Source organism: Nicotiana tabacum, chromosome 18, assembly GCF_000715075.1.
Source record: "Nicotiana tabacum cultivar K326 chromosome 18, ASM71507v2, whole genome shotgun sequence".
Taxonomy (NCBI): domain Eukaryota; kingdom Viridiplantae; phylum Streptophyta; class Magnoliopsida; order Solanales; family Solanaceae; genus Nicotiana; species Nicotiana tabacum.
The window spans coordinates 123,580,651-123,652,739 of record NC_134097.1 but is presented as its reverse complement, the minus strand read 5'-3'; the positions used below and the strand labels follow the sequence as shown (position 1 = coordinate 123,652,739).

At 39.4% G+C, this 72,089-nt stretch overlaps 2 protein-coding genes across 3 annotated transcripts; one reads left to right on the top strand and one right to left on the bottom strand.

Annotated features, from left to right (window-relative positions):
- The first annotated feature begins 49,301 nt into the window (after positions 1 to 49,301).
- Positions 49,302 to 54,307, top strand: LOC107780918 (uncharacterized). Its single transcript, XM_016601538.2, has 11 exons — positions 49,302 to 49,682; positions 50,210 to 50,290; positions 50,405 to 50,500; positions 50,593 to 50,676; positions 50,823 to 50,892; positions 51,026 to 51,108; positions 52,238 to 52,317; positions 52,518 to 52,616; positions 52,729 to 52,828; positions 53,602 to 53,691; positions 53,828 to 54,307. Exons 1-11 carry the CDS (start codon positions 49,443 to 49,445, stop codon positions 53,864 to 53,866), a joined length of 1,062 nt encoding a protein of 353 aa, XP_016457024.1. The 5' UTR covers positions 49,302 to 49,442; the 3' UTR covers positions 53,867 to 54,307.
- A 135-nt stretch (positions 54,308 to 54,442) lies between these two features.
- LOC107780917 (putative inactive purple acid phosphatase 29) lies at positions 54,443 to 58,579 on the bottom strand. 2 transcript variants are annotated; one of them, XM_016601536.2, is made up of 4 exons: positions 58,114 to 58,579; positions 56,842 to 57,239; positions 56,248 to 56,714; positions 54,443 to 54,827 (listed from the first exon to the last, which is right to left on the bottom strand). In XM_016601536.2, exons 1-4 carry the CDS (start codon positions 58,397 to 58,399, stop codon positions 54,818 to 54,820), a joined length of 1,161 nt encoding a protein of 386 aa, XP_016457022.2. In that variant the 5' UTR covers positions 58,400 to 58,579; the 3' UTR covers positions 54,443 to 54,817. The 2 variants fall into 2 exon arrangements, with proteins under 2 accessions (XP_016457022.2, XP_016457021.2); XM_016601535.2 differs by having other exon boundaries at positions 56,264 to 56,714.
- Between the last annotated feature and the right edge of the window lie 13,510 nt (positions 58,580 to 72,089).

Below are 72,089 nucleotides of genomic sequence, written 5' to 3'. Positions count from 1 at the left end.
CACCTACTAGTCTAATAAACTGAACAAATATGAGTATAGGAACAACAGTGTATGAATTCTACATAAAGACTACGCAATATAGTTAACGATACAGAAATTTGCAATAAGAAGGAAACAACAAGTCATAGTGGAACACCATAACAATAACACAGAAAGGTGAACGGAAACACAACTCAAATCCGAAAACACAGATACAGTAAGGACAAGTAATAACTCAACAACTATGACAGTTCTCACATCAGGTTTTAGCCAACAAACTCCAATCAATTAGTCAAATCCTTCAAGTATAAATCTTTCACCCATAAGTTTTCGAATAGAATAGAATATAATCCATCCCAATAAAATAATTTTGAGATATACTTTCCTTCAAATAAATATCTTTCAAACATAGTTCCTTCAAAATAAATACCTTTCGAATATAATCTTTTTCTAATAAATAACCTTCAAACATAAGTCACCCTGTGACACCTCATCTCATAATTATACAATACGGGTCTCAATACCTGGACCCAAACACTTGGCATCCTATGCCCTCATCATACCTCATAACTGCACTGACGACTCACGTGCCAAATAGAGCCATTCTCACGTGGAAGGCAAGTAAACAAGGGTATGCGTCTATACTCAGCAATATCAATAAAACCTCTTATCCAATAAGGGTGCTTACCTACGTGTATGCCTGTGCAAGTGTCCAAATATAGTTCGTACCAGCTAGAAGTATAAGGAAAAGAACGAACATCATGTAGAATGTTTAAAAGAATGTAAGCATAGGAGATAAACAGCTCAGAACATAGCTACAACAACAGGGAATCTCCCAGGATACCGTCATGTAGTCCCAAACGTAAATGTGCAAGGGGATCTCCCGGAATACCGTTCCATACTTCCAAAGTAAATATGCAGAACAGGGGGATCTCTCGGAATACCATTCCATAGTCCCAAAGTAAATATGCAGAACAGGGGGATCTCCCGGAATATCGTTCTATAGCCCCAAAGTAAATATGTAGTTCAGCCAACAAAGATAACAGTTACAGCATGGCAGAAACTTCGTGCATCACCACAAAAAGTACATTAGCAACAATGACAATAATACAAAGTACCGCAAATAAATCGACTCAAGAAATTTAAATCACAAAGAAACGATATAACTCATTCACAAGGAATAACCACAGTAAGGAATGTTAGGCGTAAAGAGAACAACTTAACAAGGGAAAATTAAAATGTAGCAACGACTCCACAATATGCGATTCAACATTAAGGAAGCTAACACGAGTCACATAATTCCAAATAATGATATGTTAATTGTAATATAGGATAACTAACTTCTTTTAAGCTTGAGCAATTACGAAGGTTATCCAATAATTCAATTAAATATAAGTGGCAGAAAGATAATCGCAACCTCTATTAAGACTAAACAATTATAAGATGAGACAATAATAGTTTTAGATAAAGATAGGCAGTTATGCAAATATAGGATGTCAATAGGAAAGGTACAAATGTTCAGTTAAGCCAAATAAGAGTCAAATAGGCAATAAGAGTGAATCATAAAGAAATTAATTCCAATTAAGCACGTAGAGGTGAAACTAGCAATTAGGAAACTCAATCATATCAAGGACAACTTCCTACTTGGTGAATATAAGGACCTACGAACCCTAAAGTTCAAAATTTCCACATATAAGTCTGATCACGCACTCGTCACCTCGCGTACACGAACTACAATCAACATAGCAGACTCAAATCCTAAGGGAAAATATCCCACACAAGGTTAGGCAAGATACTTACCTAAAAAAAAAACTAATACTCTAAAATGAACTTCTCTGGTGGAAAGACCTCCAGATGGCTCAAATCTAACCAAAATAACTTCAAAGCACAAAGAAAACTCATAAAAAACTTTTCCGGATCATAAAGTCTCAATCTTTAAAAAAATCCAAAAATCAATCCAAAAGTCGACCCCCGGTCCCGCACCTCGAAGCCCGACAAATTTTACAAAAACCGAATACCCATTCCGATACGAGTTCAACCATATAAAATCTATCAAATTCTGACACCATTTCACCCTTCAAATCATGTTTTTTTTCATTTTGAAAACTTTCTTCAAACACCATCATTTTCCTCAACTCAAAACACAAATTAAATAGTAAAAATAAAGACAAATCATGGAATATAATAAATTCTAGATGAAGAACACTTACCTAATCAATTTGCTTGAAAAACTCACAAAGAATCGCTCAAAATCGAGCTCCAAAAGTCAAAATATGATAAAAAATGGTCTAACCCTCGATTTGGGAATATATTCTGCCTGCCTAGTTATTTGTACATCGCGATCGCGAAAGAAGTAATGTGATCGCGAAGAAGAAAATGATTGTCGCCCCAAAACGTACAATGCAATCGCGTAAGGATGCATGCAATCACATAGTGAAAGAGTTTCCTATTACCCTGTCACGACCCAGAAATCCACTAGTCGTGATGGCACCTAACCCAACCCGCTAGGTAAGCCAACTATACTATCTAATTCCAACAATATTCCATAAGACAGTTTAAATAAGAGAATTATCTAAATCTTTTACATTTTCCAAGGATTGGTAGTACAAATCATGATCTTCTAAGAATAGAATTTACAAAGCCGATATGAATTAAATACATCTTCTATTTGAAAAGTACATAAACAAAGTTTTAAAATCCAAGGCTACCATGAACAAGAGGGAGCTACAACAGGTATGCAAGCACATCTTCCAATCCAACTCTCATCGAACACAGCAACGTCGACATTTGAGATCTACACGCAATGTATAGGAAGTGTAGTATGAGTACAACTGACCCTTTGTACTCAAAAAGTAACAAACCTAACTTCAGGTTGAAAGTAGTGATGAGCTGGAACATAGGTCGGGTCCAACACCAATAACAAAATAGCAGTTCATAACATTATAAAGAAAATAAATAAAGAAATATCTCAGAGATAAAGTGCTCAGCCTTTTCATAGCTTTCCGAAAATAGTTCCGCTTTTCAAGTATACTAATGAAAGCCCAAATCCTTTACCGAAATCGTCAAGAATATGAGTAAGTTTGAAAACTGTAACTTTTCTCAAAAATCCTTTCAACGGTAAATATGATGTTTCATTTTCTTTCTAGATATGCTAATTACCTCTCTATGACCACATATCAATGTGTGTAAAAAGTCATGAATGACGTGATACCGTACAACATGAAGAAAATGCATCTCTATGCCTGTATATCATGTGCATGTCAAATGTGATGTGATTCAGTAATAAAACCATATGTATACTCTCAGAATATCAATTCACTCATTCCCTACAGTCACTCAATCCTTACAGTCACTCAGCCCTCACAGTCACTCAGTCCTCACAATCACTCGTCACTCGACACTTGCACTCAGTAGGTACCTGTGCTCACTGGGAGTGTGCAGACTCCGGAGGGGCTCCTTCATCCCAAGCACTATAACAAGCTAATCATGGCAAAAATCAATAACACATGTTGCGGCGTGCAGCCCGATCCCATAAATATCCTCACAATCAAGCCTTCGGCCTCACTCGGGCATAAATCAATAAAACATGATGCGAGCGTGCAGCCCGATCCCATCAATACCCTTATAATACGACCCTCGACCTCACTCAGTCATCAATCTCTCCAGTCTTTCGGTCTCTCAATGTCATGAAACTAGCCCGACAACAATGATATGATGTATCAATAAATAACAACTGAGACTGAGATATGATATGAATGCATGAATATGACTGAGTACGATATATCAATAAAATCAGTAAGGTGACAGCAAGAAACGACCACTATGGGACCTAACAATATCAGCATAAAGCCTAAACATGATATCTAGCATGATTGATGGCTCAATTAATTAATCACATCGTAAAAACACAGATACCAAACAACTCGGGCCACTAAATAGTGTCAGGGAAACAACGGAGTCACAATTCACAGGGTGCACGCCCACATGCCTGTCACCTAGCATGTGGGTCACCTCAATACCAATCACATAACACATAATTTGGGGTTTCAAACACTCAACACTAAGATTAGAAGAGTTATTTATCTTGAACAAGCCGATTCCAACACCGAGCAAGCCAAGCGTTGCTCCAAAAATGCCATCTCGCGCGTTCTGACCTCCGAACGACTCGAAACTAACCAGAAAACAACTAAAATACATCAAACAATGCTAAAGGAACCAATCCTAGTTGAAAAATGTCAAATCTTTAATCAAAAGCCCAAAATCGGCCAAAAAAAACCCAACCCGAGCCCGCATCTCGGAACCCGACAAAACTCACAAAATCCGATAACCCATTCAATTATGAGTTCAACCATACTAATTTCATCCAATTCCAACTCCGAATCGATGTTCAAAACTTAAAAATTCACTTTATGAAACTTTAGGCAAAAAAACCCCAAATTTTACTTTGAAATCATCAATCAAATGCCAAAAATGAAGATGGATTTATGAAATATATCCAAAACCGAGTAGAGAACACTTACCCCCATCCGTATGGTGAAAATTGCCTCCAAAATTGTACAAATCCGAGCTCCCCAACTCAAAATATGACCAAATGAACAAACCCTTATTTTATATATTTGTCTGTCAGCTATCCTGCCTCGCTTCTCATGCCAAATGATCCTGAAACTCGCTTTTGATGCCTCCAATGGATTTCTTGTGAAGTTTTAGTCAAGTTAGGCTCTTGATCCATTTGACCTTATATTGAAGGAGATATGTTGGTTTCAACATTTGAAAATAGTGAAGATTTTTAAATACGAACTCAGTGGTAATTTCAAAATTAATCTGAAAAATCTAGCAACCCAATTCTTAGTTAAATTACTATAAAATCCTCATACGATGTCCAAATTCGACGATTTTTTTTGCTATGGCTCCGTAATTACGATACGGATCTAATAATTCAATATAAATCGGAGCTCATTTGGGCCTATCAATGAAACCTAAATAAACTCTGGTCACCCACAATAGATAAAGAACCCTCCGAAAGTTCACAATACCTGAATCACAACACATACTATATTCTGACTAACCTTGGCTACGTTTCCCTGTCCTTAACCACGAAAAAATCTACTTATGAGAACTCCAAATCTCCAAATCCATAGAACACACGAATCACCATATTTGATCTCAACTCCATCGCATGAATGACTAACACTTCTCCAATACGTGATCGTCCCACAAGGGATACTTCTATAATTTATTTGTGCGACAAAGCAAAATTTGAACATCAGCAGTCGATCAACTAGGAGAGCACCACAATACCAATGAAGTATCCATAAATCCAAACACATCGCCCCTTCTGAAATATATACTCTTATCAAGCCATAACAATAGTAATGTCATTTATCTAGTTATCTGAAACCGCACATGCTGCCTAAGGACTCATGACCTTCCTTTCAAAACTGAATCATGACCTTGCACATGGCAATCTCGATCCCACACCACACATTGCATATACCATGCTATCCTATGATTAATACGAGAACTTCATAATTCACTCTGAGTCACAAGCAACTGCATATTTAATTAGCCAAGAACTTTCCATTTGATCCCATCCAGGAGAAAATCACTATACATCACATGCTCCTCATGCCAGTAGGAAATATACATCTCTAACCGTGGTAGAAACCATCAAGTACTTTCCGAATACTATTTGCACAAAATCGAACCGTTAAGACTGAATCCCTCTAACTCAACCAAGCTATGCAGGTCGTCGAAACCTAAGAGTATCACCACAAAACACCTGTAGAAACTCACTACATCATAAGGACCAAAAGAGCCAATCGCATCCGTTACCATGCTGATCCAACCTGTTACCAAACTATCCTAACTCTCCGAGTTCCTCCTAAATTGGCTTCAAATTGATACTTCTCCTCGCCATAATACCATAATCCTCAACCAAGACTCACCACACGAGACCCAAGCATAAAACCACACCGCCTCAAGGCTCATAAGCGGCTGAATGCTCTCTTAAGCACCACACAAGTACCACAACCGAGATACCCACTCTAAAGAGACCTTCTGTGAGTTTAAAGTTGTTCATTTTACCTTCATGATACTGAAATGTAGAATCTACAATGATATGGAAATATTGCGAGTCTCGACACCATCCAATATAACCCTCCGATTCTAGCCATGTACAAATCCGCAAAATTCTCAATTGCCACATTTAGATCTTGCATCCATTAGAACCATTCTTGAGAGTCTTCCACTCTACTCAGATTTCAATAAAAGTGATCAAACGAACCGAACGACCTATACCCCATTAGCACAATAACACTCAAGGAGGTAATCTACTCTTCTAAGCAACCGAGTGAATCCCTACTCCATGCACGCTACATCCTTTACAAATAACAACTCAAACATCCAATGTTTCTCATATACCCATAAAGCATAATACAACCCTTATCCAAAATTTCCTTTACTCAAGTCACCCCCGATCTCGACCTCTGCAAGCCATAACTAATTCACCATTATACCTCAAACTAAAACCAATACAGCACATAACCGTGCAATCAACCCGTCGATGGCAGACTCCCCTATTTGGCTCAAAGACAAGGAATAAAGCATCTCATAACTTACTAGCCACCCCCATACTGGCATAACAACGCAATAGGATTCAACTAAATCCTTCCTAAGCTCATGTAACACAAACCATATAATACCTCAAATTATTTGCAAATCTCGTATTCATCCTCTAACAGTCAAGCCAACTTTCACAAGCGATCCAAACTCAAATTGCACATATAATTCAGTGGTAAAAGAGAACTTTCAACAAAACAACATAGGGATCACACAACCTCAAGATATCCCGCAAGAGATAACCCACATGCTTAGCCTTAAACTGACATCTTTCTATACCCTTCCACAGTCATAACTATTATGCAACCACTTAATCTTCTTGAGTTTGAACTCATATTACGACATGAAAATCTACTCCAATCCTCAACTAAACAATATGAAAAGGATCTTTCAACACCCATAACTCGAGATTATATAACAAATCAAGATGGAAATCAAGTACCAAATAGTTCTTTCTACACTTCAAGCAAACCCTTCTCGTCACATTCAAATTATATGAACACAACTCACAGTCACGTCATACTCATCACATAGCCATCCAGCCATAAATTCCACTAATTGGGACACTTTCGGATATATAAATCCAAAATCACATGCTCACACAATCAACACCTTAGTGCTCAAGCTGCAATCAAAACCCGGACTCAAGGGAATCACATATTGCACCTCATCCAAGGAATCACAAGTCGTCGATGCACAACTGATACCGAGCGCTCAAGTGTGCATACAAATGCATGGAAGGAATTCAAAGGATTATTCTTCAAGCTGAATCAATGACGCACGATAAGGAAAGAAAGTCAGGAAGTACATCCTAAATGCCCTGTAGCGTCTCGAAGATAGGTATGCACGTCATCATACCGATCCGCAAGACTCTACCAGACACTTGCTTATGACTTGTAGAACCTATGAACCTAAACTCTTATACCAATCTGTCACGATCCAGAAATCCACTAGTCGTGATGGCACCTAACCCAACCCGCTAGGTAAGCCAACTATATTATCCAATTCAAACAATATTCCATAAGACAGTTTAATTAAGAGAAATATCTAAATCATATAGATTTTCAAGGACTGGTAGTAGAAATCATGAGCTTCTAAGTATAGAATTTACAAAGCCGATATGAATTAAATACATCTTCTATTTGAAAAGTACATAAACAGAGTTTTAAAATCTAAGGCTACCATGAACAAGAGGCAGCTACAACAGGGACACATGCATATCTTCCAATTCAACTCTCATCGAACACAGCAACGTCAGCATTCGAGATCTGCACGCAATGTGCAGGAAATGTAGTATGAGTACAACCGACCCCATGTACTCAAAAAGTAACAACCCTAACCTCAGGTTAAAAGTAGTGACGAGCTGGAACATAGGTCGGGTCCAACACCAATAACCAAATAGCAGTTCATAACAGTGTAAAGAAAATAAATAAAGAAATAGCTTAGAGATAAAATGCTCAGCCTTTTCATAGATTTTCGAAAATAGTTCTACTTTTTAAGTATACCAATGAAAGCCTAAATCCTTTACCGAAATCATCAAGAATATGAGTAAGTTTGAAAACTGTAACTTTTCCCAAAAATCCTTTCAACAGTAAATATGATGTTTTATTTTATTTCCAGATAGCATGTGGAATTACCTCTCTATGCACACATATCAATATGTGTAAAAAGTTATGAGTGATGTGATTCCGTACAACATGAGGAAAATGCATCTCTATGCCTTTATGTCATGTGCATGTCAAATGCGATGTGACTCAGTAATAAAACCATATGCATACTCTCAGAGTATCAATAAACTCATTCCTCACAAGTCACTTAGTCCTCCCAATCACTCGTTACTCGGCACTCGCACTCAATGAGTACCTACGCTCACTGGGGGTGTGCAGACTTCGGAGGGGCTCTTTCAGCCCAAGCGCTATAACAAGCCAATCATGGCATAAATCAATAACACATGCTGCGACGTGTAGCTCAATACTATAAATATCGTCACAATCAGGCCCTCGGCCTCACTCAAGCATAAATCAATAAAACATGTTGCGGTGTGCAGCTTGATCCCATCAATATCCTCACAATCAAGCCCTCGGCCTCACTCGGTCATCAATCTCTCCAGTCTCTCGGGCTCTCAATGTCATAAAACTAGCCCGACAACAATGATATCATGTATTAATAAATAACAACTGAGACTGAGATATGATATGAATGTATGAATATGACTGAGTATGAAATATCAATCAAATCAGTAAGGTGACAGCAAGAAACGACCACTATGGGTCCTAACAATATTAGCATAAAGCCTAAACATAATGTCTAGCATGATTGGCAGCTCAATTAATTAATCACATGGTGAAAATACAAATACCAAACAACTAGGGCCACTAAATAGTGTCAGGGAAACAACGGAGTCACAATTCACAGGGTGCATGCCCACATGCCCATCACCTAGCATGTGTGTCACCTAATTACCAATCACACAACACATAATTTGGGGTTTCATACCCTCAGAGCTAAGTTTAGAAGAGTTATTTATCTTAAACAAGCTGATTCCAACACCGAGCAAGCCAAGCGATGCTCCAAAAATGCCATCTCGCGCGTTCTGACCTTCAAACGGCTTGAAACTAACCAAAAAATAATCAAATACATCAAACAATGCTAAAGGAACCAATCCCAATCGAAAAATGTTGAATCTTTAATCAAAAGCCCAAAATTGGCCAAAAAGATCAACCCAGGCCCGCATCTCGAAACCCGACAAAACTCATAAAATTCGATAACTCATTCAATTATGAGTCCAACCATACTAATTTCATCCAATTCTGGCTCCGAATATTGATGTTCAAAACTTAAAAATTTACTTTATGAAACTTTAGGCAAAAATTCCCTAAATTTCACTTTGAAATCATTAATCAAAGGCCAAAAATGAAGATAGATTCATGAAATATAACCAAAACCAAGTAGAGAACACTTACCCCAAACCATATGCTGAAAATCACCTAAATGCGTGCTCTCCATCTCAAAATATGACCAAATGAACAAATTCTTATTTTATATTTTTTTCTGCCAGTTATTCTGCCTCGCTTCTCATGCCAAACCTTCCTAAAACTTGCTTTCGATGCCTCCAATAGATTCCTTGTAAACTTTTAGTCAAGGTAGGCTCTTGAATCACTCCATTTGACCTTATATTGAAGGAGATATGTTGGTTTCAATATTTGGAAATACTACAGATTTTTAAATATGAACTTAGTGACAATTTTGTAATTAATATGAAAAATCTGGCAACCCAATTCATAGTAAAATGTCCATAAAATTCTCATACGATGACCAAATTCAACGATTTTTTTGTTTTGGATCTATAATTACGATACAGATCTAATGCTTCAATAAAAATAGGAATCGGAACTCATTGGCTTAATGTAGTACCATTTATGCTTGAAGAAACGACGTCGAAACATCAAAACGAGCGCAACACAACTCAAACCTATCCCAAACTCACCTGAGACCCTCGGGACCCTATTTAAACATACCAACAAGTCTCATATCATAACACGGACTTACTCGAGGCCTCAGAACACACATGACAATATCGAAAGGACGAATCACACCTCAATTCGAAATCATTGAACTTGAAACTTCAAAACTTCCACAACCGATGCCGAAACCTATCAAATCACGTCCGATTGACCTCAAATTTTACATACAAGTCACATTTATATTACGGACTTGCTCCCGATATCAAAAGGTCCACTCCCAGTCAAGCTTTCAAAAATTTCAACATTTGCTATTTCAAGCCAAATTCTACTACGGACCTCCAAATCACAATCTGGATGCGCTCATGAGTCCAAAATCACCCAATGGAGCCAATGGAATCATTAGAAATCCACAAATACTAAAAGTTCACACTTGGTCACACCTTTCAAATTTAAAGCTTCTAGCTGAGAATCATTCTTCTAAATCAATTCCGAATATCCTGAAAACCAAAACTGATGATTCACATAAGTCATAATACTTCATATGGAGCTACTCATGCCTTCAAACAACCGAACGAAGTGTAAATGCTCAAAATGACCGGTCGGGTCGTTACATCCTCCCCATTTAAACATACGTTCATCCTCGAACGTGCCCAGAGTTGTTAAAAAAGCCATCAAATCGCCGTGTAACTTTCCATGCATATACCCGGGGGTGATCCCACATCATCCTATCCTATATAGGTCTTATAACACAACATAACTGAAATTTCTTAATCCAACCTAGTCCATAAGCCTTAGAATCCAACTTCCACACTTGAAATTTTTTATAACATCAGAATCTCGCATCTACACACTATATAAGTCTAAACAAGCTAAATAAAACCATAGTTATAACCCAAGATGAAATCACATGATATATCACATAACTCAAACACTCATAGCGGTAATTTCTAATCACAGAACTGCTCAAAATAACTCAATGCCGGTAATAAACCTCTTATCAGACAAAGCCTCGTTCTAACACCTTCATAAACTGCCAACGATGAAAGAAACACGCATAAACTCATAACTATTTGCCAGATCAACAAGTCATGGAGCTCTCTCTCCTTCAACAAGAACTATAGCAAATTTCCAAGCCAACTTTCGATATTATCCTTCCAACCATGCTGTAATCAAATCCAATAGTATTCATTCCAGGTCCAACGACCTCATCTTATCCAACACGACCACTCTAGTGTCATGGCACCTAAGTAAAAATCTAAAGCCACAACCCGTGCAATACGCGCACCCATAAGCAACATTCCAAACGTACTCAATCCTGAAAATGCCTGAAATGAGAGGACCGTCCCGCCAACTTAAAAAGTACCATCACAATGCCATGCTAAGAGCCTATCACACACCGTAGAACCAAAACACATGAATCCAACACAAAGGATCATATCTCAACATAACTTCGCTGCAATGCATGACCCATCCGAATGCTGGTCTATATTATATACCTCTAGTTGCCTTGCTCAAAATCAATAACCACACGAAATTCGACATCAAGTACCCAAAGTGTATTACCATAACCACGGAGAGCAAATAACACAACACTACAATCCGGAAAGAACATAGCCAACGCGCAGTCAATCATGCAATACCCTAAATACTCATCTCACTCAAATTCCTCTATAAAGCTCAAATAGTACCACACCATATGTGCGTATAACCAATGAATCACAACTCCTCGTAGCATAGAAAGGTAACTCACAGATCATTTCAGAAAACGAATAGGCTCAACAACAACTAAATGGAACATCCCTCAATAATAGCAGTTCGGAGTCAACAAATTTGTCTCGGTGCAGAATACGCATCCATATTGGGCCTACCAATGAAACCCAAATTAACTATGGTCACCCACAATAGATAAAGAACCCTTCCGAAAGTTCACAATAACTGAATCACAACACATACTATCTTCTAACTAACCTTGGCTACGTTTCATAGTCCATAACAACGAAACAATCTACTCATGAGAACTCCAAGTCTCCAAATCCATAAAACACACAAATCACCATATTTGATCTTAATTCCATCGCCTGAATGCCTAACACTTCTCCAATATGGGATCATCCCACAAGGAATACTTCTATAATTCTTTTGTGCCACAAAGCAAAATTTGAACATCAGCAGTCGATCAACTAGGAGAGCACCACAATACCAATGAAGTATCCATAAATCAAAACACATCGCCCCTTCTGAAATGTATACTCTCAACAAGCCATACCAATAGTAATGTCATTAATCTAGTCATCTGAAACTGCCCATGATGCCTAAGGACTCATGACCTTCATTTCAAAACTGAATCATGACCTTGCACATAGCAATCTCGATCCCACACCACACACCGCATATACCATGTCATCCTATGATTCATACGAGAACTTCATAAACCACTCCGAGTCACAAACAACTGCATACTTAATTAGCTAAGAACTTTCCATTTGATACCAACCAGGAGAAAATCTCTACACATCACATGCTCCCCACGCCAGTAGGAAATATACATCTCTAACCGTGGTAGAAACCATCAAGAACTCTCCAAATCCCATTTGCACAAAATCGAACCGTCAGGACTGTATCCCTCAAACTCAACCAAGCTACACAGGTCGTCGAAACCTAAGAGTATCGCCACAAAACACCTGTAAAAACTCACTACATCATAAGGACCAAAAGAGCTAATTGCATCTGTTACCATGCTGATCCAACCTGTTACCAAATTGTCCTAACTCTCCGAGTTCCTCCCAAATTGGCTTCAAATTGATACTTCTCCTCGCCATAATACCATAATCCTCAACCAAGGCTCACCACACGAGACCCAAGCATAAAACCACACTGCCTTAAGGCTCATAAGCGGCTGAATGCTCTCTTAAGCACCACACAAGTACCACAACCGAGATACCCACTCTGAAGAGACCTTCTGTGAATTTAAAATTGTTCATTCTACCTTCCTGATACTGAAATGTAGAATCCACAATGATATAGAAATACTGCGAGTCTCGACACCATCCAATATAACCCTCCAATTCTAGCCATGTACAAATTTGCAAAATTTTCAATTGCCACATTTAGATCTTGCATCCATTAAAACCATTCTTGAGAGTCTTCCACTCTACTCAGATTTCAATAAAAGTGATCAAACGAACCGAACGACCTATGCCCCATTAGCACAATAACACTCAAGGAGGTAATCTACTCTTCTAAGCAACCGAGTGAATCCCTACTCCATGCACGCTACATCCTTTACAAATAACAACTCAAACATCCAATGTTTCTCATATACCCATAAAGCATAATACAACCCTTATCCAAAATTTCCTTTACTTAAGTCACCCCCGATCTCGACCCCTGCAAGCCATAACTGATTCACCAGTATACCTCAAACTGAAACCAATACAACACATAATCGTGCAATCAACTCATCGATAGCAGACTCCCCCATTTGGCTCGAAGCCAAGGAATAAAGCATCTGATAACTTACAATAGCCACCCCCATACTAGCATAACACCGCAATAGGATTCAACTAAATCTTTCCTATGCTCATGTAACACAAACCATATAATACCCAAAATCATTTGCAAATCTCGTATTCATCCTCGTAACAGTCAAGCCAACTTTCCCAAGTGATCCAACTCAAACTGCACTATATATAATTCACTGGTAAAAGAGAACTCTCAACAAAACAACATAGGGATCACACAACCTCAGGACATCCCGTAGGAGATAACCTACCTGCTTAGCCTCAAACTGACATCTTTCTATACCCTTCCACAGACATAACTATTACGCAACCACTTAATCTTCCTGAGTTTGAACTCATATCACGACATAAAAATCTACTCCACTCCTCAACTAAACAACATGAAAAGGATCATTCAACACCCGTAACTCGAGATTATACAACAAATCAAGATGGAAATCAAGTACCAAATAGTTCTTTCTACACTTCAAGCAAATCCTTCTCGTCACATTCAAATCATATGAACACAACTCGCAGCCACGTCATACTCATCACATAGCCATCCAGCCATAAAATCCACTAATAGGGACACTTCCGGACATATAAATCCAAAAGCACATGCACACACAATCAAAACCTTAATGCTCAAGCTACAATTAAAACCTGGCCTCAAGGGAATCACATATCGTACCTCATCCAGGGAATCACAAGCCATCGATGCACAGCTGATACCGAGCGCTCAAGTGTGCATATGAATGTGTGGAAGGAATTCAAAGGATTACTCTTCAAGCTGAATCAATGTCACACGATAAGGAAAGAAAGGCGGGAAGTATATCCTAAATGCCCTGTAGCGTCTCGAAGATAGGTATGGATGTCATCATACCTATCTGCAAGACTCTACTAGACACTTGCTCATGACTTGTAGAACTTATGGACCTAAAGCTCTGATACTAATCTGTCACGACCCAGAAATCCACTAGTCGTGATGGCACCTAACCTAAACCTCTAGGTAAGCCAACTATACTATCCAATTCCAACAATATTCCATAAGACAATTTAAATAAGAGAAATATCTAAATCATATAGATTTTCAAGGACTTGTAGTACAAATTATGAGCTTCTAAGAATAGAATTTACAAAGCCGATATAAATTAAATACATCTTCTATTTGAAAAGTACATAAACAGAGTTTTAAAATCTAAGGCTACCATGAACAAGAAGCAGCTACAACAGGGACGCATGAAAATCTTCCAATCCAACTCTCATCGAACACAACAATGTCGGCATCCAAGATTTGCATGCAATGTGCAGGAAATGTAGTATGAGTACAACCGACCCCATGTACTCAAAAAGTAACTATCCTAACCTCAGGTTGAAAGTAGTGACGAGTTGGAACATAGGTCGGGTACAACATTAATAACCAAATAGCAGTTCAGAACAGTGTAAAGTAAATAAATAAAGAAATAGCTTAGAGATAAAGTGCTCATTCTTTTCATAGATTTCTGAAAATAGTTCCACTTTTTAAATATACCAATGAAAGCCCATATCCTTTACCAAAATCGTCAAGAATATGAGTAAGTTTGAAAACTATAACTTTTCCCAAAAATCCTTTCAACAGTAAATATGATATTTCATTTTATTTCTAGATAGCATGTGGAATTACCTCTCTATGCCCACATATCAATTTATGTAAAAAGTTATAAGTGACGTGATTCCGTACAGCATGAGGAAAATGCATCTCTATGCCTTTATGTCATGTGCATGTCAAATGTGATGCGACTCAGTAATAAAACCATATACATACTCTCAGAGTATCAATTCACTCATTCCTCACAGTACTTAGTCCTCCCAATCACTCGTTACTCGACACTCGCACTCAGTAGGTACCTACGCTCATTGGGGGTGTGTAGACTCCGAAGGGGCTCCTTCAGCCCAATCGCTATAACAAGCCAATTATGGCATAAATCAATAACACATGTTGTGACATGTAACCCTATACTACAAATATCCTCACAATTAGGCCCCCGGCCTCACTCAAGCATAAATCAATAAAACATGCTTCGGCGTGCAGCTTGATCCCATCAATATCCTCGCAATCAAGCCCTCGGCCTCACTCAGTCATCAATCTCTCCAGTCTATCGGGCTCTCAATGTCAGAAAACTAGCCCGACAACAATGATATCATGTATCAATAAATAACAACTGAGACTGAGATATGATATGAATGTATGAATATGACTAAGTATGAAATATCAATAAAATCAGTGAGGTGACAGTAAGAAACGACCACTATGGATCCTAACAATATCAGCATAAAGCCTAAACATAACATCTAGCATGATTGGCAGCTCAATTAATTAATCACATGGTGAAAACACAAATACCAAACAACTAGGGGCATTAAATAGTGTCAGGGAAACAACAGAGTCACAATTCACAAGGTGCACGCCCACACGCCCGTCACCTAGCATGTGTGTCAACTCAATTCCAATCACACAACACATAATTTGGGGTTTCATACCCTCAGAGCTAAGTTTAGAAGAGTTACTTATCTTAAACAAGCCGATTCCAACACCAAGCAAGCCAAGCGATACTCCAAAAATGCCATCTCGCGCGTTCCGACCTTCGAACGGCTTTAAACTAACCAAAAAATAACTCAAATACATCAAACAATGCTAAAGGAACCAATCCCAATCGAAAAATATTGAATTTTTAATCAAAAGCCCAAAATCGGCCAAAAAGATCAACCTGGGCCCGCATCTCGGAACTCGACAAAACTCACAAAATCCGATAACTTATTCAATTATGAGTCCAACCATACTAATTTCATCCAATTTCGGCTCCGAATCGGTGTTCAAAACATAAAATTTTACTTTATGAAACTTTAGGCAAAAATTCCCTAAAATTCACTTTGAAATCATCAATTAAATGCCAAAAATGAAGATAGATTCTTGAAATATAACCAAAACCAAGTAGAGAACACTTATCCCAATCCATATGCTCAAAATCGCCTACAAAATCGCCTAAATCCGAGCTCTCCATCTCAAAATATGACCAAATGAACAAATTCTTATTTTATAAATTTTTCTGCCAGATATTCTGCCTTGCTTCTCATGCCAAACCTTCCCGAGACTCGCTCTCGATGCCTCCAATAGATTTCTTGTAAAATTTTAGTCAAGTTAGGCTCTTGAATCACTCGATTTGACCTTATATTGAAGGAGATATGTTGGTTTCAATATTTGGAAATAATGCAGATTTTTAAATACGAACTTAGTGGCAATTTCGTAATTATTATGAAAAATCTGGCAACCCAATTCATAGTAAAATGTCCATAAAATTCTCATACGATGTCCAAATTCGATGATTTTTTTGCTATGGCTCTGTAATTATGATACAGATCTAATGTTTCAATAAAAATAGAAATCAGAGCTCATTTGCTTAATGTATTACTATTTATGCTTGAAGAAACAACGTCGAAACATCAAAACGAGCGCAACACAACTCAAATCTATCTGAAACTTACCCGAGACCCTCGGGACCCTATTCAAACATACCAAAAGTCTCATATCATAATAGGGACTTACTCGAGGCCTCAAAACACACATGACAATATCGAAACGACGAATCACACCTCAATTCTAAATCATTGAACTTGAAACTTCAAACTTCCACAACCGATGCCGAAACCTATCAAATCACGTCCGATTGACCTCAAATTTTACACACAAGTCACATTTTATATTACAGACCTGCTTCAACTTCCAGAATAGAAATCCGACCCTGATATCAAAAGGTCCACTCCCGATCAAGCTTTTAAAAATTCCAACTTTCGCTATTTCAAGCCAAATTCTATTACGGACCTCCAAATCACAATCTGGATGCGCTCATAAGTACAAAATCACCCAATGGAGCCAACGGAACCATTAGAAATCCAATCCGAGGTCAAATACTAAAAGTCCACACTTGGTCACACCTTTCAAATTTAAAGCTTCTACATGAGAATCATTCTTCTAAATCAATTCTGAATAACCTGAAAACCAAAACCGACGATTCACATAAGTCATAATACTTCATACGGAGCTACTCATGCCCTCAAACAACCAAGTAAAGTGTAAATGCTCAAAATGACCGGTCGGGTCGTTACATCCACCCCCACTAAAACATATGTTCGCCTTCGAACGTGCCCAGAGTTGTTCCAAAAGCCATCAAATCGCCGTGTAACCTTACCATGCACATACCCGGGGGTGATCCCATATCAACCTATCCCATATAGGTCTTATAACACAACATAACTGAAATTTCTTAATCCAACCTAGTCATAAGCCTTAGAATCCAACTTCTACATCCGAAATTTTCTATAAGATCAGAATCTCGCATCTACACATTCTATAAGTCTGAACAAGCTGAATCAAACCATAGTCATAACCCAAGATGAAATCACATGATATACCACATAACTCAAACACTCATAGCGGTAATTTCTAATCACAACAGCTGCTCAAAACAACCCAATGCCGGTAATAAACCTCTTATCAGACAAAGCCTCATTCTAACACCCTCATATACTGCCAACGATGAAAGAAACACGCATAAACTCATAACTATTTGCCAGATCAACAAGTCATGGAGCTCCCTCTCCTTCAACAAGAACTATAGCAAAATTCCAAACCAACTTTCGATATTATCCTTCCAACCATGCTGTAATCGAATCCAAAAGCATTCATTCTAGGTCCAACGACCTCATCTCATCCAACACGACCACTCTAGTGGCATGGCACCTAAGTAAAAATCTAAAGCCACAACCCGTGCAATACGTGCACCAATAAGCAACATTCCAAATGTACTCAATCCTGAAAATGCCTAAAATGAGAGGACCGTCCCTCCAACTTAAAAAGTACCATCACAACGTCATGCTAAGAGCCTAGCACACACCGTAGAACCAAAACACATGAATCCAACACAAAGGATCATATCTCAACATAACTTCGCTGCAATGCATGACCCATCCGAACGCTGGTCCATATTATATACCTCGAGCTGCCTTGCTCAAAATCAATAGCCACGCGAAATTCAACATCAAGTACCCAAGTGTATTACCATAACCACAGAGAGCAAATAACACAATACTATAATCCAGAAAGAATATAGCCAACGCGCAGTCAATAATGCAATACCCTAAATACTCATCTCATTCTAATTCCTCTATAAAGCTCAAATAGTACCACACCATATGTGCGTATAACCAATGAATCACAACTCCTCGTAGCATAGAAGGGTAACTCATAGATCATTTCAGAACACGAATAGGCTCAACAACAACTGAATGGCACATCCCTTAACAATAGCAGTTCAGAGTCAACAAATCCGACCTGGTGCAGAATACGCATCCATATTGGGCCTACCAATGAAACCCAAATTAACTATGGTCACCAACAATTGATAGAGAACCCTCCGAAAGTCCACAATAACTGAATCACAACACATACTATCTTCTGACTAACCTTGGCTACGTTTCACAGTCCATAACCACGAAACAATCTACTCATGAGAACTCCAAGTCTCCAAATCCGTAGAACACAGGAATCACCATATTGGATCTCAACTCCATCGCCTGAATGCCTAACACTTCTCCAATACGGGATCATCCCACAAGGAATATTTCTATAATTCTTCTGTGTCACAAAGCAAAATTTGAACATCAGTAGTCGAACAACTAGGAGAGCACCACAATACCAATGAAGTATCCATAAATCAAAACACATCGCCCCTTCTGAAATGTATACTCACATCAAGCCATACCAATAGTAATGTCATTTATCTAGTCATCTGAAACAGCTCATGCTGCCTAAGGACTCATGACATTCATTTCAAAACTAAATCTTGACCTTGCACATGGCAATCTCGATCCCAAACCATACACCACATATACCATGGCATCCTATGATTAATACGAGAACTTCATAATCCACTCCGAGTCACAAGAAATTGCATACTTAATTAGCCAAGAACTTTCCATTTGATCTCATCCAGGAGAAAATCAGTATACATCACATGCTCCACACGCCAGTAGGAAATATACATCTCTAACCGTGGTAGAATCCATCAAGAACTCTCTGAATCCCATTTGCATAAAATCGAACTGTCGGGACTGAATCCCTCTAACTCAACCAAGCTACGCAGGTCGTCGAAACCTAAGAGTATCGCCACAAAACACCTGTAGAAACTCACTACATCATAAGGCCAAAAGAGCCAATCGCATCTGTTACCATGCTATCCAACCTGTTACCAAACTATCCTAACTCTCCTAGTTCATTCTGAATTGTCTTCAAATTGATACTTCTCCTCGTCGTAATACCATAATCCTTAACCAAGACTCACCACACGAGACCCAAGCATAAAACCACACCGCCCTAAGGCTCATAAGTGGCTAAATACTCTTTTAAGAACCACACAAGTACCACAATTAAGATACTCACTCTAAAGAGACCTTCTGTGAGTTTAAAACTGTTCATTTTACCTTCCTGATACTGAAATGTAGAATCCACAATGATATAGAAATACTGCGAATCTCGACACCATCCAATATAACCCTCCGATTCAAGCCATGTACAAATCCGCAAAATTTTCAATTGCCACATTTAGATCTTGCATCCATTAGAACCATTCTTGAGAGTTTTCCACTCTACTCAGATTTCAATTAAAGTGATCAAACGAATCGAACGACCTATGCCCTATTAGCACAATAACACTCAAGAATGCAATCTACTCTTCTAAGCAACTGAGTGAATCCCTACTCCATGCACGCTACATCCTTTACAAATAACAACTCAAACATCCAATGTTTCTCATATACCCATAAAGCATAATACAACCCTTATCCAAAATTTCCTTTACTCAAGTCACCCCCGATCTCGACCTCTACAAGACACAACTAATTCACCAGTATACCTCAAATTGAAACCAATACAACACATAACCGTGCAATCAACCCGTCGATAGCAGACTCCCCCATTTGGCTCGAAGCCAAGGAATAAAGCGTCTGATAACTTACAATAGCCACCCCCATACTGGCATAACACCGCAATAGGATTCAACTAAATCCTTCCTAAGCTCATGTAACACAAACCATATAATACCTCAAATTATTTGCAAATCTCGTATTCATCCTCGTAACAATCAAGCCAACTTTCACAAGCGATCCAAACTCAAATTACACTACATATAATTCACTAATAAAATAGAACTTTCAACAAAACAATATAAGGATCACATAACCTCAGGACATCTCATAGGAGATAACCCGCCTGCTTAGCCTCAAACTGACATCTTTCTATACCCTACCACAATCATAACTATTATGCAACCACTTAATCTTCTTGAGTCTGAACTTATATCACGACATGAAAATCTACTCCACTCCTCAACTAAACAACATGAAAAGGATCCTTTAACACACTCATAATTCGAGACTATACATCAAATCAAGATGGAAATCAAGTACCAAATAGTTCTTTCTATACCTCAAGCAAACCCTTCTCATCACATTCAAATCATATGAACACATCTCATAGTCACATTATACTCATCACATAGCCATCCAGCCACAAATTCCACTAATAGGGACACTTCCGGACATATAAATCCAAAAGCATATGCTCACACAATCAACACTTCAGTGCTCAAGCTACAGTCAAAACTCAGCCTCAAGTCCTCCAAACTGGCCCATCATTAACACACATAAATCACATCTCGCACCTCATCCAGGGAATCACAAGCCGTTGATGCACAGTTATTACCAAGCGCTCAAGTGCGCATACGAATGCATGAAAGGAATTCAAAGGATTACGCTTCAAGCTGAATTAATGTTGCACGATAAGGAAAGTGTCACGCCCCAAACCTGAGGGGCGAGACCGGTACCTGGTGCCTCACCTAACCTTACGTACCAAGTTGCGACTAAGGGACTCTGAACATATAATGTCATACTTTGGCCATGGGGACACATTGCAAGAAAAATTGCGAAGCAAAATATAAAACTGAACGGAAACTAATGCTGACTAAACATCATTATAAAGTTGGGCCGATAAGACCGTCATAACTACTACAACTGACAAACCAACAAAATATACATATAAGACCTACAAGCCCAACATACTACACTAACTAACATGATATGTCTACAAGCCTCTACTGATGGATGTACTGTGATCGGAATAAGGCCCCGACCTACCCATAACATATATACATAAGATGTACACAAAACTTTAGACCCGACAACTACGGAGGACGTGGAGCTTACCGATCAGGCTAAACTCTGGTCATACCTACTGAGGAGGTCTACTCGTCCGTTTGTTTGAACCTGCATGCATGAAATACAGCACCCCCAGAAAAGGGACGTCAGTATGAAAAAATGTACCGAGTATGTAAGGCAATAAAATAATCGAAAGCTAAAACTGAACTGATAACATAATAACTGAAAGCAACTGGGAGTCAAAGATGATATGAAGATATGCTTACCTGCTTATACTGACTCAACTCTCTCAATATAGTAAGTAAAATAAATGCTCGGCCCTATAAGGCTCGGAATATGTAACTGCTCTGCCGTAGTAGGCTCGCTCATAAACACTCAGCCATACTAGGCTCTGTATCTCAGCTATTTTAGGCTCGCTCATAAGCGCTTAGCCACAGTAGGCTCGGTATATAACTTACCATCTGATTAGAGGTTTCCCAATAGGGGCCTGCCCATCGATTATAGCTCGATGGTGGTGAAAATATTGTAATACTGTATATATATATAGGCCCCCTGCTCTCTTGACTGGAAGAAGATAATACTCAATTGAATATAAAGTCCTGATAAAGGAGAATAGTGTAACTTATGAAACTAGGGTAATGTATATAAATTCTGGAGTATGAACTTCTCTTTATGCCTCGTTATCAAACACATGTAGTTACGAGATCATGCCAAAATAAAGGAAGGGCTTAGCCTTAACATACCTTATTACAATCTTTCCAATCACCAAGTTGAAATCACCTCTTCACACCTTAATCTACAACAACGATAATAATAATATCGTTAAGTTGCGAAAGTTACAACTATCGCACAACGAACGATAAGCTTATTTTGTATAAAAATGGGCAGCATCTCCCCTATAATCCTTACTTCCTCCAAATTCAAGATAACACCAACAACATAAGAACACAACAACAATAACATATATACATTAATTTCCAGCCTTATATACACCATAAAATACTACAAAACAGCCCAACACACCGCAATCTCTTCATACACAAAACGACCATCGTAGTAGTGTCAAACGACCCGGAAATATTACGACGAACTACCAGCCCAACACCCTACATCTATATGGTGTTTCTCCACAAACTTACTCCTCCAAAACTCCAAAAAATAGTAGTAAAATGCGTAGCCCAATAACAACACAAAACAATCCGCTACAAGTGAATAACTCGAACTCACGGTTCCGATCACCGTCCCGTAAGTTCTTACAAGTATAGAATGACTTACTATGAATTTACAACAGAAAAAATGGATGAAAGAGAGCAGTAAATTTACCTTCTTTGTTGGATAACTCAACCCTTATCTTGGTTCTTCAAACTCTAGGTTTTGCCCCCAATTAGAACTTGAAAGGGAGAGAAATTCAATTAGGGTTTGTGGGTAATTTTTGGGAGAGAGAGAAATTCAATTAGGGTTTGTGGGTAATTTTTGGGAGAAAGTTTGCAAGGGTTTAGGTCTGTTTATTTGTGATATATAATGAGGTTTATATTGCAGGAGATAAGCCCTTAAATGGGTCTTTGGCTGATCCGAAATTGCCTCTTTTGGGGCTCTCATTTAACCAAGTCACCTAACACCTATGCAGTCTTGAAAAAATGCATATATCTATCTACTCCAATATCTTATTAATAAACGGTTTAATACGTTAGAAAATAGACTCATAGATCTTCAATTTGATGGGTGGAACACCCCATAACTCTAAGTATATTGGGAGAAAATCGCAGTTACATTTGACCCAATGTTTCAGTAAAACTTATGAATGTAACTTGTGATGACTTTCATCGGCTTTTGTTCCACAACTTGCTTGACTTTAAAACATAACACACGACTATAATACGACTAACCTAATTCATAATATAACCTCCTTATCATGTTAAGCACCCTAGTCTCACCCCAAAAGTATATGTTATAACATTCCCGTCTTGTCGACGTTCGACGAAATATTGTTTTCTTCCATTTCTTTAGCTTCTGAACCTTCCAACTCTCTTTGTACTTGTTGTTCATGATCTTCAATATTTGTAACCTCTGAGGTAACATGATTAACTTACTTTATATACTTTCAAATATTATCTCATTTTTAGTCCTACATTAGTATGCTTACGACACACTTTTACATATGCAAGTATAGGGTGTAACATCATCCCCCCCCCCCCTTTGGGAACATTCATCCTCGAATGTTTACTCTTGGAGACTTTGGAAAATTTTGCTAGAGTCTCCTATGTACACTAGACTAAAACCAACCTGCACGCAGCCAGAAAACATACTATGCAGGCCACACATGGCCAATGTCTTTAAATAACAACACTTTGCCTCACACAGCCGTAAATCATAAATACTGAAAGTCAAAAATAAGAGCTTACCTGATGACCTACTAGCCTGAATAGAGTTGTGATGTAGCATCCTATCTCGAGCCATATCTTCAGTTTGAAATAGGTAGGGGTATTTAGACTTCATTTCTTCCTCCGCTTCCCACGTCATCTCTTCCACATTTTTGCTTATCCGCAAAACCTTCACGGAGGCTACCTCCTTATTTCATAGCTTACGAATTTGTCGGGGACGCTGCATTTCATGCCTGCAGGTCTTCATTGACAGTTGGACAGACCCTCCCAGCAGATAAAGTCAAACAACAGCTTAGTTGCTAAGCTCCACTTCCTCGGAGTTGCTAGGTCTAGACCGTGGAGTCCATTGTATATATACATGTTTGATAGGTAGGTCGAGGCCCTATCCCGGCTATGGTACAGTTCAGTTATCTCTAGAGGCTTGTAGACAATCCTGTATAGTTTGTATATCAATAGATGTTCATGGCGGCCTCAACAGCCTCTACAGTTATATATATATATATATATGAGCTTTTCGGTATGTTTACCCCATAGATGAGAGAAATGTTATTTACAAATGATTCAGAATATGGCCTCATCGGCCTAAGATGAGGGTTACCCCTCCAGAGTCTACAGTTACAGAGTAGTATGCTCGGGCCGAGTACGACACCGGGTGCCGGCCAAGCCTCCCGAGGTTCGGGGCACTACAGAAAGAAAGATGGGAAGTATATCCTAAATTCCATGTAGCCTCTCGAAAATAGGTATGGACGTCATCATACCGATCCGCAAGACTCTACTAGATACTTGCTCATGACTTGTAGAACCTATGAACCTAGAGCTCTGATACCAATATGTCACGACCCAAAATCCACTAGTCGTGATGGCACCTAACCCAACTCGCTAGGTAAGCCAACTATACTATCTGATTCCAACAATATTCCATAAGATAGTTTAAATAAGATAATTATTAAAATCTTATACACTTTCAAAGACTGGTAGTACAAATCATGAGCTTCTAAGAATAGAATTTACAAAGTCGATATGAATTAAATACATCTTCTGTTTGAAAAGTACATAAACAAAGTTTTAAAATCTAAGGCCAGCATGAACAAGAGGCAGCTACAACAGGGACACATGCACATCTTCCAATATAACTCTCATCGAATACAGCAACGTCGACATTCGAGATCTGCACGCAATGTGCAGGAAGTGTAGTATGAGTACAACCGACATTATGTACTCAAAAGTAACAAACCTAACCTCAGGTTGAAAGTAGTGATGAGCTGGAACATAGGTCGGGTCCAACATCAATAACCAAATAGCAGTTCATAATAGTGTAAAGCAAATAAATAAAGAAATAGCTCAGAGATAAAGTGCTCAGCCTTTTCATAGCTTTCTGAAAACAGTTCTGCTTTTCAAGTACACTAATGAAAGCCCAAATCCATTACCGAAATCGTCAAAAATATGAGTAAGTTTGAAAATTTTAACTTTTCCCAAAAATCCTTTCAACAATAAATATGATGTTTCATTTTCTTTCCAGATAGCATGTGTGAATTACCTCTCTATGCCCACATATCAATGTGTGTAAAAAGTCATGAATGACGTGATACCGTACAGCATGAGGAAAATGCATCTCTATGCTTGTATGTCATGTGCATGTCAAATGCGATGCGACTTAGTAATAAAACCATATGCATACTCTCAGATTATCAATTCGCTCATTCCTCATAGTCACTAAGCCCTCACATTCACTCAGTCCTCCCAATCACTCGGCACTCGCACTCAGTAGGTACCTGCGCTCACTGGGGGTGTGCAGACTCCGGAGGGGCTCCTTCAGCCAAAGCGCTTTAACAAGCCAATCATGGAATTAACCAATGACACATGTTGCGGCGTGCAGCCCGATCCTATAAATATCCTCACAATCAGGCCCTTGGCCTTACTCAAGCATAAATTAATAAAACATGTTGCGGCATGCATCTCGATCCCATCAATATCCTCACAATCAGGCTCTCGGCCTCACTTAGTCATCAATCTCTCCAGTCTCTCGGGCTCTCAATGTCATGAAACTAGCCCGACAACAATGATATGATGTATCAATAAATAACAACTAAGACTGAGATATGATATGAATGCATGAATATGACTGAGTACGAAATATCAATAAAATCAATGAGGTGACAGCAAGAAATGACCACTATAGGTCATAAAAATATCAACATAAAGCCTAAACATGATATCTAGCATGATTTACAGCTCAATTAATTAATCACATGATGGAAACATAGATACCAAACAACTAGGGCCACTAAACAGTGTCAGGGAAACAACGGAGTCACAATTCACAGGGTGCACGCCCACACGCCCATCACCTAGCATGTGTGTCACCTCAATACCAATCACAAAACACATAATTTGGGGTTTCATACCCTCAACACTAAGTTTAGAAGAGTTACTTATCTTGAACAAGCCGATTCCAACACCGAGCAAGCCAAGTGATGCTTCAAAAATGCCATCTTGCGCGTTCTGATCTCCGAACAGCTCGAAACTAACCAAAAATAACTCAAATACATCAAACAATCCTAAAGGAACCAATCCCAATCGAAAATGTCGAATCTTTAATCAAAAGCCCAAAATGGCCAAAAAGCCCAACTCAGGCCCACATCTCAGAACCCGACAAAATTCACAAAATCCGATAACCCATTCAATTATGAGTCCAACCATACTAATTTCATCCAATTCCGACTCTGAATTAATGTTCAAAACTTATAAATTTACTTTATAAAATTTTAGGCAAAACCCCCCAAATTTCACTTCGAAATCATCAATCAAACCTCAAAAACGAAGACTGATTCATGAAATATAACTAAAACCGAGTAGAGAACACTTAACCCAATCCATATGGTAAAAATCGCCTCCAAAATTGCCCAAATCTGAGCTCCCCAACCCAAAATATGACCAAATGAACAAACCCTTGTTTTATATGTTTTTCTACCAGCTATTTTGTCTCGCTTCTCATGACAAACGATCCCAAAACTTGCTTTTGATGCCTCCAATGGATTCCTTGTGAGATTTTAGTCAAGTTAGGCTCCTGAATAACTCCATTTGACTTTATATTGAAGGATATATGTTGGTTTCAATATTTGGAAATAGTGCAGATTTTTAAATACGAACTCAGTTGCAATTTCGTAATTAATCTGAAAAATCTGGTAACCCATTTCTTAGTAAAATGAACATAAAGTCATCGTATGATGTCCAAATTCGACGACTCTTTTAGCTATGGCTCCATAACTACGATACAAATCTAATGCTTCAATAAAAATAGGAATCGAAACTCATTGGCTTAATGTAGTACCATTTATGCTTGAAGAAACGACGTCGAAACATCAAAAGAAGCGCAACACAATCCAAACCTATCTGAAACTCACCCGATCCCCTCTGAACCTTGTTCAAACATACCAATAAGTCCCATATCATAACACAGACCTACTCGAGGCCTCAGAACACAAATAACAACATCGAAACGATGAATCATACCTCAATTCAAAATCAATGAACTTGAAACTTCAAACTTCCACAACCGATGCCGAAACCTACCAAATCACGTCCGATTGACCTCAAATTTTACACAGATGTCACATTTGATATTACGGACCTGCTCTAACTTCCGAAATCAAAATCCAACCACGATATCAAACAGTCCACTCCCGATCAAGCTTTCCAAACTTCCAACTTTTGCCATTTCAAGCCAAATTCTATTACGGACCTCCAAATCACAATTTGGACGCGTTCCTAAGTCCAAAATCACCCAACGGAGCCAACGGAACCATCAGAAATCCAATCCGAGGTCAAATACTAAAAGTCCACACTTGGTCAAACCTTTCAAATATAAAACTTCTAATTGAGAATCATTCTTCCAAATCAATTCCGAATAGCCTAAAAACCAAAACGATGATTCACATAAGTGATAATACTTCATACGGAGCTACTCATGCCCTCAAACAACCGAGCAAAGTGTAAATGCTCAAAACGACCGGTCGGGTCGTTACATCCTCCCCCACTAAAACATATGTTCGCCTTAAAACGTGTCCAGAGTTGTTCCAAAAGCCATCAAATCGCACAGTGTAACCTTACCATGCACATACCCGGGGGTGATCCCATATCAACCTATCCCATATAGGTCTTATAACACAACATAACTGAAATTTCTTAATCCAACCTAGTCATAAGCCTTAGAATCCAACTTCTACATCCGAAATTTTCTATAAGATCAGAATCTCGCATCTACACATTCTATAAGTCTGAACAAGCTGAATCAAACCATAGTCATAACCCAAGATGAAATCACATGATATACCACATAACTCAAACACTCATAGCGGTAATTTCTAATCACAACAGCTGCTCAAAACAACCCAATGCCGGTAATAAACCTTTTATCAGACAAAGGCTCATTCTAACACCTTCATATACTGCTAACGATGAAAGAAACACGTAGAAACTCATAATTATTAGCCAGATCAATGAGTCATGGAGCTCCTTCTCCTTCAACAGGAATTATAGCAAATTTCCAAGCCGGCTTTCAATATTATCCTTTCAACCATGTTGTAATCAAATCCAATAGTATCCATTCCAAGTCTAATGACCTCATCTCATCCTACACGACAACTTTAGTGGCATGGCACCTCAGTAAAAATCTAAAGCCAAAACTCGTGCAATCCGTGCACTCATAAGCAACATTCCAAATGTACTCAATCCTGAAAATGCCTCAAACGAGAGGACTGTCCCGCCAGCTCAACAAGTACTATCACAACGTCATGCTAAGAGCCTAGCACACATCGTAGAACCAAAACACGTGAATCCAACACAAAAGATCATATCTCAACATAACTTCGCTGCAATGCATGACCCCATCTGAACGCTGGTCCATATTATATACCTCGAGCCACCTTGCTCAAAACCAATAACAGGAAAAATTCGACATCAAGTACCCAAAGTTTATTACCATAACCACGAAGAGCAAATAACACAATACCACAATCCAGAAAGAACATATCCAACGAGCAAACAATCATGCAATACCCCAAATACTCATCTCGCACAAATTTCGCTATAAAACTCAAATAGTACCACACCATATGTGCGTATAACCAATGAATAACAACTCCTCGTAGCATAGAAGGGTAACTCACAGATCATTTTAGAAGACGGATAGGCTCAACAACAACTGAATGGCACATCCTTCAACAATAGCAGTTAGGAATCAACAAATCCGACTCAGTGCAGAATACACATCCATATTGGGCCTACCAAGGAAACCCAAATCAACTTTAGTCACCCACAATAGATAAAGAACCCTCTGAAAGTCTACAATAGCTGAATCACAACACATACTATCTTCTGACTAACCTTGGCTACGTTTCACAGTCCATAACCACAAAACAATCTACTCATGAGAACTCCCAGTCTCCAAATTCATAGAACACATGAATCACCATATTTGATCTCAACTCCTTCGCTTGTATGCCTAACACTTCTCGAATACGCGATCATCCCACAAGGAATACTTCTATAATTCTTCAGTGCCACAAAGAATAATTTGAACATCAGCAGTCGATCAACTAGGAGAGCATCGCAATACCAATGAAGTATCCATAAATCAAAACACATCGCCCCTTCTGAAATGTATACTCTCATAAGGCCATACCAATAGTAATGTCATTTATCTAGTCATCTGAAACAGCCCATGCTGCGTAAGGACTCATGACCTTCCTTTCAAAACTGAATCGTGACCTTGCACATGCCAATCTCGATCCTACACCACACACCGCATATACTATGCCATCCTATGATAAATACGAGAACTTTATAATCCACTCCGAGTCACAAGCAACTGCATACTTAATTAGCCAAGAACTTTCCATTTGATCCCATCCAGGAGAAAATCACTATAAATCGCATGCTCCCTACGCCAGTAGGAAATATACATCTCTAACTATGGTAGAACCATCAAGAACTCTCTGAATCCCATTTGCATAAAGCCAAACCGTCAAGACTGAATCCCTCTAACTCAACCAAGCAACGCAGGTTGTCGAAACCCAAGAGTATCGCCATAAAACACTTGTAGAAACTCACTACATCATAAGGACCAAAAGAGCTAATCGCATCTGTTACCATGCTGATACAACCCGTTACCAAACTGTCCTAACTTTCTGAGTTCCTTCCGAATTGCCTTCAAATTGATACGTCTCCTCGCTATAATACCACAATCCTCAACCAAGATTCACCACACAAAACCCAAGCATAAAACCACACTGCCCTAAGGCTCATAAGCGGTTGAATGCTCTCTTAAGCACCCCACAAGTACCACAACCAAGATACTCACTCTGAAGAGTCCTTCTGTGTGTTTAAAGTTGTTCATTTTACCTTCCTGATACTGAAATGTGGAATCCACAATGATATAGAAATACTGTGAGTCTCAACACAATCCAAAGTAACCCTCCAATTCTTGCCATGTACACATTCGCAAAATTCTCAATTGCCATATTTAGATCTTGCATCCATTAGAACCATTCTTGAGAGTCTTCCACTCTACTCAGATTTCAATTAAAGTGATCAAACGAACCGAACGACTTGTTCCTTGTTAGCACAATAACACCCAAGGAGGTAATCCACTCTTCTAAGCAACCGAGTAAATCTCTACTCTATGCATGCTGCTTTACAAATAATAACTCAAACATCTATATCTAATATTTCTCATATACACATAAAGCATAATAGAACCCTTATCTAAAATTTCATTTACTCGAATCACTCCCAATCTCGACCTCTACAAGCCATAACTAATTCACCAGTATACCTCAAACTGAAACCAATACAACACATAACCGTGCAATTAACCCATCGATAGTAGACTCCCTCATTTGGCTCAAAGCCAAGGAATAAAGCATGCAATAACTTACAATAGCCACCCCCATACTGGCATAACACTACAATAGGATTCAATTAAATCCTTCCTAAGATCATGTAACACAAACCATATAATACCTCAAATCATTTGCAAATCTCGTATTCATCCTCGTAACAATCAAGCCAACTTTCACAAGAGATCCAAACTCAAATTGCACTACATATAATTCACTGGTAAAAAGAGAACTTTCAACAAAACAATATAGGGATCACACAACCTCAAGACATCCCGCAGGAGATAACTCACCTGCTTAGCCTCAAACTGACATCTTTCTATACCCTTCCACAGTCATAACTATTACGCAACCACTTAATCTTCCTGAGTCTGAACTTATATCACGATATGAAAATCTACTCTACTCCTCAACTAAACAATATGAAAAGAATCCTTCAACACACACATAACTCGAGACTATAAATCAAATCAATATGGAAATCTAGTACCAAATAGTTCTTTCTACACTTCAAGAAAACTCTTCTCGTCACATTCAAATCATATGAACACATCTCACAGTCACATCATACTCATCACGTAGCCATCCAACCACAAATTCCACTAATAGGGACACTTTCGGACATATAAATCCAAAAGCACATGCTCATACAATCAACACCTCAATGCTCAAGCTACAGCCAAAACCCGGCCTCAGGTCCTCTAGACTGACCCATCATCAACACACAGAAATCACATCTCGCACCTCATCCAAGGAATCACAAGTCGTTGACGCACAACTGATACTGAGCGCTCAAGTGTGCATACAAATACATGGAAGGAATTCAAAGGATTACGCTTCAAGTTGAATCAATGTCACATGATAAGGAAAGAAAGATGGAAAGTATATCCTAATGCCATATAGCCTCTCAAAGATAGGTATGGACGTTATCATATCGATCCGCAAGACTCTACTAGACACTTGCTCATGACTTGTAGAACCTATGAACCTAGAGCTCTGATACTAATCTATCACGACCCAGAAATCCACTAGTCGTGATGGCACCTAACTCAACCCACTAGGTAAGCCAACTATACTATCCAATTCCAACAATATTCCATAAGACAGTTTAAATAAGAGAATTATCTAAATCTTATGTATTTCCCAAGGACTGGTAGTACAAATCATGAGCTTCTAAGAATATAATTTATAAAGCCGATATGAATTAAATACATCTTCTGTTTGAAAAGTACATAAACTGAGTTTTGAAATCAAAGGCTACCATGAACAAGAGACAGCTACAATAGGGACGCAGACACATCTTCTGATCCAACTCTCATCGAACAGAGCAACGTCGGCATCCGAGATCGGCACACAATGTGCAAAAAGTGTAGTATGAGTAAACCGACTCCATATACTCAAAAAGTAACTAACCTAAACTTAGGTTGAAAGTAGTGATGAGATGAAACACAGGTCGGGTCCATCATCAATAACCAAATAGCAGTTCATAATAGTGTAAAGAAAATAAATGAAGATAGCTCAAAGATAAAGTGCTCAGCCTTTTCATAGCTTTCCGAAAACAGTTTTGCTTTTCAAGTATACCAATGAAAGCCCAAATCTTTTACCGAAATCATCAAGAAAATGAGTAACTTTGAAAATTGTAACTTATCCCAAAAATCCTTTCAACAGTAAATATGATGTTTCATTTTATTTTCAGATAGCATGTGTGAATTACCTCTTTATGCCCGCATATCAATGTGTGTAGAAAGTCATGAATGACGTGATAACGTACAGCATAACAAAATTGCATCTCTATGCTTGTATGTCATGCGCATGTCAAATGAGATGTGACTTAGTAATAAAACCATATGCATACTCTCAGAGTATCAATACACTCATTCCTCATAGTCACTAAGTCCTCACAGTCACTCAGACCTCACAGTCACTCAGTCTTCCCAATCACTTGTCACTCAACACTCGCACTCAGTAGGTACCTGCGCTCACTGGGAGTGTGCAGACTCCGGAGACCTAGAAGTCCCTCTCCATTCTCCCCTTTAGCTTTAGACTTCCTAAACGTACTTGCTTTTGATTAGACATTCTTGAGTTAGAACACTATGTAGTTTTCTATAGCTTGTGATTTCATGAGATCCGGGTTTTGGGAGTTTGATTCAGTATTAAGAGTATGTATTGTATATACAGAGCGACACTTTTAAACTCTTTTATTATGTTTTTACTCGTAACTTGCCAGTTTTGTATTTAATTCCCTTTTTTTGCAATTTGTTAAGCTTACCTAGTCGTAGAGACTAGGTGCCGTCACGACAGTTCACGGAGGGAGAACTTGGGTCGTGACACCTTTGAGTCTAGCTAGAATTTTGTTTTTTCTGAAGATTTCTCCAAACTGCCTATTTTTCCAATCCCTAATATTAGTAAGGAATTTATTAGATCCTTGAGTGTAATTAGAATCCTTCCAGCTATCCTTTACGAGATTGATGAAATCAGGATGCCTACACCAATATGTTTCTAGTCTAAAAGACTTTTGCAAAGAGCAATTTTTCTTGAGTATAATTTCTATTAAAAGAGGATTATTGTCTGAGTGGGTTTTGGGGAGGTGAGTTACAGTGGCCTTAGGAAAAAGGGTGATCCATTCCTCATTTGCAAAATCTAGGTCTATTAGATTGCAACAATCCCGTATTATTTTTGAACGTTTATTATTAATAGCTTTGCCTCTTAATTTTTTATTTGCACTTAGAACATTATTAAAGTCACCTCCCACAAGCCATGGACCTTTTTATGAATCATGCAAATCTATGAGATTGCTCCATATTTTATTTCTAAGATTTAACCGTAATAACGTAGATAGAAGTAAATAGCCAAGATTTGTGTGTAGAAATTACCTCAATTGTAGCACTTATTTCTTGACTCCTATGAACAAAGCTATGAACATTAACCATTGTATGATCCCACAGGATCACCATTCCTCCTGATTGGCCTTCCGCTGGGATTTCAATCATATCTAAGAAGCCAAAGGGGTTAAGTAGTGGAAGATGGCTATCCATCTTGGTCTTAAGAAGAGTGACCATGCTGGGATGGTGAGTGTCAACCAAGTCTTTGAAGTTTAACCTAAAGTTTTCATTATTTCCTCCATAGATGTTTCATATTATGAAAGTGGTTGATTTATTCATGTTAAATGTTTAGTTGTGTAGGTCCCCATTCTCCCTCACCCTTAGTTCATGTATCAGGTTCCTCCTCTGAAAAGGTACCAGAATCATTGCATGTTGTCCAACCGTTGGGTCCACTGGAGGCCTTATGTCCATTGTGCACTTGTAAAGTGCCATTGGACAGTAGAGAATCTGTCTCTGCTCTTGCATCTCCATGAATAGAAAGACTTTTACTTCGTCGAGATTTGAATCCTCGACTGGGTTTTGTGGTATTAAGTTGACATGATCCACCTCTTCCTCCATTATGTATTCCATTTGATCTTGATTTTGGTGCATTGGAGGTTGTGGTGGCCTTGGAAGTGCATGTTCTGTGTGTTGTGAGCATTTGAAGTTTGTGGATGGTCTGCCTGAGCATTCCAAGGGGGTGAAGATTGGGTTGATGTTCGTTACAATCTCCAGAGTGAAGAAGAGGTCATTCCATCATTGGAGTTGTGTTCTGGATAGGGACAAAGTGTGGTGGAAGATTCCATTCCCCCCTCATAGTTTGAGTGAAGTTGGCAGCCATGTTTGGAGCAATTGGGTGTAGAACATTGTTTAGCCAAACTTGGTTCATATAATTGTCCATTGCTAATCAAACCCCTTCCGAAATAAGTTGTGCTAGGTAGTGTGTGTTTTGTAGAATAATTATTGTTTCCCTCCCCTCTAACATGATATTGAACGAGATAGCATGACCCATCGGCCCCAACTCCACCCATGATAGAGGTTGAGATTTTGTGGTAATGGAGCGATTAGAATCCTTGGATGATTCAAAATCTCATTTGGTGGGAGTGGAGGGTTTGCCATGTTTTATGTATGGTTGAGTCTTTGTGTCACGACCCCAAACCCGGACCTGGTCGTGATGGTGCCTCTCGTGAAGACAAGGTTAGCCGACACATTTCTAATCTAGTTTTAAGTAATTTAACAATAGGCATTTAGTCTTAAAAATGCTATAAATCCAAAAGTAAGCAGTGACAATACAAACAATTCGCGGAATACAACCCAACATATCCCGATACCGGGGTGTCACTAGTCATGAGCATCTAAAAATCCGGAATAAGACAAGAAAGTCTACAGAGTTCAATACAAATCTAAAACAAAGAGAAATAAGATAAGGGAAGAAGCTCTGGGTTGCGAACGCCGACAGCTACCTAGAAAATCTTCGAATCCGCCCGAGATGGAAAGATCAACACTCGCTAGCGGGATCAGCAACGCCTGAATCTGCACATGGGATGCATGGAGTAAAGTGAGTACTCCAACTCAGTGAGTAATAATCATAAATAAACGACTGAGAGATATGAAAACATGTAAGACACATTACAGGCTATAATGAAGCAGTAAAACTAGTAGAAACAGTAAAGCAGTGATAATGTGTAAAGTCATTTTTAATTCAGTTCAAACTTCATGAAATGTCTTTTTAACAATTAAGTAGGTAAATGACAGACAAATAAGACAGATAAGCACATAAAGAATTGTCCTTCGGGCACAATGTCAACAATACTAGCCCCTCGGGCTATCTATCACATCACAATGGGTACCCGTGCTCACTGGGAGTGTGCAGACTCCTGGAGGGGCCCCTTACAGCCCAAACACAACATCAAGCCATCTCGTGGCATCATCACTAGGCCCTTGGACTCATATCAACAAGCCATCTCGTGACATATAAATCTCAGGCCCTCGGCCTCATAATCATAATCAGGTGTTTCCTCACAATATAGGCCTTCGGCCTTGCTCAGTTAGAATCTCACAGCCACTCGGGCAGCATTAAAACATAGTGCTCAGCCCAAAATATCATTTAAAATATCATTTAAGTGTTAAAGCAGAATAAACATGGCTGAGTTATGAAAATAGTAGAATATAGCAAGACTGAGTTCAAGTATAAAGTCAAACAGTGAGGAAATATCAATAAGAATCCCCTAAGGGTTCAAATAGTTGGCACGAGGTCCAAATATGGCATTCAGCCCAAAGCATGATGATAGCAAATAAGTTTCAGTCAAATACGCGGTAAAATAGTCATTCGGGACGGACTAAGTCATAATCCCCAACAGTGCACGACCCTACACTCGTCATCAAGCGTGTGCGTCACCTCAACATAGCACAACGATGTGCAAAGCCGGGGTTTCATACCCTAGAACATCATTTACAATCATTACTCACCTCAATCTGGTTAAATTTCTAGCCCGTGATGCCTTTGTCCCTCTTATCGGCCTCCACTCGCGTCGAATCTATCCAAAAATCAAAATCATAGCATCAAAATATGCTAAGGGAACGAAGCCCAAGCGAAAATAATCAATATACAACACAAATCCTGAAATTACCAAAACCCGACCCCCGGGCCCATGTCTCGGAATTCGATAAAATTCACATCACTAGATTCCTCATCTCCCCACGAGTTCATACATATCAAAAGTACCAAAATCCGACCACAAATGGTCCCTCAAATCCTTAAGTCCAAGTATCTAATGCCAAGCCCTAGTTTCCCCAATTTTAACCCTTAAATTCCATTAATTATAGCTCTAATCCGTGAAATAATACCATAGGAACGAGTTTTAGGTCCAAAATCCTTACCTTAATGAAGTTGCCTTGAAACCCTTCTTCAAAATCATCCAAAAAGCTCCAAAGCCAACTTAAAAATGGTGGAATAGCTCAAAAACCGTGAAGGACACAATTTATATGTTCTGGCCCAGGCATTTTCGCATCTGCGGTCAAGACCACCGCATCTGCGGTCCTCACTTAACTCCTATTTTTTGCATCTGCAATACACAAGCCACACATGCGCCATCGCAGGTGTGGTTCACCAACCGCTTCTGCGGTCACAGCCTCTCAGCCACTTTCCGCTTCTGCGACCTCCCTTCTCGCATCTGCGGCATCGCACCTGGGGTCCCCAATCCGCAGATGCAGAAATACCAGAAGCAGAAAATCTGCAACTCACCAAAATTCCAAACTTATCCGTCAACCACCCGAAATCACCCCAAGGCCCCCGGGACCTCAACCAAAAGTACAAACATATCCCATAACCTTATTCAAACTTATACCAATCTTCAAAATACCTCAAACAACATCGAGTCAACCAAAACTTATCGGATTCAAGCCTAAGTTTCCAAATTCTTCTGGATTACGCTTTTGATCAAACACCCAACCAAACCACGTCTGAATGACCTGAAATTTTGCACACACATCCCAAATGACACAACGGAACTACTGCAACTCCCAGAATTCCATTTCGACCCCTATATCTAAATCTCACCTATCAACCGGAAAACGCCAAAAATCCATTTTCGCCAATTCAAGACTAAATCTACTCCAGACCTCCAAAACTCATTCTGATCATGCTCCTAAGTCCCAAATCACCTCAGAAGCTATCCAAACCCTCGGAACTCACATTCGATCTCTCTAACATATAAGTCAACATCTGGTTGACTTTTTCCAACTTAAGCTTCCTTAAAAGAGACTAAGTGTCTCAAACCTTACCAAATCCTTTTCGAACCTGAGCCAACCAACCCGATCACATCAAGAACCGATAGACAAAGCAATAAGAAGCAAAAATGGGGGAAATGGAGAGGTGACTCATGAGACAACTGGCCGAGTCGTCACATCCTCCCCAACTTAAACAAACGTTTGTCCTCGAACGAGTCAAGAAACATACCTGAAGCCTCAAACAGGTGAGGATATCTGCTCTGCATCTCCCGCTCGATCTCCCAGGTAGCCTCCTCCATGGACCAACCTCTCCACTGCACTTTTACCGAAGCTATATCCTTTGACCTCAACTTTCGAACCTAACGCTCCAAAATAGTTGCTGGCTCCACATCATAAGTCAAATCACCATCCAACTGAACCGTGCTGAAATCCAGAACATGAGACGAATCGCCAATATACTTCCGAAGCATAGAAACATGAAATGCTGGATGCACACTCGACAAGCTGGGTGGCAAAGCAAGCTCATAAGACACCTCCCCAATCTTTCGAAGCACCTCAAAAGGCCCAATGAACCGAGAGCTCAATTTACCTTTCATCCCAAATCTCATGACACCCTTCATGGGCGAAACCTTCAACAGAACCTTCTCACCAACCATGTAGGACACATCTCGAACCTTCCTGTCAGCATAACTCTTCTGTCTCGCCTGCGCGGTACGAAGCCTCTCCTGAATCACCTTCACCTTTTCTAAAGCATTCTGCACCAAGTCTGTCCCCAATAGTCTAGCCTCACCCGGCTTGAACTAACCAACTGGATATCTACACCATCTCCCATACAAAGCCTCATATGGGGCCATCTGAATACTCTACTGGTAGTTGTTGTTATAAGAAAACTTTACAAGCGGTAGAAACTGATCCCACGACCCTCTGAAATCAATGACACAAGCACGCAACATGTCCTTCAATATCTGAATAGTGCGCTCGGACTACCCGTCCGTCTGAGGGTGAAAAGTTATGCTCAACTCAATCTGAGTACCCAACTCTCGCTGCACAGACCTCTAAAATTGCGAAGTAAACTGAGTGCCCCTATCTAAAATGATGGAAACGGGGACACCATACAAACGAACAATCTCCCGGATATAGATTTCTGCCAACCACTATGAAGAATAGGTAGTACACACATGAATGAAGTGCGCGAACATGGTCAGTCGATCCACAATCACCCAAATAGCATCGAACTTCTTCAAAGTCCGTGGAAGTCCAACTACAAAGTCCATAGTGATCCGCTCCCACTTCCACTGAAGCAAACCACCCGGTCTCTGATGCTCATATTTCACCTGCTGACAATTGAGAAACCGAGCTAAAAATCCCACAATGTTTTTCTTCCTTCTTATCCACCAATAATGCTACCTCAAATCCTAATACATCTTCGCGGCACCCGGATGAATGGAATACCGCGAGCTATGGGCCTCCTCCCGAATCAACTCCCCAAGCCCATCCACATTGGGCACATATATCCGGCCCTACATCCTCAACACCCAATCATCACCAATGGTCACATCTTTGGCATCATCATGCTGAACTCTATACTTAAGGACAAGTAAATGCGGATCATCATATTGGCGCTCTCTGATGTAATCATATAAGGAAGACCGAGAAACCACACAAGTCAATACCCGACTAGGATCCGAAATATCTAACCTCACGAACCGATTGGCCAAGGCCTAAACATCAACTACAAGAGGTCTCTCCCCAACTTGAATATATGCCAAACTCTCCATACTCACCGCCTTTCGGCTCAAAGCATCGACCACCACATTGGCCTTTCCTGAATGGTACAATATAGTAATATTATAATCCTTTAGCAATTCCAACCATCTCCGCTGCCTCAAATTAAGATCCTTCTACTTGAACAAGTGCTGGAGACTATGATGATCAGTAAACACCTCACAAGACACACCATACAAGTAATGTCTCCAAATCTTCAACGCGTGAACTATGGCAGCCAACTCCAAATCATGAACGGGGTAGTTCTTCTCATGGGGCTTCAACTGACAAGAAACATAAGCAATAACTCTACCCTCCTACATCAATAAATAACCAATACCAATCTTGAAGCATCACAATACACGGTATATAAACCTGAAGCTGATGGCATAGCTAACACTAGAGTTGTGGTCAAAGCTGTCTTGAGCTTATGAAAGCTCTCCTCACACTCGTCCGACCATACAAATGAAGCACCCTTTTGAGTCAACTTGGTCAAGGGTGATGCGATGGATGAAAATCCCTGAACAAACCGGCAATAATAACCTGCCAAACCAAGAAAGCAGCGAATCTCTGTGGCTGAGGACGATCTGGGCCAACTTTGAATCGCCTCTATCTTCTTCGGATCAACCTGAATACCCTCGCTGGACAACAAGTGCCCCAAGAAAGCCACTAAACTGAGTCAAAACTCACACTTGGAGAAGTTTGCATAAACCTTCTCCTCCCTCAATCTCTGCAACACAACTCTCAAATGTTCCGCGTGCTCCTCCTAACTACGTGAATACATCAGAATATCATCATTGAAGACTATGACAAACGAGTCGAGATAAGGCTGGAACATGTTGTTCATCAAATGCATGAACACTGCTGGGGCATTGGTCAACCCAAAAGACATCACCAAGAACTCATAATGACCATATCGGGTCCTGAAAGCTGCCCTAAGAATATCTGAGTCCCTGATCTTCAACTGGTGATAACCAGAACGAAGATCAATCTTGGAGAACACTCTCGCTCTCTGAAGTTGGTCGAATAAATCATCAATGCGAGGCAAAGGATACTTGTTCTTAATTGTTACCTTGTTCAATTGCTTATAATCAATGCACATCCTCATAGTGCCATCCTTCTTCTTCACAAATAGAACCGGCGCAACCCAATATGATACACTAGGCCGAATGAACCCCTTATCAAGGAGTTCCTAAAGCTGCTCCTTTAACTCCTTCAACTCCGCTGGTGCCATACGATACGGCAGAATAAAGATGGGCTGAGTGTCCGGCACCAGGTCAATACCAAAATCAATATCCCTGTCTGGTGGCACGTCCGGCAGGTCTGCAGGAAACACATCGGGAAAATCCCTCACAATTGGAATAGAATCAATACTAGGAGTCTCTACACCGACATCCCTCACAAAGTCTAGATACGAGAGACACCCCTTCCCAACCATATGCTGGGCTTTCAAGAATGAGATTACCCTACTGGGAACATAATCAGACAAACCTCGCCACTCAATCCGTGGCATACCCGGTATAGCCAATGTGACTGTCTTGGCATGACAATACAGAATAGCACGGCACGGAGATAGCCAACCATGCCCAAGATAAAATCAAAATCCACCATACACAATAATAAAAGATCCACTCGGTCTCCAGACCCCCAATAGTCACCACACATGACTGGTACACACAGTCTACAATAATAGTATCGCCCACCAGGGTAGATACATGAACAGGTGAAGCAAAAGACTTATGGGGCGTACCTAAATAACGAGCAAAGTATGATGACACATAGGAAAAGGTGGAACCGGGATCAAATAATACAGAGGCATCTCTGTGGCAGACTGAAACAATACCTGTAATGACAGCATCGGAAGCAATAACATCAGGTCTAGCTGGAAGTGCATAGAAATGGGCCTGACTGCCACTTAATCGACCTTCCCCTCTGGGACGGCCTCTAGCTGACTGACCTCCACCCCTAGCTCAGTGGGTGGGTGATGATAAAGTAACTGGCGGTGAAGCCGATGACTAACCCATCTGCTGAGATGGACCCGTAAGATGACGAGGACACTGCCTCCACATATGGCACATCTCTCCACACTCATAACAACTCCCAGGTGCTGGAGAAGGGGACTGAAGGTAACCCCTCGCATCAGAGTGACTAGCAAATGCACCTGGCATGGAAGAGCCCTAAACTGATGGAGCACGGGATGAACTCTAAGCTGGAAGGGTGCTAAGTGATGACTGGCCCTGATGAGAACTATGAGAACCATGACCCGATGACGCCCCATGATAACCTGGGCGAGCTGGCTGAGCATGCCTGAATGGACAACCTCTGCTGTGCTGAAACTGACCTCTCAAAGGAGCACCACTATAACTACCAGATCCTCAAGGCTTCTTGGCCTCCCTCTCCTCTCGGTCCTGGAGACGAATAGAATCAATCTCCCGAGCAATGTCTACAACCTCTTTAAAGGTAACACCAATCACCCTCTCCCTGGTCATGAGAATACGAAGCTGATAAGTGAGGCCATTAACAAACCTCTTAATCCTCTCTCTATCTGTCGGAACCAACCAAATAGCATGACGAGCTAACTCGGAGAACCTCATCTCATACTGCATCACAATCACCTCTCCCTGACGCAACCACTCAAACTACCTGTGCAGCTCCTCTCTGCGAGACTGCGGCACATACTTCTCCAGAAAGAGAATGGAGAACTGCTTCCAGGTAAGGGGTGTTGCACCAACAGGCCTACGCCTCTGAAAAGTCTCCCACCAAGTGAAGGCAGCTCCAGAAAACTGATAAGTAGTGAAAGCAACCCCGCTGGTCTCTAGAATACCCGTTGTATGAAGTATCTTCTGACATTTATCCAAGAAACCCTGGGCATCGTCGCCCTCTTGCACTGCTGAAGGTCGGAGGCTGAAGTCTACCAAACCTCTCCAACCTACGCTGCTCGTCCTCTAGCATGGCAGGAACTACATAGTCCTGAGCAGCTACAACTGGTTGGGCTAGATGTGCCCACGGTGTCTGAAGTCCCTGCACGACCTGCTCAGGTGTGCGAGCGGCGGGAGTCTGATTACCTCCCCCGGCCTGAGAAGTAGTTACGGCTGTAGTGATTGAAACCGCCTAAGCTAGGCCAGTGCAAACTGATAGAATCGGAGCCAAGGCCTCTTGAAGACCCGGAATCACAATGGGCACAGTTGGTGCCTGAGCTGGTGCTGCTGGAGCGTCCATAACTGGGACTTAATCCTGAACTAGGGCGACTGGTGGATCTACAGGTGCTACCCTAGCTGCTGTATGGGCCACACCTCTGCCCCTACCGCGACCACGACCGCGTCCTCGGCCTCTAGTTGCCATAGCTGGTGGTACTGGTGGTTATACATCCTAACCGGTAGCGCATGTCCTCACAATCTGTAAGAGAATAGAATAACAGAAGTTTAGTACTCGGATCAACAAATTCGCACGACAAGAATTTCAAGAATATGGAGTTTTTCCTAAAGGTTCTGCAGCCTCTCGAGGATAAATACAGACGTTTCCATATCGATCCGCGAGACTCTTCTAAACCTGCTTATGACTCGTGAGACCTATGTAACCTAGGCTCTGATACCAACTTGTCACGACCCTAAACCCGGATCCGATCGTGATGGCGCCTCTCGTGAAGACAAGGCCAGCCGACACATTTCCAATCCAGTTTTAAGCAATTTAACAATAGGCATTTAGTCTTAAATATGCTATAAATCCAAAAGTAAGCAGTGACAATACAAATAATTCGCGGAATACAACCCAATAGCCCGATATCGGGGTATCACTAGTCATGAGCATCTAAAAATCCGGAATAAGACAAGAAAGTCTACAGAGTTCAATACAAATCTAAAACAAAGAGAAATAAGATAAGGGAAGAAGCTCTGGGCTGCGAACGCTAACAACTACCTAGAGAATCTTCGGATTCGCTCGAGCTGGAAAGATCAACACTCGCTAGCGGGATCAGCAACACCTGAATCTGCACATGGGGTACAAGAAGTAAAGTGAGTACTCCACTCAGTGAGTAATAATCATAAATAAACGGCTGAGAGATATGAAAATACGTAAGGCACATTATAGGCTATAATGAAGCAGTAAAACTAGTAGAAACAGTGAAGCAATGATAATGTGTAAAGTCATTTTTAATTCAGTTCAAACTTCATGAAATGTCTTTTTAACAATTAAGCAGGTAAATGACAGACAAATAAGACAGATAAGCACATAAAGGATTGCCCCTCAGGCACAATGTCAACAATACCAGCCCCTCAGGCTATCTCTCACATCACAATGGGTACTCGCACTCACTGGGGGTGTGCAGACTCCTGGAGGGGCCCCTTACGGCCCAAGCGCAACATCAAGCCATCTCGTGGCATCATCACTAGGCCCTCGGCCTCATATCAACAAGTCATCTCGTGGCGTATAAATCTCAGGCCCTCGGCCTCATAATCATAGTCAATGTTTCCTCACAACATAGGCCATCGGCCTTACTCAGTCAGAATCTCACAGCCACTCGAACAACAGTAAAACATAGTGCTCAGCCCAAAATATTATTTAAAATATCATTTAAGTGTTAAAGCAGAATAAACATGGCTGAGTTATGAAAACAGTAGAATATAGCATGACTGAGTTCAAGTATAAAGTCAAATAGTAAGGAAATATCAATAAAAATCCCCTAAGGGTTCAAATAGTTGGCACGAGGTCCAAATATGGCATTCAGCCCAAAGCATGATGATAGCAAATAGTTTTCAGTCAAATACGCGGTAAAATAGTCATTCGGGACAGACTAAGTCACAATCCCCAATAGTGCACGACCCCGCGCTCGTCATCAAGTGTGTGCGTCACCTCAACATAGTACAACGATGTGCAAATTCGGGGTTTCATACCCCCAGGACATCATTTACAATTATTACTCACCTCAATTTGGTCAAATCTCTAGCCCGCGACACCTTTGCCCCTCGAATCGGCCTCCACTCGCGTCGAATCTATCCAAAAATCAGAATCACAACGTCAAAATATGCTAAGGGAACAAAGCCCAAGCAAAAATAATCAATATACAACACAAATCCCAAAATTACCAAAATCTGACCCCCAGGCCCACACCTCGGAATTCGATAAAATTCACATCAGTAGATTCCTCATCTCCCCACGAGTTCATACATATCAAAAGTACCAAAATCCGACCACAAATGGTCCCTCAAATCTTTAAGTCCAGGTATCCAATGCCAAGCCCTAGTTTCCCCAATTTTAACGCTTAAATTCCATTAATTATAGCTCTAATCCGTGAAATAATACCATAGGAATGAGTTTTAGGTTCAAAATCCTTACCTTAATGAAGTTCCCTTGAAACCCTTACTTCAAAATCGTCCAAAAAGCTCCAAAGCCGATTTAAAAATGGTGGAATAGCTCAAAAATTGTGAAGGACACAATTTATATGTTCTGACCTAGGCATTTTCGCATCTGCAATACTGCTTCTACGGTCAAGACTACCGCATCTGCGGTCCTCACTTAAGTCCCATTTTCCGCATCTACGATGCACAAGCCGCACCTGCGCCATCGCAGGTGCAGTTCACCAACCGCTTTTATGGTCACAGCCTCTCAGCCACTTTCCGCTTCTGCGACCTCCCTTCTCGCATCTGCGGCATCGCACCTGCAGTCCCCAATTCGCAGGTGTGGAAATACCAGAAGCAGAAAATCTCCAGCTCACCAAAATTCCAAACTTCTCCGTCAACCACCCGAAATCACCCCGACGCCTCCGGGACCTCAACAAAAAGTATAAACATATCTCATAACCTTATTCAAACTTATACCAATCTTCAAAACACCTCAAACAACATCGAGTCAACCAAAACACATCAGATTCAAGCCTAAGTTTCCAAATTTTTTCGAATTACGCTTTTGATCAAACACCCAACCAAACCACGTCCGAATGATCTGAAATTTTGCACACACATCCCAAATGACACAACGGAACTACTACAACTCCTGAAATTCCATTCCGACCCCTATATCAAAATCTCACCTATCAACCGGAAAACGCCAAAAATCCATTTTCGCCAATTCAAGCCTAAATCTACTCTGGACCTCCAAAACTCATTCTGATCACGCTCCTAAATCCCAAATTACCTTTCGAAGCTATATGAAACCTCGGAACTCACACCTGAGCCTTCTAACACATAAGTCAACATCTGGTTGACTTTTTCCAACTTAAGCTTCCTTAAAAGAGACTAAGTGTCTCAAACCTTACCAAATCCTTTTTGAACCCGAGTCAACCAACCCGATCACATCTAGAACCGATAGATAAAGCAATAAGAATCAGAAATGGGGAAAACAGAGCGATAACTCATGAGACGACTGTCCGGGTCGTCACACTTTGTAGTTGAACTAGGCATTAACGCCTTCTCATTGATATTGGTATTCTTGGCATTATTTTTGGTAGTAGAAATCTTTATAGCCAACTGTTGATCTCCCTCGGAAACAAGAAAGTTGTTTTTTAGGTTTTCAATGATTAGGGGTTGTATTTGCATGTCATGTGGATGGGATAACGTATTAATTTTAAAGGCCAGTGAAGGGGATTGGTTTTTGGATACGTGGGGAATTGAATTGACCATTTGTTGATTAGTGTTCTGATAGCTTGCCAATTGTTTTTTATTAGGGGACGCATGCAAATTGGTATTATGCTTAATAATAGGTTTATCTGTGTATTGATGGATGTGTTTTAAATTATTTGGACTTTTATTAGATAGATTATTGGTTATTAGAGAGAGGATATGTGGATAGGGAAGGTGGGCTGGTGCGTTGGGGTAGTAGGGTTAGGGGTGACCATTGGTAGTAGGGTCATGTAGATTTTATTATTAAGATTATATTTATTAATAATAGAATTATTAGGGCTATTGGTGGTACTATCCAAAAATATGTCTTCTTCTTCAAGTGGCAGAAAGTGGTTTTTGTTTTAATATTGAGATTAGTGTGATCTCCTGACTTATACAGAGATATGGATGAGTTGGAAATTTGTTTCTTCCTGTACGCTAGTTTTTGTGAGGTTAGGAACTTATCTGATTTTGCTTCGAATATTTTGACGTTTATACCTATTAGTGGCATGTTATCCGACGTTTGTTGAAGTTTTTGTTGAGTCTTTATTTTTCCCTTTGTTGAAGGAGACTGTCTTCAAAACTTCTTCTTTGTCTTCATATGGTTGAGTTGTATTGTGGGAAGTCTCTAGCCTTGTCTCTTCTGTAGATTCTTTATGCTTAATATGGTTGCACTGTCTTGTGGGATGATCTAGGTGACCACAACTTTTGCACAGTAGGTTCTCACCTTCGTAGTTTTAGAGGCAATTCCACACATAAACGTGTATATCGACCACGCAGAGCTGCTGAGGTACATGCATCTATTTTCAGGAGCCTTCCTATTGTACTTCTAACTTTTTGAAGGATTTCTCCATCATAAAATTCGGTAGGGAATTGAGGTAGGCGAATCCAGATTGCAGTGAAAGATTGCTTCGCTTGTGATGCTACAAAGTTTGGCTCCCAGCATTGAACCGAGAGGAAGTATTCATAGATGAACCATGACCCATTTTGAAGGGAGTTACCCATGTTTTCTTCTTTGTTGAAGCGTACAATATAATAGTCCTCCCCAGGTCGATTATAGGAAAGGACTCAGAGGGTTTCTAAAGCTCCATTAATTTTTTCTTTAAGACTTCATTAAGGATTCTCTTGCCTTGTAATTTAATTATGAGGGAGAATCTCCATATGTAGTATATTCTTTGTTTATCTTCCATAGTAACTGAGACAGAGTAGTTGTTGCTATCAGTTATCTTTAATTGAGTTACCTCGTTATTAGTAGTAGCGTTAGTTTCCATAGGAATTTGGTAGGGAATGGGGATATGATAGAAATATTTTTTCATGTTTGTTTGCCATTAATTTTTCCCTGAAGGAAGAGGATTCAGTTTCCATTAATGCTAGTTGAGGATTTATGTCTGTTGGTTTTGGAGGGTTTTGTCTTGGTTGATATATTGGGACATCTAGGAGGTCAGTATTGAAGAGTTGGGTGGTGTATGAATTTTTTTTAGAAGTGGGAGTTTCACACTCTAAAGTTTCTCTTGGTTTCGGTTTATAGACTCTGATTTGCCCGTGTGAGTTTAACTGTTATTTCTAAATAGTAGTAAAGTAATAAAGTAATACCAAATCAAAGAGTTCAATTTTTGTATTGCCAATAAATATGGTTTCGTTCCACATTTAATGTCGTCGAAATAATACATAAATTTTTAAATAAGTTATGCGTATTTTAGTTATACATATTTTTACACTATAAACTCAATATTATAATATTAGTTAGCAATGACAAAGTCAGAAAATTCAATAAGGGTGTTCAAATTTTGAACATTCTTTGATAGTGGACTATACAAGGGTGTTCAAAGTCTATTTTTAATCAACAACATGTAATATTTTACCTTATATGTAATATAATTTTTTGGCAAAGGGTGTTCACTTGATCATCCTTGGGCCAACATAGTTTCGCCCCGGTTAGTTAGTTACCAATAATTTTATATCGAGAACCAAACATTAACGTATAGCCATATACTTGAAATTAATTTTCTTACGTGCCAAATTAATTGGTGAAAATAACATGTGCTAGCTATTTTTTGGATTGATAATTGAAAAATAGCCAGCATTTACAAAGTCATTGAAAAATAACCACTATTTTATGCGGAGATAAATTCTAAACAAAAATACCTAGCTGAAATACGGAAAGTACCCGCATAACATGCTGAATGATAGAGCTCCTATGTATAAACTTCTAGCATATTCTGTTGGATTGTGAAATTCCAGCGCATTATGTTGGAATCTCATATATAAAAAAATCATATTTTTTCGGATTGTTAAGGGTGTTTTTGTTTAAATTTTAATTTTACATGTAAAAGTAGCTAAATTTTAATTATTTTTGAAATTCTGACTAATTTTTGATTAGCAGTTACAAATTAGGTTATTTCTGATTTTCCCCCTTTTATTGCAAACAACAATCTAAAACTAAAAACTCTAGAACGGATAAATCTTTATTTTTATAAAAATTATTATAAAGTTTAGGCGAAATACATAGTTTACCCATCCAACTTACACTCAAATCCATGTTACACACTTGTTGACCACAGATATAATTTTACACACCAAACCTTTCAAATGTGTGTCAATTACACACTACCTTTGACCAGCCCCGTTAATATTCAATGTTGTGTATACACGCACTTATTTAAATTAAAAAACAAACGATTCTTTAATTAAAATGGACAAATCGGCCCTTTTTCTTAATTCCGACCCAAAAAAGATCTGACCTTGTTAATTAAAAACAACTCCGCGACAAGATTAACAAACATAATTCCATTTTCAAATCCTTGTTCTTCGGCCCTAACCTTTGAGGTTAGTATTCTTCATTTTCAGGTTAGTATTCTCATTTTAGGTTGTTCAACCGTTTTTATTTAGATGGGTGGATCGAAATAGTTAGGGTTTATTTGGATTTTTCTGAAATTGATTCCTTTTAATATGAAAAAGATTAAAATGATTGCTTTTAATAAGAAGGAGATGAACAATTGGGCGTTAGGGTTAAGAAAATGGGCTCAATTCCAGTAATTAGCCGTTGTAATTTGTCAGATAAGGCAGAAAATAACTTTTCACACGCCGCATTAATCGTGTTTCACACGTCCCAGAGGCTAGTCAAAAGTAGTGTGTAATTGACACATATTTGAAAGGTTTGTTGTGTAAATTATAGCTGTGGTCAACAGGTGTATAACAGGGATTTGAGTGTAATTTGAAGGGGTAAAGTATATATTTCGCCTAAAGTTTATAGAGAAGATTGACAACTAAACTCAAAAGTAGAGGCCAAACTATCAATACTCCTTATTTACCCATCCAAAAACAAGCCGCCGTTTTGCTCCTCTCCAACCTCCCGTTAACGACGCCACAAGCTTAACCACAGAAACCTTTAGCACTACACACTCTCAATGGGGCGGAAACGAAGCAATAACGAAGACGAGGAGAGGGAAAACGAAGAAGAAAAACCCATAAAAAAGATGAAAGAGAATAATGAGGGCAGAGAAAGCATGCGTCCTTCAATGATTAAAAACAAGGAGAAAAGATCAGCTGTACATGCTAAGCTCAAGCATCAGAAGAAGCTTGATAAGCGGAAGAAAGCTAAAGCTCGCGAAGCTGCTGAGAAAAAAGCTCTTGAGCTAGGCGAGGAGGTAAAAATTTGCTGAAAGTTACAATTTTTACTGTTTTTGGGTTTAGGGTTTTGGTGTTTTTACTGTTGAATGCATGAATGAACATTTTGGGGTTGTTTCTTTATGCTAATTGATTAATGGGTCGATGTTATTTTTATGAGTAGGCCGTATAAATTTCAAAAAGATTTGAACTTTAGGGTTTAATGTTTTGACTCTTGATTGTGGGGTTGAACATGTTGGTTTGTTTCTTGATGATAATTAATTAATGGGTAGATGAAATTTCTGTGATCGGACTGCCTAAATTTCCAATATCCGTTTCTTAGGGTTTAATGTTTTTGTTTTGAATTTTGATTTTCCGTTTAAGCATTCTGGGTTTATTCTTAATGCTAAAATTAACTAATGGGTAGATGATATTTTTCTGAACAAGCTGCCTAAATTTCCAATATCCTGTTCTTAGTATTTTTTTTGGATTCTGGATAGTCGGTTGAGCATTTTGGGGTTTTTTCAATGCTAACTAAATAATGGGTTGATGTTATTTTTGTGAACAGCCTCCACCGAAGATGGTACCTCGTACGATTGAGAATACAAGGGAGTTGGATGAGACTATCTGTAGACCTGATGATGAAGAGGTTTTCCCTTATGCTTGTTTTATTTTGTAAATTAACCAGAGCAAAAGATGTAGTTTTATCCATTTGAAGTTTGCCCATTAAATATTTTGGTGTGTCCTATGATTTGGTTTGAAGCTATTTGCTGGCAATGATGTTGATGAATTTAGTGCAATTCTGAGGAAGGAGCGTGATCCGAAAATATTGATTACTACATCCCGTTACAACTCTACAGTAAGCCTGTATTTTGTGTTTCCCTATTGCTTTTTATAGTTGATTTGGTTTTGAACTTAATTCAACACATAATTGGCCATTCCATTTTGCAGCGAGGACCAGCATTTATTTCTGATCTTATTTCTGTGATTCCAAATGCTCATTACTACAAACGAGGGACATATGACTTGAAAAAGGTTTTTACTTGCCTTTTTCTTTTCTCTTTCCGTTCTTTGTCTTGCTTGGTGATATTGTCATATTGACACCCTCATATTATTCAAAGCAAAGAAGTTGTTCCACTGTGCTAGTTTAAAATTTTCATTGCTTCTCTAACTTATTGCAGATTGTCCAATATGCAAATGAGAAGGAGTTTTCATCTATTATTGTAGTCCACACTAATCGCCGTGAACCAGGTCATTCTCTCAACCACATTGCTTTTGATTCCTTTAAGTAGCTATAGATTGTACCTGTGCCTTTGTCAGTCTGGATTGCCAGCTTGTGATCTATACCAGCAATCTGATCCATTTGTTAATATTCTTTCTTTAGATGCTCTTCTCATTATTGGCTTACCTGATGGACCTACTGCTCATTTTAAGCTTTCAAAGCTCATGCTACGGAAGGATATCAAGGTTTGGTAGTTCTCCTTCTAAACAGATCCTTTCTCCCCCACCTTTCCTAAAAATGGAGGAAAAGAATAGGAAAGTTGGGTCGCTAACAAACTTATACTTTGATCTAAATGCTGCTAGTATAGTTCTACTTTGCACTACAGGTTACAATTTTATTAGATTCACACAACAGAACCGGGCAAGTGTGAGCTGGTCTCTACGATACTAGTCCATAATTGGTATTTTGCATCAACTGAGTTGTTTGAATTAAATCAAGATATGGAGTTATCTGGCCTCTTAGAAATCACTAACATTTTCAAATAGACAATGTTGTGTCTGATTTTCATGTGGATTTTTAGTCCTCCAAACCACCTCCATGAATCCATTTTTCTCCGTGGTTATTCCTTCCATGGTTCGTCTGTCTTTCTCTGTCCTAAATCTGCACATCCACTTACAAGCTTTATCTTATACACACAGATCTTTCATGCCGAGCCCTCCCCTTCTCTTAGAGGAATTATTTAGGACTTGCTCACTTTATCAAAAGTGGTACTAGTTTATTGCGGATTTCTGCTAGAAGGATCCCACATGAGAATGTGAAAGTAGGGTGCATTCTTTTCTGTTTCCTGTCATTGAGGTTTCTTTTCTTAGTTTGTAGCTACATCTAGGTCATTCATTGTTTGTATATGTATAGTAAGATCCCTTCTATTTTTTCTTGGGAATGAGGCATAATTTTTTGTAAGTGAACTGTCACTAAGAAAATCCTTCTCACAATGATTCTAGTGTTGAGGTTTGTGTGAATCTAAATATAACTTTAGCATGAAATGTTGCAAGTGAGTATGTTGAATTAGTCAATACAACAACCCAGTATAATCCCACTTAGTGGGGTCTGAGGAGGGTAGTGTGTACCAGACCTTACCCCTACCCTAGGGTAGAGAGGCTGTTTCCAAATAGACCCTCAGCATCCTTCCCTCTAAGAACTTCCCACCTTGCTCTTGGGAAGACTCGAACTCACAACCTCTTGGTTGGAAGTGGAGGTTGCTTACCATCAGAGCAACCCCTCTTGTCACGTTGAATTAGTCAATGAATGGGGTTAATTTGAAGCAGAATGTATAGCTAGTAGATGTACGACTAACCACTCCTATATTGCTTGCAGAATCATGGAAAGCCAACAAGTCACAAGCCTGAGCTAGTTTTGACCAATTTCACGACGCGTTTGGGGCATCGAGTTGGGAGGTAGAGTCTCTATGATTTTCCAGGATTATTTATAATCCTCATATTTGTGAGACGGAGTATCAATATATGTCAAAAATTGATATAGTTTTGATAAATTTTACTGGTGAATAGATAGAAATAAGATGAAAATGCTCTGAGAAACTTTAGGTATATACGATTACCTAGGCTAATGTATGTGTCTGTTGATTATGTTCATTTAGGATGATACAGTCACTTTTCCCACAAGACCCTGAATTTCGTGGCCGTCGAGTTGTGACCTTTCACAACCAACGTGATTTCATATTCTTTCGCCATCACCGGTATGCCCTCATTACTCTTGTGTTGATACTGCGATATTCTTCAGTTTCTTAATTTGAACAGTAAGACTCGTGCTAACATGTTTTGCCAATAAACTTATTCCCTTTTGCGAAGCTACATTTTTGAAACCAAAGAGGGCAAACAGACAGAATCAAAAGGTAAGAAAAGCAAGGATGCGAAGAACCCACAGGAAAGGACAATTGCCCGTCTGCAGGTTGGTGGTTCTGTTTCTACTGCGTTGGTTTTAGGAATTCAGTGTTATTTTAAATACCTTAGGACTCTTTTCAACCTTGAATGGAGGCTGGTCACATCTGATGGGTCCGTTCTGGATAAAGGATGACAAATCTTTGATGTTGGATTGGAAAGGAACAAATATCTTTTCTTGTACTACTCTCATGGATTTCTGCTGTAGTTAAACAAGCGTAGGTAGAGTTTGTCTTTCTGGAAACTCTGAGAAAATTTCTGCTCTAAAGGGAAGAACTTAATGGAAAGAAGCCAACAGAGCAGGTGTTTAATATCTCTGAAAAGAATTTTGCATTGACATAAAACTGCATGAGTATTTATGTTCATAGTTTGTACAGCTAAAGACCTATATGCCATACAATTCAAGCCTAAATTTAACAACAAGGATTTCTAGTCGCTGTCCGAATGAACGGAAGAGATTCAATCCTGTTGTATCTAGTTAACTAGGAAATATTAATTGAACCAAAGAATCCGTGAAATAGCTTGGCGATTAGCTACAAATGGAGTCCCAAGTTCTAATCTTATCTTTTCCTTTCCTTTGGGCCTGAGGGGAGGGTGTGAACTGATATCATCTCTTATTTGGTCTTTGTTTTGTCCTTCTATCTGCGAGAGGGAACATTTTGGATGAATGAATATAGTTTTGATTGTGTTCCTTATGTTTTCACCTGCTTTTATTTTCTTCCATACCTTCTTCCAGCAATGGATATATAGCCTGACATTGATTTGGCGATTTACGATTTACAGGAATGTGGTCCTCGATTTACCCTCAAGTTAATCAGTCTCCAGCATGGTACTTTTGATACTCAGGGTGGGGAATATGAATGGGTTCACAAGGTAATCCATGTCGAAGAAATCATGTGCAGTTTATATAAACTTTTTTAACTGGACCTTCTGCTTTTCAGTACCTGTAATGAATTCTTATAGTTTATCGTTAGCAATAAATTCTCTAATCCAGCTTGTTCTATTTCAGCCGGAAATGGATACAAGTCGACGGAGATTTTTCTTATGACATGGTGGGATCTTTTTGTTGAAATTTCAAGGTTTTTGGATGCGAACTATGCAAAAGAAGAATATCAACTCTCTGAGGATGAAGTTCACAATGAAAATTTTGCTCTTTTAATTTAGTATTTTCTTTGGGGAAAGGGGGGGGGGGCGCTTTTATGGACTATTTCCTACAGTAATTTGTTAATTAGGTTTTAGTCTCGGTTTTCACCATCACGAAAGTTGTATGCGACCTTGAACACTACGATGGTTAATTTTAAGGGTGCTGATATGAAGGTTTATTCCTTGTGAAGAAAAGTTATCTTAGTGATACTTTTTGAGTCAGTTTAAAGTTAATGATGTAATTCTGAACAAGCATTATATAGTATATTTTGGTAGAGGTTCATGAAATGAAATGTACCATAATATTAAGAGAATTTTGAAACAAATATGTACTGTTAAACTAACTTCATTTTCCTAGTCTCCCCTTTCATACTTACTATTATTTCCTCTTCTTTGGGAAATAACAAATGGGAAGCTAAATCCCAACCAACAAAGGAAGTAGTAACTGAGATTTGCTTACCAAAAAACTGAGAATTACATATTTGACAACCCTCAGGTACCATATTTCTTAAATAGAATAATCGTATCAATGGAAATGCATAACGTCTTTATATTGAGACATAAGTCCTACAAAATAGTTCATGTCTTTTAGTACATCTCTTTGAAATGCAAACTATATTAATCTTTCTTCAATACATCATTTGGTCCCTATTTTTCTTCTCTGAATGTGACCTGCATATATTGCTCCTACATTACCTTTAAGCATTACACATTAAAGAACTTTTGACCTGAGTAAATAACCCTGACAACAGGTACAACCTTTCCAATAGATATGAATTGAAGAAGCCTCTGCTAACAATTTTTGCTCATGCTTCAGTAGTAAGACTCTTCTTACTGGTGGCCAATAGGCTTTTTTCTACGAGTACCTGTTCAAAGAAAAACCAAACACAATAGAAAAAGAGAACGGTTTCGTGAGATCACATGCATGCAAGATTACCTGACTAAGGTAGTAACTAGTGCTAGGGGAGCCAGAGATATTAGAAACACTGAAACATGAAGGGAAGGGAAACAAGAGAAGAATACATGAAGAAGAAATTTAATACTTTTTGAGATGATTATACACTATAACAGAGCTCTGTGATTTGAAATCTCTTCACACTTGACATATCTTTTCCACTATCCAACACAACATAAAAATTTGGTCATACAAGAAAAATAAGCGCCGCATAACTTAATGCAGCATTTCATTGGCGTTATTGAAATCCGCCATAGTTAATACACACATAAGTTATGCGGAATTCTATATATATTTTTCTGTGTGCTAGATGTGGAATAACAATACGTGTATTAGCAATACATGCAAAAGGGTAACTAAAGTCCAAAAAGCCTTGCTCCACATAGCAATCCCTATATTATTCTTCACCTGGTAACAATCGCTACATTATTATCCACCGCATAAGCAATTTCTGCATTATAAACCCTGCATAACAAGTTCGCAAACTAAACAACCCCTAAACGTATTAAGATGTATAGATACTTCGGCTCATACACAACCTAGAAGCTTAACAGTCCTCATGATGAAAGAATGGAAAAGTTTGACCACTTGATTTTGAGGAACTAAAGCTGGGCTTGCTTATAATTTTCTGGTATATAAACAACTCATGTTTGCAAATTAGGGGCCTCGGTATTCTCCAATAGTGTACTCAACTTTTGGGTTAATGTCAATGTATCTAACAGTTTCTATATTTTGAACTCATTTTGAAAAACGTTAAAATCCAATAAGGATTTCTATGTATTTTAGATAGATAAGGTAGATAATAGGCACCATAAGAGCAACTCATTCTAAAACAAGAAGCTTTTCCAAGGAAAATTGAATACACCATTCATGCTGATGCAGATACACCATTCACAGTGGTAACATCTCTATGTATCAGTTCGGAAAATGAAGTACAGATACGAGCATACGCAGATACTTAGTTACTTTCATTGTTGGCAGAGCTTAAAAAAGCAAGCCCCTATCAGAGAAAGCCATTGCGGGCTAGCCTAGCTAGCTAACATTTCATTATACACAGCCAGTCTTAATAGTGATGTACAGATGGTTATAGGAGCATATTCGATGTCTATTGAACTCAATTTCTTCACTGCTCCATGCAACATGCTAAAAAATCTAAAGCTCATTGTGAAGTTGGTATGTAGTTGATGAAAGAGCAATAGATAATCAGCACACTCTCACTGAACACCAACACCAAACAATTTCACATGTATTAATCCAACTAAATTAACTGAAAAGTACCATTGGAAATTATAATAACTTGGGACAGCCCAAATCCTGAGATAAGAAATTACCCTCTCAGAACCTTACCAGCAGAGCTCTTGCTCCAAAGCACCTGACTATCGATGATAGTAAGATGTTCATCATCAAGTCGCTTCCATGTTTTAATAGATTTGACAGCTCCCCATCCTCCTTTCCCTGTTTTCTCCAAAGATACTGCTACCATCCTTGCCCTCCTCGACCATCCGTCCTTCCCATACGCATGATATCCAAAGCCTCCAGCATAGCAAAGATTTATGTCCATCAACTTTCCACAAAAATCATTTATGTGATCATGGCCAGTGAATACGGCCTTTACATCACCAGCTTCCACCATAGTGGTGAAGAAGCCTGAATTTATTGAAGCAGAGCTTATGCCTTCTTGTCTAACCCCTGTGAAGTTTGATGAGTCAAAGCTTGCATATTCAGGCAGCGGAATATGAAAGTAGGCAAGGCCTGGAGCAGGAGCCTTCTTAGCACTTGAATTGTACATGTAAGTTTTCTGCATTTGAAAGGTTAGTTGAATTAGTTTTGCTGCTCACAAGTCCGAGCTACAGTGCCTAATAGTGATCACTATAACAGCACAGAACTAAAGGCTTCAGACATTTTGGCAGCACAAGTTCTGGTACCTTAAGCTTCTTAGATGTGCGTTGAAACCAAAGCTGTTGAGAAGGTTTAATCCAACCATAACCAGGGATCCTGGATGGGACAGTAGAGTAGTCTCCACTGTCAAGGAAATATAGATTGAGAACGGATTTATTAGCCAGCTCGGAACCCTCAGTCCCATGGACTTCCAGGTTATAATTTCCAAAACCATCAATATCTGGAAATTCACGAGGATTCAGCTGAGATAAGGTATTTTTCATGCCAACAATATGTTTCATTACGCCTTCCCTCGAAAGTGTAGATTCTTGGTCATGATTTCCTAGTATAGCAGCCCATGGTATGTTTGAAGAAATTGCAGGAGCAAAGGCAGTATCCATGGATTTTGCAGCGTCCGTTGCATCATATCCGAAAATGTTGTCCCCTGCATCAGGTAAGTTTATATCCGTTGGTCATGATTTGGCTCTTAGGATGAGTATTGAAACAACCAGCAAAAGATGACTTTTTTAAGTCCTTGGATTTCAGCAAGAATTTGAAATGACTGCTGTAGAAAATGATTGTTCTATACATAAGGTAATGTTAGTGGCTCAATAAGTGATCTCAAACGTGAGATTTGTTTAGGATTTAACTTATGTGCACTGACAGTATCTTACACAGTCAGGTCACTTAAAAGGTAATTGTAGGTAACTCAATTTAATAGCATTGATTAATAAACTAAAACAGTTGTAGTGGTAACACGCTATAGCAAAAGGCTATAGCATTGAGTTCTGATTCCAAATTTGATTCACCATTTACTACGCAACAGCTCGAATGCACTTTAATCCCCCGCTTGCAACAAATAGTTAATAAATTAATGCATTTAGTCCAGAAATTCACAAGCTTAAACAAACTCACATAATAGCAAATGCCAGAGAAGTGTAAAATTTCATCCTCATTCCTATTCATCGAGCAATATTAATACTACTTCCATCCCAACATATGTGATGCACTTTCCTTTTCAGTCTGTCCCAAAAATAATGATAGTTTTCTATATTTAGAAATAATTTAACTTTAAACTTTTCAATTTAGCCCAAATGAGATGATTTATAGTCACACAAATATACAAATATAGATGGCTTGTTTTAGACTACAAGTTTCATAAGTTTCTCCCTCTTAAACTCTGTCTCAGTCAAACAACATCACATAAAATTGTCCGATATAGAACGGATCAGGTTTACTTGTCCATATTTTAAGTCTGTTCACGTATGAATACAAAGCCAAATGTGTAGAAAGAGAGAGAGAGAGAGTATTAGTATTACCGGTGAAAACGATGAGATGAGGTTTCTCGGCATGAATCATACGGAGAATGAAAGCAGTGGTATTAAGATCGGAACAGGAAGACATCTGCTGCGGCAGCACATCCTCACACGGCGTCGATTTTCCATTTCCGTAATGCATATCCGCCACCTGCAGTATCCTAAATTCCCCATTTTTGCTATCAAATCTCAACTTCTGTTGTGGATTTTTTTCTCCAGAAGCTTGAAGCAGTTGCAATGAGCTGAGAAATATTAGCACCAGAAATAGTTTTACAAAATTCTTCTCCATAGAAATGAAATGTGAAGTGTGAAAACAGAAAAGAGAAGGGGGTTTTCTAATAATGGCGAGGTTGTTGTTTGTAGTAATGAATACGGCTATAATTTTCTAGAGTTAATAAATGATCACGAGATGTTTTTTTGTCTGATTCGCGTGACCCGACGACTTGTTTCGGATTCCTTGGAATTATCCTTCTCCTGAAATTCTCCATCTTGTCAGTTTACTCGTGTTGAATGGGTGCTCTTTAAGCCTTAAGTTGTCGTTGAACTAGAATTATTTTAATTTACGGAAAATATATGTGGACCCGACAAACTAAGAATGGCCCAAATGTCCAAAATGGGGTATTATGATAACTTTGCACCGCTTTTGAGGGCATAATGAATATTTAAGTATTTTTGTTTTCCAGATATACCCTTTAGCAGATTTATTTTTTCCCTCCAATTCTCTCTCATTAGTTTAATTGTCTTACCTTCCCCATGCTTCTTTCACATTTACACATGCATCCTACACTATTTTTCATAAAGTAATTTATACTCATATACATATACTATACCAATTAAACGAAATAAACTAAAATATACGCATAGTATACTAAAAAAATATTGTGACTAATGTTACTAAATAACTAGTGTCCATTTAGGCTTAAGCGGTGAAAAAGCTTGGTAACTAAGAGGGTGTTTGACTAAGCTTATAAGCTGGTCCACTTCCCAGTAGGACTTAAAGTCTCTTTATAGAGACCCTATGCAACCATTACACTTTTCAGTAGCCATATCCGCTCCTCCATGCGGATATTACACATCCTAGCAGCCCCTTCCACTCCTCCATGCATCTATTACACTTCTCAGTAGCCCTTTCCACTCCTTCATGCAACCATTACACTTTCCAGTAGAGGTGGGCATCGGTTGGTTCAGTTCGGTTGTGAATTTATCGGTTTTTCATATCGGTTATCGGTTTATAAATATACTAAACCGATAACCGAACCGATAAGATATCAGTTATCGGGTATCAATTAGTTTATTAATCCTTATCGGTTCGGTTATCGGTTTATCCGATAAGAATAAAAACTATCCAAAATTTTATTATAGAAATCGTGACCATACTATTAAGAGAAAGGAATTGAATTTTTTCTCTTAAGAGAAGAGGGATTAAATTTCAACTTAGAAAATAAAACTTTCTTTGCATTTGAAAATCTCATTCATTTACAAAGTTATAACTTAATAGGAGTAAGGAATAAGACATATAACAATCTAATCTTACTAACTATCTCACTGGGGGTGGACATAATTCATAGAAAAATAATAAAATCTTAATCTTGTAAATACTAAAGAATCAGTACAACAAAAGAAACAAATAGAAAAACTAAAATTCTGAACAGTTAATTCTCTAAAGTTTAAAACTAAAAATCTTAATTGAAAAATTAAAATGAGAAATTCAGAAAAGTTTAAAACTTACTCTAAGGATTAAGGTCAGAAGATGAAGAGTAACTACCGAGAGAATTGAGAGAATAAAGCTATAAGGTAGTTTTATATACTTAGAAGGTAAAATTATAATTTTGATAAAGCTTATTAGGCTATCGGCTAAACCGTTAATAAAATTGGGCAAATCGAGACCTGAACCGGTAACCCATTAGTCAAATAAAATTAAACTGTTATCGAACTATTTACTCAATAACCCGATACCGATAACCCAATAGCATTTTATCGGTTCGGTTTATCGGTTATACCCGATATATGCCCCGCCCTACTTTCCAGTAGTCAATTTCACTCCTCTATGCACCATTACACTCCTCCATGCAACCATTACTCTCCTCCATGACTACAATTAATTATAGATGTGTGTCTTTATCCATCCGCCTATACAGATTTTGGAATTTTATTATATTTTTTTAACTTCTGCCATATAGTGGCAGTGCACTTCAAAGATTTTGGATTTTTTTTTTAATTTTTTTTTAAATTTCTGCCATATAGTGGCAATGCACTTCATAGGTTTTATCTCATAGTCTTAACCTTAAGCTTGGTGGTTGAATTCTAATTAATAACGGATCTGTCTCCAAAATTTTATATTGATAAATATAATTTTTGATTTTCGTGTTGATTTTTCCACTTCTCTATGAACAAATTAATGTCGATTTTAAACTTTTTTAAAAAAATAATGTTCCTAATCTTGTTCTTGGATGTAAAATGATAGAAAAAAATAGGGGGACTTCTGCACTAAATATATTGTTAAATGATTTCTCAATTTTAATTGGCTATTTTTAAATCAATAGTCTTCTTAAAATAAATAAATATAACAATAATAAATGGAAAAAACACAAACAATATTATAAGGAACAATCATATTAATCCATTACTTTGATCCATTTGAAGTCAGTACATATAACTAAAGAGAAGAAATTATCAAGCTAAGCATTAGTTTGTCCTAGCACTTCAACAAAGAAGATCACAACCCCTTGTCATGACCCTAAAACCGACCCGGTCGTGATGGCGCCTATCGTGAAACAACCAACATAACTCCCAAATTAACCATTAATCAATATAAATCATTTTTAAGCTTTTATTTAATCCAAATATCTCATAATGTAAGTCTAATTGAACAACGCGGAATAAATACACAAGCCCGACATCGGGGTGTCACAAGTCATGAGCAACTACTAAGGTCTGAAAATATACTAAAACAATCTAAGGAATATAAGAGGGAGAAGAGCAGGGCTACGAAAGTCGGGCAACTTCCTTGCTAACTCCAATGACTCTGCCACTGAGCAATCAACATCTGCTACCGGGTTCAGAAATACATGAATCTGCACACAAGGTGCAAGGAGTAATGTGAGTACGCCAACTCAGTAAGTAATAAAAGTAAATGAAAGTTGAGCAGTAAGAAAACACGTAAGCCACGTCAACACGCTACAACAAATGCAGGACATTTCCAAAACAGTACAGAAATTATTGACTTTGTAAATCAAGCTCAGTTTCAGTAAAAACCTTTGAAAATAACTTTCAATAGTTTTAAACGAGTGATAAAACAGTGAGTGAAAATGATAGAAAATGTAGACAGCCCCTCGGGCAAAACATGTACCATAAATCGCCCCCGGGCATAATATCAACAGAACCAGCATCACTCGTAATCAGCCCCTCGGGCATAACATGAATCAAGAACCGCCTCTAGAGCAAAACATGGATCAAGAACAACCCACCGGGCAACAAAATAAAACAACAACAGCCCCTCGGGCTCCATCATATCACTCATACTAGGTACCCGCGTTCACTGGGGGTGTGCAGACTCCGGGAGGGGCTCCTTACAGCCCAAGCGCAATATCAAGCCATCTCGTGGCATAATCAAACAGGCACTCGGCCTTATAAAAAGCCACCTCATAGCGTAACAAATCAGGCCCTCGACCTCATAATCATGAATCAGTACAACACTGCTGCGACGCGCGACCCGATCCCATAGTATCCTCACAACACAGGCCCTCGGCCTCACTCAGTCAGAAATCTCTCAAGCCACTCGGGCAACAGTAAAATATGATGCTCAGCCCAAAATATCATTTAAAATATCAAAGCAGAGTAAATATGGCCGAGTTATGAAAACAGTAGAATACAGCATGACTGAGTACAAATATGAAGTCAAAATAGTGAGGAATAGTAGTAAATATCCCCTAAGGGTCCAAAACAATTAGCACGACGCCCAAATATGGCATTTAGCCCAAAACATGATGATAGCAAACAATTTTTAGTCAAATACGCAGTTTAATAGTTATACGGGACAGACTAAGTCACAATCTCCAATGGTGCACGGCCCACGCTCATCATCTAGCGTGTGCGTCACCTCAAAGTAGCATAATGATGTGAAATTCGGGGTTTCATACCCTCAGGACAACATTTATAATCATTACTTACCTCAACCCGGTCCAAACTCTAGCCGTGATACCTTTGCCTCTCGACTCGGCCTCTGAATGCTCCAAATCTATCCAAAAATAGATTTATACCATCTTAATATGCTAAGGGAACAAATCCCACTCGAAAATAATCAATTTACATCAAAAATCCCGAAATTGGCCAAACCCGACCCCCGGGCCCACATCTCGGAATCCGATAAAAATTACATCAAATAGAATCCTTATCCTCTCACGAGTCTATATATACCAAAATCATCAAAATCTGACATCAAATCCCCAAAAGAATTCTCAAACTTTTCTCCCATTTTCCTCTAATTTTCACTCTAATTTCTCAAATTAAATGATGAAATTCAAGACTAAATCATGGAATTAAACCAAATATGAATGAAGAATACTTACCCCAATTGCTCCACTAAAAATCTCCTCAAATTTTACCTTCTCCCGAGCTCTCCAATGGCTTTTGTGATGTTGGACTTAAACCCTCGATTTTTAAATATAAACTGTCTGCCCAGATATTTTCTTCATCGTGAACGCGGCAGCACCCTCCGGTTCACGAAGCACAAAGCTTCGCTAACCAAAATTCTCTCATTCGCGAACGCGAGGGCCTACCCGCGAACGCGATGACCACACAGCTCGACCCTATGCAAACGCGAAACACCAATTGCGAACGCGTAGGCCTAATTACCTGAACTCCACATGATAGTAGACTCTATGCATATGCGGAACCTATATTGCTAACACGAAGAACAACTTGATTGCCCCTCTCATTAACCCTTCGCGAACGCGAAGAAGGATTTCTCTGCAACAAAATACCAGAATATCTGTCAAGTCCAAAGTCCAAAAATTGATCCGTTAACTGCCTGAAACATATCCGAGGCCCTCGGGACCTCAACCAAACATGCCAACATAACTCATATCATCATTCAAAATTGTTACGGCCTTCAGAACGCTCAAAACAACATCAAAACATCAAATCACCCTCGGATTCAAGCCTAAGAATTTCAAAACTTTCAAATTCCGCTTTCGATCAAAAAGTCTATCAAACCTCGTCCAAATAACCTAAAATTTTGCACACACGTCACAAACGACACAACGGATCTACTCCAATTTCTGGAATTCCATTCCGACCCTATATCAAAATCTCTCTTATCAACCGAAAAACGCCAAAATTCCAATTTCGCCAATTCAAGCCTAAATCTACTCCGAACCTCCAAAACACATCCCGATCACGCTCCTAAGTCCCAAATCACCTAACGGAGCTAACCAAATCATAAAATTTTCAATCCGAGATCATATACTAACAAGTCAAAACTTGGTCAACCCAGTCAAATTTTAAGCTTCAAACTGAGAAGTGTTCTTCCAAATTCATTCCAATTATCCTGAAACCCAAAACCGACAATTTACATAAGTCATAATATATCAAATGGGGCTAGTCATGCCCGAGAACTGGTGATCGAAGTGAAAAAGCCCAAAACGACCAGTCGGGTCGTTACATCTTCCCCACTTAAATATACGTTCGTCCTCAAACGTGCCCAGAGTTGTTCCGAAAATCATCAAATCGATGTGTAACCTTACCATGAACATACCCGGGGGTGACGTATAGGTCCGATAACACAATGTAACTAAAATTTCACAATCCAACCTAGACCATAACCCTTAGAACCACTTTTCCACTTCTGAAATCATTCACAAGATCAGAATCTCACATCTATACTTTGAATAAGTCCGAACAAGCTGTAACAAACCATACCTGCAACCTCGGATGCAATTACATGATACACCACATAGCACAAACTCTAGTAGCGATAACTTCTAATCATAGCAGTTGCTCAGAACAATCGAATATCGATAATAAACCTCTTATCAAATAAAGCCTCATTCTAACGCTTCTGTATACTGCCAATGATAAATGAAACACGTAGAAGGTCATAACCATTCCTCAGATCGACCGGTCGTGAAACCACTTCTCCTTTAGCAAGGACCATAGCAAATTTCTAAGCCGAACATCAATATTATCCTTCCAATATGCTGAAATCGAATCTGTTTGTATTCATTCTAGATCCCAACGATCTCATCTAAACCATTACAACTACTGTGGTGACATGACACATCAATACCATCTAAAGCCACAACTTGTGCAATCCGCACACAAATAAGCAACAATCTGAATGTACTTAAATCATGAAAAATGATTCAATTGATGGAGTTGTACCGCAAGCTCACCAGTACCACCACAATACAATGTTGAGAACCCATCACACGTTGTAGAACCAGAACACACGAATCTACCCGAAGGATCATACCTCCATATAACTTCGCTCTAATGCGCGATCTCATCCAAACACTGGTCCACATGAAACAACTCAAGTCACTATGCCCAAATCGACAACCACATGCAATTTGATGTCTGGAAACAAAAGCAAATCATCATAACCATGGCGAAGAAATTGACATAACATTACACCAACCCGAAAGGACACAACCGATATGCCATCCGCCGAGCAATACCCAATACTCTTCCCGCTCGAATTCCACTGAGAGACCCTAATAAAACCGCACCACATGTGCCTATAACCAACAAGTCCCAACACCTCGCAACACGGAAAGGTAACTCATAGATCTCCCAAATTGCCAATAAGCTCAATAACAATCGAATCAACACATCCCTCAACAATACAACTTGGAGTCGACCAAGCTGACTCGATGTAGAATCACACATCCATATTGGCCTACCAATGAACCCCTTATCAAGGAGTTCTTGAAGCTGCTCCTTCAACTCCTTTAAATCTGCCGGTGCCATATAATACGATGCCCGACACCAAATCAATATCAAAATCAGCAACTCTGTCCGGCGACATGCCCGGAAGTAGGAAACACATCCGTAAAATCCCTCACCACCGGATCTGAATCAATGGTAGGAGTCTCTGCACTGACATCCATCACGAAGGCCAAATAAGAAAAGGCAACCCTTCCCATCCATCCGCTGGGTCTTCAAAAATAAAATCATCCTACTGGAAACATAATTCGTCGAACCTCGCCACTCAATCTGTGGCATCCCCGGCATAGCCAATGTCGTCGTCTTGGCGCAATAGTCCAGAATAACATGACACTGAGACAACCAGTCTATACCCAATATCACATCCAAAATCTAACATACCAAGCAACAAAGGATCCGCTTGAGTCTCTAAGCCCCCAATAGTTACCATACAAGACCGATATATGCGGTCCACAACCACGACCTAACCTGTTTATGAGAACTTCCAACCTCCAAATCCATACAGCACGCGAATCACCATATCCGATCCCAACTCCATCGTCTGAATATACAACACACCTCTAATACCCAATCATTTCACGAGAGGTACTCCTATAATTCCTTTGTGCCACCAAGCAAACTCGAATCTCAGCAGTCAATCCAACAAGAGAGTGCCGCAATATTAATGAAGTATCCTCAACTCAAACACTTGCCCTTTTTTCTGAAAATACATACTCTCATCGAGCCATACCAGTTAGTGATATCATTTATCTAGTCATCTGAAATTGTCCATGCTACCCAAGAATTATGACCTTCCTTTCAAAATTGAACAGTGACCTTACACATGCAAATCTCAATCCTACACAACATACCGCATATACCATATCATCCTAGGATAAACATGAGAACTTCATATCCCCTTCCGAGCCCACAAGCAGCTACGACTCAACTAGCCAAGAACATTCCATTGATCCCATCTAGAAGAAAATCACTACACATCCCATGCTCCTCACGCTCGTAGAAAATACCCATCTCTAACAGTGATAGAAACCATCAAGAACTCTCTAAATTCCATTTGCACAAAACTAAACCGTCAGGACTGAATCCTTCTAACTTATCCAAGCTATGCAGGCCACTAAAACCCAAGAGAATTTCCGTGAAACACCTGTAGAACTCATTACCTCGTAAGCACCCAAAGAACTAGTCATATCCTTACCATGTCGATCCGGCCTACTACCAAGCTATCCCATCTATCCAAGTTCCTTCTGATTTACCTCCAACTTGATACTTTTTCTTGCTATAACACCACAATTCCTCAACCCAGACTCACCACACGAGACCCAAGCATAGAACCACACCGTCTAAGGCTCATAAGCCGTTGGATACTCTCTTAAATATTCCAAAACGCACCACATTCAAAATACCTACCCTGAAGTGACTCCCTGCGAACCCAAAGCCATTACCTTCACCTTCCTAATACTGATATATAGAATCCCATAATGGTATAGAAATACTACGAGTCTTGACACCCTCCAATGCAAACCTCAGTTTCTAGCCAAATATACGACTTGAAAATCTCCAACTATTATATGTGAAATCTTAAACCCATTAGAACCATTCTCGAGAGTCATCCACTCTACTCAAACCGGAATTAGGCCGATCAAACGGACCGAACAACATGTGCTCCAATAGCACTCCAACACCCCAGAGTGTAACCTCACCTTAATGCAACCAATAAACTTTCTGTTCTATGGACCGTACATCCTTTACCAATAACAACTCAAGTTATTCCATAATTCTCATACATCCATAAAGCATAACATAACCTTTATTGAAATTTTCTTTACTCGAGCTATCCTCGGTCTCAACCTCCATATGCCATAGCTGATTCACCAGAAAATACCAGAAAATCTGCAACAAAATACCAAAAACAAAATACCAGAAAATCTACCAAGTCCAAAGTCCAAAAATTGATCCGTTAACCACTCGAAACTCACCCGAGGCCCTCGGAACCTTAACCAAACATGCCAACATATCCCATAACCTCATTCAAACTTGTTCCAACCTTTGGAATGCTCAAAACAACATCAAAACACCAAAATCACATCAGATTCAAGCCTAAAAATTCCAAAAACTTCCAAATTCCGCTTTCGATCAAAAAGTCTATCAAACCTCGCCCGAATGACCTGAAATTTTGCACACACATGTCACAATTGACACAACGGACCTATTCCAACTTCCGGAATTCCATTACGACCCCTATATCAAAATCTCACCTATCAACCAGAAAACGCCAAAATTCCAATTTCGCCAATTCAAGCCTAAATCTACTCCGTACCTCCAAAACACATTCTGATTACGCTCCTAAGTCCCGAATCACCTAACGGAGCTAATCAAATCCTAAAATTCCAATCTGAGATAATATGCTAACAAGTCAAAACTTGGTCAAATATTTCAATTTTTAAGCTTCAAACTGAGAACTGTTCTTCCAAATTCATTCTGATTACCCTATAAACAAAAACTGATGATTTACATAAGTCATAATACATCACACGAGGCTAGTCATGTCCGATAACTAGCGAGCGAAGTACAAAAGCTCAAAAAAATCGATCGGATCGTTACTATATAGTTGTTATAGGCCGATATATATGAAATTAATATAAACGACTATTATATAAACGATCGATATTACTAAGAATCACAACGATATAATTAGCATATGTTATATGACTACAACCATATTAGTCAATGGACTTATATTGTTGCTATAGGCCGATATGTATGAAATTATTATAAACAAATATTATATAAAGGATCAATATTACTATGAATCACAACGATATAATTACCATAGGTTATATAACTTCAACCATATTAGTCAATGGACTTATATGGTTGTTTGTGACGATCCAAAGGGTCATCACCTATTTTTTAATTACATTTTGTGCTTCCGAGGCCTTGAAAACATCATTTAGAGTCACTATGTGCAGTCCAGACGCGTAGCCAGAAAGTTTAAATATGAATTTTTGTGAAAAATAATGGAATTTGAGTTTAAAATGAATAAATTTGACTTCGGTCAACATTTTGGGTAAACGGACCCGAACCCGTGATTTGACGGTCCCGGAGGGTCCGTAGGAAAATATGGTACTTGGGCGTATGCCCAAAATCGAATTCCGAGGTCCCAAGCCCGAGAAATAAATTTTTAAATAAAATTATTTTCTGAAATATTTAAGGAATTTTGAAATGAAATCTGATTAGAAAGCGATGGTATCGGGCCAGTATTTGGGTTCTGGCGCCCAGTACAAGTCTTATATATGGTTTAAGTCATTTCTATAAAATTTGGTAGAAAGCGGAGTTCGTTTGACGTGATTCGGACCTAAATTGCTAAAGTTTATGTTTTATGAAGTTTGAGAAAAATCCTTTGATTTTGAGGTTTGATTCATTGTTTTTGAGGTTATTTTGGCAATTTGATCACACGGATAAGTTCGTATGAAGTTATTAAGTTAGTATATGTGTTTGGTTAGGAGCCCCGAGGGTTCGAGTGTGATTCGGATGTGTTTCGGAGGGTTTCGGACTTAGAAAATGTTGTAGGTTTCTCAGTTGTTGGGTTTCTGGTACTTCCTTCTTCGCGTTCGTGGGAGTACCCACGCGAACGCAATGGGTTAATTGTTGCTGAAGGAATTTCCTTCTACGCGAACACGTAGCTCAGGTCACGAACGCGAGGCTTTGGGGGGGATAACCCTTCGTGAACGCGGTCCTAGCCACGCAAACGCGAAGGCCAAATGGGCCTGGGCATGGGGTCCTAGTTGTCTTACGCGAACGCGAACGCGAGGGCTCAAGGAGATTACTCTCCACGAACATGAGCCCGTGTACGCGAACGCGAAGGCTCACCCAGCCTGACCATCGTAAACGCAAAGGGTCAGTCGCGAACGCGAAGTGCATTTTCGCCCAGTGATTTTAAAAAGGCCAAAAATAGAACACTTTCGGGATTTTATAAAAATTTCACAAACCTCTTTTTCTCCAAATTTTTGAAGCTTCTCTTCACCATAATCTCTTGGGTAAGTAATCTTTAACTTGTTTTCTTCATTTTCCATCAACACCCACTAGATTTTTAGGCCTAAAATATGTAATTAAGGGTAGAAATTAGGGATTTGGGTAGAGTTAGGGCTTTTTGATTATTTGTGATTTAGACCTCGTTTTGGGATCGAATTTGAAAACAAATTATATATTCGGGCTCGTGGGCAAATGGGTGATCGGGTTTTGGTCTGAACCTCGTGTTTTGACCAAGCGGGCCCGGGGTCAATTTTTGGGATTTTGGGAAGAATGATTGGAAAGTTATAATTGAACATTGGAATTTGATTGTTTAGCACTTATTGATGATATTGAGTCAATTATGTATAGATTCGATTGGTTGGAGCCGAATTTGAGAGAAAAAGCGGTGTTTGAGGCTTGAGTTGGTCGTAAAAGTTCGAGGTAAGTGTTCGGTCTAACCTCAGCTTGAGGGATTAGGAGTTGAGTCTTATTTGCTACTTGCTTCTTGTTGACTGCGACGTATAGGCATGGTGACGAGTATCTATATATTGCTATCGAGCATGACCGTGAGTCTTAAATTTGAACGTTGTTGTGCTCTTAGATGGCACTTCGGATGCTTTAATTAATGATCTCCTATATTGAGTAAAGATTGGTTTTATCCTCGTAGATCTTAGTTATGATTGAGTATTGTCATTAATTGAGCTGAGTACAAAATGAGTTAGGATTTTGTTATAGCTGATTCTCCCTTGCCGGGATGACTATTTCGATATTGTTGTTCCCTTGCCGGGAAGTTATTATATTATTTTTGTTACCTTGCCGAGATTTCTTGTAATTTTGTGATGACTTGTAAATGGGAGCGGGTGGTACGCCTACCACAAGATATGATGAAATGGGAGCGGGTGGTATGCCTACCATAAGATCGATGAAATGGGAGGGGGTGTACGCTTACCACGAGATATAATGAAATGGGAGCGGGAGGTACGCCTACCACGAGATATAATAAAATGGGAGCAAGTGGTACGCCTACCACAAGATATGAGAAATGGGATCGGGTTGCACGCCTGCAACAAGATGAAACTGAAAGTGAAAGTTACCCTATTTCTTTTTTATCCGTGTCAGAAGTTAAATTGTAGTTTCCTTATTATTCTTTGATATTCTGTTTTATCTGCTACCTCCGAAGCATGTTCCCCTTTCCAGCTTTGATTACTTATTACCTATTTACTTTTTCCGCCATATATTATATAACTGCACAGGTTTATCTGGAGTCTGGTCCTAGCCTCATCACTACATCGCCGGGGTTAGGCCAGACACTTATCAACACATGGGGTTGGTTGTGTTGATGCTACACTCTGTACTTATGTGCAGATACCAGAGCAGTGTTTGAGCAGCAACATTAGCTCGGGAGCTATCCTTTAGTCCACCTAGACATCGAGGTAGGCTTATAGGCGTCCGTAGGCCCGGCGTCTACTCTATCCTATTTTATATTCCGTTATCTCATGTATTCGAGACAAACAATATTATCTTTGTTTCAAACTGATGTATGTAATATTCTTAGTAGTCCGTGGATGATGTGACACCAGGTTCTGGGTAGAGACATGTATTGGTTTCTAGATATTTGGGTTTCATATTTATTTAAGACTTCTGCTAAATTTTATTTTCCTTTGTCACTTAAATGCGTTATCATTGATAATTTAACTGGCGAAACATGTATAAAAACGAATGAGATAGTGGTTTCTAAGTTCATGGCTTGCTTAACTTTTACGAGTAGGCATCATCACGACTCCCGAGGGTGGAAAATCCAGGTCGTGACAAGTTGGTATCAGAGCTCTAGGTTACATAGGTCTCACAATTCATGGACAAGCTCAGTAGAGTCTAAGGGATCGGTACGGAGACGTTTGTATTTATCCCCTAGAGGCTACAGAGTTAGGAAAATTTCACATTTGTTCTTTCCTGTTGTGCGGTTTTGTTTCTCAATACTGATTGCCTTCCTACTCTGTTCTTTCGAGATGGCGAGAACACGCGCTTCCTCATCTACCGCTCAGTAGCCCGGGCCCCCAGCTGCAGCTCCTATGAGGGGAAGAAGGCAAGGCCGAGGCCGTGCTAGAGGCCGAGGTAGGCGCAGAGCTCAGCCCCGAGCAGTAGCACCAGTGGTGGAGCCTCAGGTTGATTTTGACGAGGAGGTTCCGGCCCCAGCGGTTCCGGTGGGCCCAGTTCAAGTCCCGGAAGGGTTTATTGCTACCCCAGTTCTTCAGGATACTCTGGTCCGATTAGTGGGCCTCATGGAGAGTGTCACCCGAGCAGATTTGCTTCCTGTAGCATCAGCCGTCTCTCAGGCTGGAGGAGGGGCTCAGACTCTTGCTACTCGCACTCAGGAGTAGGTGGATCCTCAGATTCAGACTCCAACGGTTCAGCCAGTTAAGGCAGTCCAGCCAGGTGTAGTAGCTCAAACCGGCGATGGAGCAGCCATGTCTGCCGATGCTTTGTGGAAGTTGGATAGGTTCACCAAGCTCTTCACTACTACTTTTAGCGGTGCTTCTTCTGAGGAACCCTAGGATTTTCTATACAGTTGCCACGAGGTTCTTAGGAACATGGGTATTGTTGAGACCAATAGGGTCGATTCTGCTACATTTCTCTTGTCTGGATCTGCTAAGATTTGGTGGAGGGATTATTGCTTAGCTAGACCAGTCGGTTTGCCAACCTTGACTTGGGAGCAGTTTTCAGTGTTGTTTTTGGAGAAGTTTCTCCCCATTACTCAGAGAGAGACCTATCGGAGGCAGTTTGAGTGCCTCCAGCAGGGTTCCATGACTGTTACCCAGTATGAGACCAAGTTCATTGACTTAGCTCGCCATGCTCTTGTCATACTTCCTACCGAGAGAGAGAGGGTGAGGAGGTTTATTGATGGTCTGATTCAGCCGATTCGTCTTTAGATGGATAGGGAGACTGGGAGTGAGATCACTTTTCAGGAGGCAGCCAATGTGGTCCACAAAGTTGAGATTCTGTCACAGGGAGGTAGTCATGGGTCG

Bases quoted from the DNA above. Each gene is read 5' to 3' on its own strand.
- LOC107780918 (XM_016601538.2), top strand. From the start codon at position 49,443: ATGGGGCGGAAACGAAGCAATAACGAAGACGAGGAGAGGGAAAACGAA. The intron at 50,291-50,404 runs GTTTTCCCTTAT...TTTGGTTTGAAG, and splicing joins GTAGACCTGATGATGAAGAG to CTATTTGCTGGCAATGATGT. The intron at 50,893-51,025 runs GTCATTCTCTCA...TTCTTTCTTTAG, and splicing joins CACTAATCGCCGTGAACCAG to ATGCTCTTCTCATTATTGGC.
- LOC107780917 (XM_016601535.2), bottom strand. From the start codon at position 58,399: ATGGAGAAGAATTTTGTAAAACTATTTCTGGTGCTAATATTTCTCAGC. The intron at 56,715-56,841 runs GTACCAGAACTT...TTTCAAATGCAG, and splicing joins GCACATCTAAGAAGCTTAAG to AAAACTTACATGTACAATTC. The intron at 54,828-56,263 runs GTAAGGTTCTGA...TTCTTTGAACAG, and splicing joins TTGGAGCAAGAGCTCTGCTG to GTACTCGTAGAAAAAAGCCT.